At 34.5% G+C, this 70,542-nt stretch overlaps 8 protein-coding genes across 11 annotated transcripts; 2 read left to right on the plus strand and 6 right to left on the minus strand.

The window, feature by feature from the left end:
• Positions 1-7,885: 7,885 nt before the first annotated feature.
• On the minus strand, positions 7,886-14,148 carry LOC131627379 (oxysterol-binding protein-related protein 1C-like). Its single transcript, XM_058898228.1, has 10 exons — positions 13,050-14,148; positions 12,585-12,941; positions 11,337-11,436; positions 10,560-10,999; positions 10,221-10,376; positions 9,718-9,885; positions 9,497-9,637; positions 8,949-9,179; positions 8,511-8,624; positions 7,886-8,222 (listed from the first exon to the last, which is right to left on the minus strand). The coding sequence occupies exons 1-10, from the start codon at positions 13,521-13,523 to the stop codon at positions 8,037-8,039; spliced, it is 2,367 nt and encodes a 788-aa protein (XP_058754211.1). The 5' UTR covers positions 13,524-14,148; the 3' UTR covers positions 7,886-8,036.
• A 1,006-nt stretch (positions 14,149-15,154) lies between these two features.
• Positions 15,155-18,800, minus strand: LOC131627360 (zinc finger BED domain-containing protein RICESLEEPER 1-like). Its single transcript, XM_058898205.1, has 7 exons — positions 18,414-18,800; positions 18,268-18,312; positions 17,881-18,123; positions 16,167-17,034; positions 15,821-15,887; positions 15,508-15,603; positions 15,155-15,202 (listed from the first exon to the last, which is right to left on the minus strand). The coding sequence occupies exons 3-7, from the start codon at positions 17,963-17,965 to the stop codon at positions 15,155-15,157; spliced, it is 1,164 nt and encodes a 387-aa protein (XP_058754188.1). The 5' UTR covers positions 17,966-18,123; positions 18,268-18,312; positions 18,414-18,800.
• An 11,308-nt stretch (positions 18,801-30,108) lies between these two features.
• LOC131627382 (biotin--protein ligase 2-like) lies at positions 30,109-35,379 on the minus strand. Of its 2 annotated transcripts, XM_058898233.1 has the most exons (10): positions 35,246-35,379; positions 34,869-35,130; positions 34,704-34,765; positions 34,459-34,607; positions 33,802-33,922; positions 33,477-33,632; positions 31,072-31,117; positions 30,702-30,768; positions 30,495-30,571; positions 30,109-30,276 (listed from the first exon to the last, which is right to left on the minus strand). In XM_058898233.1, exons 1-10 carry the CDS (start codon positions 35,319-35,321, stop codon positions 30,234-30,236), a joined length of 1,059 nt encoding a protein of 352 aa, XP_058754216.1. In that variant the 5' UTR covers positions 35,322-35,379; the 3' UTR covers positions 30,109-30,233. The 2 variants fall into 2 exon arrangements, with proteins under 2 accessions (XP_058754216.1, XP_058754217.1); XM_058898234.1 differs by lacking the exons at positions 30,109-30,276; positions 30,495-30,571; positions 30,702-30,768; positions 31,072-31,117 and adding an exon at positions 31,126-32,836.
• Positions 35,380-35,493: 114 nt separating this feature from the next.
• On the plus strand, positions 35,494-39,665 carry LOC131627381 (histone-lysine N-methyltransferase ASHR1-like). Its single transcript, XM_058898232.1, has 14 exons — positions 35,494-35,628; positions 35,800-35,933; positions 36,035-36,169; positions 36,465-36,519; positions 36,629-36,747; positions 36,927-37,015; positions 37,104-37,185; positions 37,345-37,449; positions 37,568-37,658; positions 37,858-37,977; positions 38,158-38,264; positions 38,489-38,558; positions 38,657-38,720; positions 38,895-39,665. Exons 1-14 carry the CDS (start codon positions 35,529-35,531, stop codon positions 39,049-39,051), a joined length of 1,428 nt encoding a protein of 475 aa, XP_058754215.1. The 5' UTR covers positions 35,494-35,528; the 3' UTR covers positions 39,052-39,665.
• Positions 39,666-39,952: 287 nt separating this feature from the next.
• LOC131627380 (serine/threonine-protein kinase MPS1-like) lies at positions 39,953-44,685 on the minus strand. Of its 3 annotated transcripts, none has more exons than XM_058898231.1 (6): positions 44,536-44,685; positions 44,301-44,447; positions 42,579-43,501; positions 42,164-42,364; positions 41,562-41,723; positions 39,953-40,796 (listed from the first exon to the last, which is right to left on the minus strand). In XM_058898231.1, the coding sequence occupies exons 1-6, from the start codon at positions 44,630-44,632 to the stop codon at positions 40,224-40,226; spliced, it is 2,103 nt and encodes a 700-aa protein (XP_058754214.1). In that variant the 5' UTR covers positions 44,633-44,685; the 3' UTR covers positions 39,953-40,223. The 3 variants fall into 3 exon arrangements, with proteins under 3 accessions (XP_058754214.1, XP_058754212.1, XP_058754213.1); XM_058898229.1 differs by having other exon boundaries at positions 42,579-43,570; XM_058898230.1 differs by having other exon boundaries at positions 42,579-43,570; positions 44,301-44,441; positions 44,536-44,682.
• Positions 44,686-45,277: 592 nt separating this feature from the next.
• Positions 45,278-47,045, plus strand: LOC131627361 (protein MAIN-LIKE 1-like). Its single transcript, XM_058898206.1, has 3 exons — positions 45,278-45,459; positions 45,537-46,214; positions 46,326-47,045. The coding sequence occupies exons 1-3, from the start codon at positions 45,304-45,306 to the stop codon at positions 47,043-47,045; spliced, it is 1,554 nt and encodes a 517-aa protein (XP_058754189.1). The 5' UTR covers positions 45,278-45,303.
• Positions 47,046-47,212: 167 nt separating this feature from the next.
• Positions 47,213-50,078, minus strand: LOC131627362 (PKS-NRPS hybrid synthetase cheA-like). The gene is made up of 5 exons (XM_058898207.1): positions 50,015-50,078; positions 49,212-49,855; positions 48,610-49,124; positions 47,367-48,531; positions 47,213-47,296 (listed from the first exon to the last, which is right to left on the minus strand). The coding sequence occupies exons 1-5, from the start codon at positions 50,076-50,078 to the stop codon at positions 47,213-47,215; spliced, it is 2,472 nt and encodes an 823-aa protein (XP_058754190.1).
• Positions 50,079-60,568: 10,490 nt separating this feature from the next.
• LOC131627344 (3-ketoacyl-CoA synthase 5-like) lies at positions 60,569-62,155 on the minus strand. The gene has a single exon (XM_058898189.1). The coding sequence runs from the start codon at positions 62,070-62,072 to the stop codon at positions 60,735-60,737; it is 1,338 nt and encodes a 445-aa protein (XP_058754172.1). The 5' UTR covers positions 62,073-62,155; the 3' UTR covers positions 60,569-60,734.
• Between the last annotated feature and the right edge of the window lie 8,387 nt (positions 62,156-70,542).

The raw sequence follows: 70,542 nt of genomic DNA on the forward strand, positions 1-70,542 counted from the left end.
AGTAGGATTGAGGGAAGTATCCATCAGTGGGTTGGAAGGACTGTCAGGTAATAACTGTTGGGTGTTAGTATAAATGCCAGCCTGTGTGACAGGGACATGAGTTGAAATAGGACTCTCTTGAAGGGAAGGCACTGGTTGTGGTACAGATGTAGTTTGAGCACTTTGTGTACCAGTAGGAGACACATTTGTGAAATTGTCTTCTAGATAAAGCAATAATCTAGTAGTAGACACAGGATTGGCAGAGCTATTATGAATGCTTTTGGGTGAGCTATCTATGACAGGTGAAAAAGGGAATTGAGTCTCATTAAAGACAACATCTTTTGAAATATATATTTTTCCTTCGCTGCTAAGACACTTATGACCTTTGTGTTGAGGAGATATTCCTAAATATATGCATTCAGAACTTCTTAGTTGCAATTTATGTTTGTTGAAAGGTCTAAGATGAGGAAATCAGGAACAACCAAATGTCTTGAGTATGTTATAATTTGGTAGAGTCTTAAAAAGTGCATGAAATGGAGAAGTAAAGGTTGGAGCATTAGAAGTTGGCACTCTATTCAAAAGATAAACAACATGTGTAAAGCTATGATCCCAAAATTCCATGGGCATTTTAGCATGAGCTAAGAGTGTCAGGCCCATTTCTACTATACTTCTATGCTTTCTCTCAACTGTACCATTCTGATGTGATGTATGTGGGCATGTTAACCTATGGACAATTCCTAGTTCATTTAGATACTTTGTAAATTGTCTAAACTCACCCCCAAAATCAGACTGGACAACTTTGACTCTAACATGAAATTGTGTTTGCACATAAGCAATGAACTGTTTAAAGACACTCAATGTTTCAGACTTTTGTTTCACAAAGTAAATCCAAGTGTATTTTGTAAAAGTATCAACTATGGCTATATAATATGAATAGCCTTGACTAGATAAATTTGGTGAGGGATCCCGTAGATCAACATGAACAAGTTCAAAAGCATTTGTATATACAGTATTGGACAGTGGAGCATGTAATCTGTGAGACTTGCCAATACTACAAGAACTACAAAATGTAGTACATTCTTTATTAGGTAAGGAAATGTTACAAAGTTTCAGAATAGACTTAAGAGCTACAGAGTTTATATGCCCTAGTCTATTATGCCAAATAGAAAGTTGATCGAAACAATTACTTGAAAAAGCTGAAACTTGACCTTTTGCAGAAATGCCACCATTGTTGATAACAGAAGAATCCACTGGCAGAGAGGAGAAACGATATAAGCCACTAGTATCCAGGAAACCTTCTAAAAGAATCTCCTTAGATACCTGAGATTTCACAAAATAATGATCAGCATAAAATTCAAAGAATACATTGTTGTCTTTGGCAAAATTTGAAACTGACAATAGATTTCTAGTTATACTAGGGACATGAAGTAAGTGTTTCAGGGTTAAAGTAGTGTGAGGATTCATAGCAGATGAGATTTCAGCTACTCCTACAGACCTAATTTTGAGACCTTGACCATTACCTACTAAGACTTGGTTAGACCCTTTGTAATCATGTACACTAGACAATCAATGTATAAAAGGTGTTAAGTGGTGAGATGCACCTGAGTCAGCAAACCAAGCTTGAGACTCCAAGTTGGTTGGTACTTCAAGGTCCTCTTGATGAGCTAAAAATGCAGAAGCTTGAACTGTATTAGCTTTTTGATCCTTCTTCTCTCCTTTGGAGCTTTCATTTGCTGTAGTTGATGATTGATTCTTTTGTGGAGCTGGTTCATAATTCTCATCATATCTGTGCCAACATTCCATAACTGCATGACCATACTTACCACACAATTGGCAAGTTGGTCTGTTGCCAGTGGAGTAACTTGATCTGGCTCTGCCACAGTCTCTCCCCCTAAAATGACCTATTCCTCTCTGGTATGCTGGACCACCTCTGGTGAGTTTGTGGCTGAAGTTTTCTTCAGTATGAGCTATGTTAGCAGTTGCATTAGTCACCGCGAGCTCTTGACGATATTTGTCAAGTTGTGCTTCTTGGACATAGAGTAAAGCTTCAATCTCGTATAGTGTTGGTGGCTCAATTTTCCCATTCACCATCATGATGAAGGGATTGTATTCTTTAGGAAGCCCTTGAAGAATAACATCAATCTGACCACGCTCAGAAATAGGTTCTCCTACAGCAAGTAAAGCATCAGAAATGGCACGAATTCGAAGAACAAATTCAGAAATGGAACGACTTACCTTCTTTGTGACTTTCAGCTCAGCCCTGAGTTGATGCACTCTTTCCTTCATAACAGCAGTGAAATACTTGTGAATCTGATCCCAGATTTGATAGGAGTGTTTGCACGATAGCACACGAGGAAGAACGGACTCTGAAATTGTTGAAAGCAGCCATGTGAATAGAGCTTGATCTTGGACAATCCAAGATTCATATTCTTCAGATCGAACATTGGCGCGACAATCATCTTCATTCTTGAACATTGGGGGAGTTTGAGGATTGACAACGAAGCGATGAAGCTTGTGTGCAATTATGATTCCTTCAACTTGCTGATTCCAGAGAAGAAAGTTCTTTTCTTGAAGCTTAATCGAGAGCTTTGGTCCAAACACTGTGTGATTGGACGCGTTTGCAAACGGCGAGGACTTTGCTGTCGTACGCGGTGAGTGTGGATCGGAGTTTGTTGGTGATGCATCCATGGCTGACACTTCTGAGAAGTGGAGTAAACGCTTCTTGTAACAGTTAGGTTAAAAAGGAAGAATTGGGAACGATGAGCTTCAAGATGAAGCTCAAGCACGGGTGGAAAGAAGACTTATGTTGATAGCGGAAGGTTGGTTGGATCAACAGCGACTGATACCATGATAGAGTTTGTGAAACTTTGCATTCTCATTGATTTGATGAAGATGATGATTAACAGAATTCTGTTACAAACTGTTACAATTGGTTACACAATGCATAAACCGAAAACTATCTTAGCTTATCCACATATATGTTATCCTATACAACAAGTGGGCCAAGAGTAAAACAGAAATGATGCAAAGCCCAATTACAAGAGTGAACCAGCCTAGTATATTCTATATACACTAATAATTGTACATAATATCCAAATCTGAATCCTCATAAAATCTTTATTCGAAATCGTCTTAAATCTTCCATCCCAAGAAAGTTGCTCTAAAGTCACCATTATGTAACAATCTTTCTTTGATCCTACTAGTACATTGAGTCTTGGCTTGTCCAATTATTGAGAAGAACTCTCACTTTGTATGTAGGCTTCCATACATCACTATTAAAGCAATTATAGAGAGAAGAACCTCCTTGTTTTTTGTTGGACTTGTCAAAACCAGCCACAACCATACACACATTGAAAACCTCTGGAAACTCGAGAAATTTTCAAAGAAACATTAACCACAATAAAAAAATCTCCTAAAAAATCACACACACCTCAAAAGATGAGATTTAGATTCACACGAAAAATAGAAAAGGAATGAGATAAAAGAAGAAAGAACTCGTTCACAAAACACTCAAAACAGATTCAAAACTCTTTTAAAAATGAGAGAACAAGTGAATTGTGAAATTTCAAATCAATAGTGGAAGTGTGTTCTTTCCAACGTTATGAAAGGTTTTGAGAGAAAAGTTATTTTTATATCTGCTGGAGATCTAACACAAAAATGACTGAAAATGGTGTTTGATTAGATTCATAAGCAAAGAGTATGATTCGAGTCAAAGGATCAGGTGATTTCAATCAAGAGCCAGGAATATATGAGAAACCTATTGTGTGATACGAGTCATACTTTATGCGATTCCAATCACATGATTCAAGTCATGGAAACATATGATTCGAATCAAGATTACATAAGCAAATTCAAAAGAAATATAGTCTTGTCTAATTCGAATCAAGCAGACTATCATTCGAATCAAGAAGAAATTATTCAAATCATGGATGTTGTGATTAGAACAGTTTGATTTATGCCTTAAAAACATATTTAAATTTCAATCCTAAGATGCACAATTGTTGAAGAGACTCAATAAAAATATAAACAATATAAAAAACAAAAGACAAGCAATCAAAATATAAGCCCATAAAACCACGAGGCATAGCCAATACAACTTAAAAAACAATAGGATTTGCAATAGATTTTATATGCTAATGTAATATATTATTTTTTAAACTTTTTAAAATTATCACACACATTTAGATATATAGACGCAACCCTCCAAAATCTTCTAATTTAACCTTTCAAAAATTAAATCCAAAGAACTTTCTAAAGTCTTCCTCATTTGTTATTCAATGCACACTTCATATAATAGATTTGCACCAACCAAATTTTAGTGAGACTAAAATTAATAGATTTTTCTGATATAACTCAAGATTGTTGTTAGTCCCTTTATCAGACATCATCAAGTCACACCATATCATTTAAGTAACAAACTACAATTTGGAAGCATTCATTCTTAAAATAATATTAGAACGTAATTTTGCTTAGACACAGAACACATGTCATAATTATTGTGTTTACACAAATCACCTTAGAAACCTTCACAATTTTCACATGTTCCTCGACTTCATAATCCTATGTTTATTTATTCTTAGTCATTGTTTCAATCGTAATTAGAAGGTGGAGAGGGTTTTGTCATGCCAATGTAAATTGACTAGGATATAAACTCTGACAACTGCATAGAATAATGGCATTACAAATTTGTAATGAAGAATTTCAGCATAGGTCGCTATCTAATTTATCTGATGGAAAACTATCTGACAAATATCGTCCGTAAAAACTGAGAGAGTTTTTAAGGCTTCACCAGACCAGATACCAGGCCCCCATATGGGAATAGTTGGCACTTAGCAATTTAGTGTTTCCAATACAAAAAGAGCAATGCTATTTCAACATCAAAATTTGACAAGGTATAGCCGACACCAAACAAAACACAATACAAAAATAGTGTTTTTTATAAAATGTTGAGAGAGAAAAATGTTACTAATACATTGTGTCTGTTTCTTTGATTTTGATATGTCTTTTCTTTAGGTTTATTCAAAAATGACTGACAGATAACATAGATACAGGTATGGTCGAATGACCTAACATGTTTCCGTGTGCAGCAAAAAAGGTAGACTCTTGTGACCCAAAGTTGGAGAATGCCGCGTACTGTTGAGGGATTGTCTTACTGGAGTCGTGTATCTTCAGCTCATGACGAAGCACATGCTGCTCCTGTTCATACCGATGTAGAGGCGCATGATCCACATCCTGCAGCTGGACTTAATGTTGTCACACATACTAGTTTTTCAGAGGTCTGGAGACACTTCACTACTTCCTCTATATGCACATTATGTTGCGGCTTACATGTGTGTGTGTGTGTGAGAGAGAGAGAGAGAGAGGGGTAGCATAGATGTTTGATTACTCCTCTAAACATTTGTTTTAAACTAATTGAATTATCTAACATTGATGTTTTTATTTTTGCAGTAATGTGACACGTTCAAATGTATAACTCATAATAGGAAGATATCAAAGATGCCGTAGCCTGATGAACCATAGTTTTAGAAAATCTTGGAGCTATCTATATTGAAGGACTTCAGTAGGCGCAAATATGATTATATTAACTATGGTTCATTGTCTGAACTTGTTGAAAGGTGGCATGCAGAGACATCACCATTTCATCTTTCGATTGATGATATGACTATCATCCTTTATGATGTATCATGACTCATACATCTTCAATCACATGAAGATTAGTGGATCACTCTAGAATAAGTAGACCTAAGGCCCTCAACCTGGTGGTAACATAATTAGGGGTGGATTCGGATAAACCCTAAGGGGAGATAGAGGACACCAAGGGATATCATGCTAGATTTTCATTCCTATCATAAAATTATATTAATTGCCTCAATGCATTTAAGGGTATTTCGAGTGATGAAGCACATGTTGTCTATCATAGAGTATGTGCAATGAGGACATACTTCTTGATATTGGTTGACACATACATATTAATGGACGACCTATGTCGATGTTGTCTACATTAAATACTTCACGGACTTGGAGAGGATTCACGAGTACAATTGAGGGACATCTTATTTGATTTACCTCTCCTCCAAGCTAGTTTAGGGTAGTTATGGAAGACGAGACAAATGATAGGAAACAACTGTCTATTTCATGTAATTTACTTACACTCTTATTGATATTAATTTCACAATACTTGTAATACACATTATAGATATTTTATATGAACAATTTTCAAGCATGGATCTTCCTGTAATTTTCAAGAATCGTCAGTTCGAAGTGTATTGGAGACTACTACAAAAATTTTCCACATGCGTTCTCGATTATCCCCTCAAGGATAATCTGGCGGCTAAGCCGTACGGACTTACTCTTGATCACATATTGGTGGACAATATCAATTTTACATCGTACAGTGAGCATCGTCGGACACGACTGTTGTAGGTGATATGCTTATACTTTGGATGGATAGCTTATAGGTCTCAATTTATGTATATGAATATACCTGAGAGTATTGTGTCAAAAGATGTATGTTGTGTGTCAGCTCCTAGTCCATGTAGTACGGTATATGGTTACATTCAATGATTTGATAGATGTTCCATCCTTATATGACATTGGGGCCAAAAAGGGATCCCCTAAGGCAACTCATCACAAAATTAGAAAAGGAACTGACGTGGACAAACCAGTCGTTGATGTATTGTCGATATGTCATCGTATTGTTGCTATTGTGAGAGAGATTATAGCTCGGGAAGGGTTTTAGGAAGACATTTTGAGAAGGACACTCTACAGACAATGTTAGCAGAGGCACGACATGTATTTTGTAAACAATTCGAAAATTGTATGGTTAGTTGTATTTTATAAATGACGAATATATAGTTTACGAATGAGTTATGAAAATTTGATATTGATTATGACTTATTTTTATGTATGGTTTATTATGTGAGTAATGTATGCGATATCAAATAATATGAAAATTTCTATCTAGTTACTATCACAAGGTTCATAATACTATCACTCAATTGTTTTGAAATAAAGACCAAAGTAATTCATAAAATACTGTCAAGGGGTGTGCCCAAATTTTGAAATCCTAATCCACCCCTATAACACACAAAAGTAAGATAATATTGTTCTAAAAGTTAGTCCAAAGATTGAAATCTAGATGTATTTTATACTTTGATTGGGGTACATTTTTTATAAAGAAATTTTTATGTCTAATTAGTGTGTCCAAATTTCAATGGGGTTCAATATTCCGACGATGCACAAGGATATAATTGGATTTGCATAAAGTTAATGAACACTACATAAGGCTTATGTGGTGAACACCACCTAAAAATTAAAGGTGTATTGAACACCCCAAAAAAAAATAAAAGATCTGTTTTCTTTCCGTCAGGAACAATACTTCCAGACAGGATCAGTTTTCAAACAAAGGTGGGGTACATGCAACAAAAGATATTGCCTGTGTTCCATCAATTGTGTGGGTATTGTAGAAAAGCTAACAACACACTTTATAGCATTTTTTCTTTCATGAATTGATATTTATGAGTCCCACTAAATCCATTTTCAAAATAGTGAGACAGGATTAAGTTAAACTTCAACCAATAGAAAGTTGAGTTGAAAAATTGTGTTAAAAAGTATTTTGCTAACCCTTTCTATTGGACTCTGAGTTCCCCCTAAGCCCTATTATCTTGTAACAAAAACATTGACCTGAATTCTCTGCTGTAAATGAATCATGCTGTTAGGAAATTTAAATTCATAGATTAAAGATTACAGACAGCTCATATTGTTAGAAATTGAAATTCTCAACCATATATTTTTTAATTGGTTATCTGATTGTAGTTACTTTTGATCGCACCAACTCCGTTTCCGGTGATTATGCTGCCTTCCAAATATTGAAAATTGGATTCAGGCAGTAGACTTGAAACGGACATGAAAAATTAAGAGAAAGAATTACATTATTGCTAGCTCATTTTTCCGGTTGATTACCTTACATCAATTTCATGGGTGTACCACGACTGCGGTGCAGAAGTCATAGCCACCCATCTGTATAAAAAATGTGGGGGGAAGAATAAACAGAAAAATTAAGATGTAATTTGAATTTCATCAGAAATATGATCAGGAGAAGTTTGGCCAAAGATGTCAGGACAAGAGTCCCAGTTTCTTTTTTCTCGAGCCTCCCAATACCCTCCCATATAGCGGTATGTCCCGCTTGCTTTATCCTTAGCAAACCACCGTGGTTTCCAGCCGCTCTCTTGCATCTTCCGGGCCTGAATATCATTCAAGCAAATATATCATCAATCACTAATGAAAACTATAAAACTTGGAAAATAAGGATATGACATGGGATCTAGTTTCACTTTAGGGACTCCAATTTCCTCCCCACAAAGGCAACTAGAATTTGAAAATAGGGAATTGTCAACTTAACACAATTTACTTTGACAAATCCACAGACAAGGGGCATCATGAAGCACCAAGAAGTTTCAGATATCTCAAAGTACCAAGCTACAAATGGAACAATAAAAGCAAAGATATTAAATCACAAATGTTCTATGCACCTGCCGTTGTTGCTGCTCTAGCCGCAACTTTTCTGAATTTGCCATCTCATATTCCCCATTTTCTAAATACCGCTGGTCTGGTCTTAACCTGGAATCTGTAGGCGGCAACTTTTCCTGTGTACCACAAATAAATTACAATGAATGACCAGTAAAATGCCAAAACACAGGCAAACAAACACAGACACAACAATACACAGAATGAAGAGGATGGATCTATTTTTTTTCCTTCTTTTGAATATTCTTGTTATTTTCAAATTATACGTACTTCACCTTTGTTACAGAAAAGGATTTGTTATTGATGAATCAAGTCAATTCCAATAATAGCACATGTGTACAGCACAAATTGCAAAGAAAACTTTTCTTTTTCTGGAATATTTTTTTCTTAAAATGCATAAGATTTTGGCAACACAAAAAACATTATTAGTTAATAGAACAGACCTTCAATCCAGGGGTAAGTTCATTTAATGTGATTGCAAAGCGAGTGAAATTATATCTAGTGGGAAACATGGGAGGCTTGCTTCGCTTCCAGAGTAGACGAGCCTCTGACAAAGATTCATGACCTTTCCCCTTCCCAGTGTAGTCTCCATTAACATAGCGCATGCTTTCATCCCATTTTCCAAACAAGGTTGATATTGTTTTTCCGCTCCTATCTTGGACTATACCATGAACCTAAAATTACAGGCATACCACAATAGTAAGAGACAACCCTCTTCCAAAAATTTAATTGTTATATATTAAATTAAATAACAAAATTTGTCACTGTGATGAAACTATAGTAATATGGTCCTCTAGGGAAAACTATTAGATTGCCTATTTTCTTTCTTTTTTTTTTCTTCCTGAAATTGTAAACCGAGCATGTGCATTTGAAGTCTTTAAAATAAGACACTGTGCATTACACAAACCAGAGGGAAAGGCCAATTTAATATCATATATATCATATATAAAGAATATATTATAACGAAAAATAAAATTTATGCAACCGGCACCTGATGAGGATTTCGATCAATTATAGACTGTTCCTTGAACTTCAGCTTACAAGAGTACTCTTGATTTCCCTCTATACGCATTGTACCATAGTGATCACAGTAAAGCTTTCCCAATATGAGATTGTATATTGATGTTGTAACCTGAAAGGGAAGGTCCATTTCGGTTTACTTGTTTAAAACCAAACCAGGGTATGACCGCCACTACAGTAGTTAAAACATACCTTGCTCCACTGGAAAACCTCTCCATCATCAAATTCCAAAGTCAAAATACCAACAGGGTCAAGCTGAATTGATCGGCCCCAAAATTTGCTTTTTAAGTTGCTATCCCCCGAAAATTTCCAACCTGTACCCTCACAGTGACATGCAACTATCATAGGGTGGTGGCTGACCTGAGAGGAAGCAGAAATGTAAATAATTTCATATGGCGAACATGGACTGAATAAAGAAAAATTGCATCTCCAAATAAAAAACAAAAAATCATCATGTTAATAAGGTTGTATAAATTGATTGACTCGAATACACCATTTATTCATGAAACTCTCGTTTTGACCTCAAATGACAAAAGAAAAAGCACGCATTCACACAATAGCGGATCTATGGAAGAAACCAGGAACCCAGCCCCAGGAAATCATAAAGAAAATTCGAAGTCAAACTACCATGATTTTATTGACTTGTAAAAAAGTAATACATTTATAATATCATTGTGCAGGATTAGATTATACACCTTCTCTGAGAAAAAACGAAGGCCTTTATCTGGATAATTAGCTTCATATGTTTCCCCAAGTAATGGATTAAAAGGTTTGCAGATTCTTCCTTCTGTTGAAGCATAGGCAGATACAGCAAAAGCAGCGACATAAAGAATTCTCATGAGGCTATCACCCTGCATGAATACTCCAATTGGTTTAAAAAAGGGGAAGAACACGCCAATATTACATTGAAAGAGCTAGCAGGTAGAAAAATAAAATAAAGAATCATGAAACATTTTCTGAAACATATTGAATCGCTCATATTTTCCTTAAATATGGCAGAACAATATAAATCTGTCTGCCAAATCCAGACTTACCCTTTTTCCCCATTCATATGCTTGATCCAGCAGATACGAATACTCCATTTCTTCAAAACACTTTTGCAGGGAAGAGAGAGGCTCATTAAAGTAAACAGGCAGGCAAACTTTTGTTAGATCTTTCCCTATATTATCCTTGATCATTGACCAAAGACTGACACCTTTCTCTTTCTCTACAGGGTCTGGCAATTTCTTTCGCCTCTTAACATGAGGATGGTTGGTTCCAATATATTTATTTGAAGAATCTACATCTTCCTCTGATTCAAAGGTATCATTATCAGAAGAGAAAGATGATACTCTATAATCAGACCCATTACTTTTAAAAGAACTTGATGATAGAATATCACGGGTATCAAAAAAGACATTGTCATCTTCATCTGTTTCTTCCTCTGCAGCATCATTTCTTTCATTATCATCCTCAGATTCACTTGCACTACCATCTGAATCAAAAATAGAAAATGTAACAAGTGTAAAAAGCACATCTAGGTGATAACAATTGAATAAAGAAGTGGAGAGTTTTCAGAAAAATAGCAGGGGAAGTTAGGGAGTCAGTGCATCAGAGACAGCGGCACACAAATACTTCATGTTTCAAGAAAATGAATCACCAGACCAATGACATATCTACATTAACCTTGCTGGCAATTAAGAAATATGTGAGGTCTTAACCATTTGCCAACATAAGGGGCTGCCTTAAAAACTAAGTGAAGACTACACTTAAACAAATAAGTGTACCCGAAAACTAATTCCTGATAAACAAGCCATTAAACAAAAACATACCACTAAATTTTTCTAGCATTAATCCATTGGAATTTTCTTGATCATTCCACTGTCTTTGGCTCTCATCAACTACTGTATTCTCCAGATCAACCTTGTCTGTCTGCAATAATGTAATAAGGGATAAAAGTTTATTAACATACACTATGATGAAAAGCTTATCCTTAATACGTTGAATTGAACACATGAGGAAGCAACATGAGAAAAAATTGAAGAATAAGCAATCAATACACAAGTGAAACAATTTTGTTAAACAAGTTGAAAACCATGACAGCATTGAGTAATTTGGTGGATTGAAAGTAATGCCACAAGCCTATTGTCAACGCATGATTTAATAGGTATCTGATTTTAAAAAATAAAAAAAATATAATCATAATATGTAGAATATACCTAATTCTTGACACGTTAGTCAAGATGATTCCAGGTCTGAGCAATATTGTTTGACAGGATAATGAACAGTTTTTCACTTGAGAAGACAGACTTGCAAATTGCAAGTCACAAATGAAGGGAGAAATAAACCTGAATCTATTAATGTGTCTAATTGTTGAACTATTTATCGAAGAAACTAAAAAAATAGGTATAATATTTAGCATTAGTTGATCTGCGTTTTTAACTGAAAGAAAAGTTTAAGGTCGTGATAAATTATACAAGAGTATGAACTGGTTTGGAGTAACTTCTAAACTTTGAAAACTTCTCAACTTAAAATGAATTTATAGGTCCCCATACGAGTGTCTATAGAGAAGGTAAATGGGAGAGCTATTGATAAATCGAGATACAGAAGCTGATGTTAAAAGATAATCAGTTATTGCAAGACCCTTTTAAAATTTGATTTTCCATGTGTTTCCCGAGAGTGTACTTCAAACTGGTTCCTAGTTTGATGATAACAACTTATACAATATTGCAGAAAAGGGCAAGTTAAATGTGTAATTTGCGCCAGGGTTCTGATAATTCTAACATGGTCATTAGAAAAGAGTAAGGGAGCTTTGAAACTTCATAACAAAAACTCATTGACCATCATCGCATACCTTACAGTTTTAATATTTATATTTGGTGACACTATGATACCAAACTCCTACTTGGGCCACCTATATTAGTAACCATTGTCTCAATTCTGCACACAAACCATGAAACTGATTGTGTTCACAAAAAAGTTTTATGTAACAACTAGCGAAAACATAACAATTTACAAAAGGTTGCCCCTAAGGCTTAGACACCCAGTTGAATTTTTCAGCTTTGAATTAGATGATGTACCTCTAAGTGGCGTAAGGTATCAATGAGGATGGAGTGTTTCTGCTTAAGCAACATTAGTTGATTCTGTAACGCTGCAAATTCAGTTCTCATAATTTGTTCACTGTCTTGAATAGCTGCTTCACCCACTCCTTCTTCCAGAAGCCGATTTCTCAGTTTCTCAGTTGAAATCGTTACGTTGTCCACCGGAGCCATCAATTCACTGTTGGAAATTCGAGGAAACATATCTTTCACCGCTTGCAAAGCTTCCATCCACGCCACACGGTCTTCACGTGACTCTGCTCTCAAGTGGAGTCTCTTCATTCCCGTGAACACCGAAAATCGCTTATCATCTGATTTACTCTCCCGAATCGTTGAAACCTAACACATCAAAAATCACAGATTATTAAAATCAAAATTCAAATAATTGTGAATACTGATTCAAACAAAATTGAATTAATCAAATAGATGAAGAATTAATCAACTAACCTTGAGATGGATTTCACCAAAGGGCTTTCGACGATTTTGATAGGGATGAGAATTGCGATTGCGATTGATCCTCCGAATCGATTCGTCACCGATAACCTTCGAACCTTTCTCCGTTTCATGGTTAACAATAATTTTATCAGGACCGTGAATTTTATAGTAGGAGAGAACGCCATCTTGAAGAACAAACCATCGAGGTCTCCATCCTTTCCCGTAATTCACCCACTTATACAGTATCCCGGAGATTCCATTCCCGACGAGATCATTAATCTTCACATCGAGAACCACCGCCGGCGACTCCCGCTGACTCCCGATACTCTGGCTCAAACTATGTCTCGGAACCGAGTCGGATCTAACGGCAACCACCGCAGACGGTGGTGGAGGAGGAACCATGGAGAAATCAGGAAAAGGAGACGGCGAGGGTTTCACCGGAGAAGCCTGATCGGAGATAGCGGATACACAGCAGAAAGGATGCATGTGGCCGGAAAAGCCGGAATAATCAGTTAATGCAAGGGAGTTAGTGTAAAATGAAGAAGCTGACGTGGCGGCGAGAGATTGCGGCGGTGATTGAGAGAAGAGGATTCATGCTATGGGCCCTTAGGGCGATCAGAGTCAGAAAAAGAAAAACGGAACGGAGGCGGGAAGCGGAATTCGCGTGAGATGATAGTTTATAAGGAAAAAAAAAATAATAATAATAATAATAAAAACGGTTACGTCTAGGTAGGAGGAGATTTACAAGTAAAATGTAGAAATAGAAAAATAAATACAAGGAAAATGAAATGTGAAACTGAAATGGAAGAGACAAAGACAAAGTCTACGTCAGAATAATATTGTATTTATTAAACTTAATAAATGGAAGTATATGTTTTTTTAATATTTATTAGTTTCGGAGAAAAAATATAGATGGAGTGTTGGGAGAGAGAACTGATCCTGATCCTGATCGTGATCGGAGTTAGTTGAAATTCCGGTGGAAGAAAGAGAAAGAGAAAGGAAGAACGTTACGGCGGTGGGAGTTAGGATTGAAAGTTTTAAAATAACAAGAGGTTGGTTTGGTTGTTTGGTGGTTTATGATGATTGATTCGTCTTACTCTGTGTGGATTTGGGAGGGTTATGATTGCCTGTGACGAGGATACAGTGGATAAGAGTTGAAAGATGCCGCCGGCACAATGAGAGAGTGACGCGTGGAGGGGGTGAAGGCTGACACGTGGAGGCTGCTGTGTAGAATGTGTTGACACTTTGACTGTGATTTAGCGTTACGCGCTGGGTGGTGTGATATGGGTTCCACGTATTTTCAGGGGATTTAATTGAAATATTCGGATATTATATAGGAGCACAAAATTGAACGTACTCTGGCACATTGGAAGCTGCTGCTGCTGATGGTACTCATTTGCTGTTGTGTTGTTTGTTGTTGGTTGTTTTGTTAGGGGTGGACAGGCGGTCGGATAGGGTCGGATTCGGGCCCAAAACACCAATCCGGCCCAATCCACGGGTGACACATAGTGGCCCAATTTCGACCCTATCTGATATTGGGTTTTTTCGGGTTCGGGCCCAATCGGTTCGGGTAACTATGTCGGATTATTTCGGATGGTAAATAGTGTTGGGCCAATTGAAAATCTAGCCCAAATAACAAAATCCAATAGTTTTTTTTTCCAGTTTTTTTATATTTTTATATTCAAATTAACAATCTATTCATAATTGTTGGACTCAAATTTCAAATCCCATTACAACTGAATTGGGCCTTATTTTATTTACACATGTACTATTTTTAATTTTTAAGAAAATGGGCCTTATTTTTACAAAAATTAATTTAAAAAATTGTTATAAACATTTAAATTCATACTTAAACTCTGATTTATACTTGGACCAAATCCAAATTCAAATTCATCAGACTTTAAAACTGACATAACAGTCTTTAAAACTGAACCAAATTTAAACTTAATACAACCGGTTGAAACATAAATCAACCAAATTCAAACACATCTAAGCACCATATAAAATCTAGATTTTTTGAGCATATAAATGTTTGCTCAAAATTAATACAACCAGTTTCAATTTAATAGCACCAACACAAACACAACCAACCTAGCACAATTAATATAAAACATGAGCTATCTTTTATAAGCTTCATAATCCTTTTCTCCCATTTCCTTCAATTCCTACAAACAAATGGCGGGTATCAAACAAACTAGCATATGAAAGTTCAGGAATCCAAATCAAAACAGGACTAAAAAATTTAAAATAGTAGCAAAGTGGATTTTAAAGTAAATATTCAAGAACATATTACTAGTAGGAATGCCATAAAATATATTACTAGTAAAGTAATATATTACTAGTAATTGGCAGCATTCATATATTGAAGCATTCATATATTACTAGTAATTGGCAGCATAAAGCCATAGGAATACCATAAAATAAAAAACTTTAAGTAAATCACCGATAGAATTATGTTCACAAATCATACCCATTGAAAAGCACCTTTCTGTGTTCCATCCAGCACCGTAACCGCATCAGCATCAGATTTCAACGTGCTTCTGTGCTTAAGCAAATAATCCTTTACCTTAAATTAACAAAACGCAAAGCAACAAAAAGTTAAAATTCTAACACAAACTTACAGAATCTAATAAAATAAACTACACCTAAAAGTCTGAAAATTTGCTTTACACTGAAAATAAACTTGCAGAATCTAATAAAATAAAATAAACTACACCTAAAAGTAACCAAATGTGTATAAACACTGAAAATTTGATATCTTCCATGATAGTCAAGAATCTTGCCTGCAAAGGGAAAGCTATCCGCAATAGTGTCCTCAAAAAGAAGTACTGAAAGGATAAAAAGAAGCACCTGCAATATGTAAACATTACATGATTAGAATGCATGATAGACAAAATATTATAGAAAGAATCCATTTACTAGTCTATAAGAAGCTCTCCAATGCCAATTCATAGAATGAAATAATATCTACATGTTAAATGTATATAAAAAAAGTCCATGGAGGAAAAAATAGAGCAGCTACTGAACTGGTTGAGATGCAGCCAATGATACTTCCACTAATTCTCCGAGCTATTTCTTTGAGTTGAGTTGAGTTATATACTGAACTGGTTAAGATGCAGCCAATGATACTTTCCATATCTCAACAATAGAGGCACTGTCATTTCAACATTTTCAAAAAAAATATTAGAACAAAGATCAAAGCTTATATCATTTGATGCCGCGTTATCCACCGTGATAGTTGAAACGTTTCTCAGCCCCCACTCCTTCAACACATCCTCAACCTTCTTACCAACTGTTTTACCTCGGTGATTAGGGATAACCGTAAAACTAATGATCCTTTTTTGGTATTTCCAATCTCTATCTATAAAATGGGCAGTGAGGGTTAAGTAGTTAAGATTTTGAACCGAAGTCCAACAATCTGTTGTAATTGCCACCCTACTACAATCAGACTTAAATAACGCTCTCAACCTCACTTTCTCATCAAGATATATCTGAAAACAATCCCTAGCAATGGTTCTCCTAGATGGTATAGTAAATTGGGGCTGCATTTGGTTACAAAAGTACTTGAATCCCTCTCCTTCAACGGTAATAAATGGCTTCTCATCTAAAATGATAAAGTAAGCCAGCCCCTTTCTACAACCTAAAGGATCAAACCGGGAGGATGTTTGGACCAAAACACCTCCTTGAGTTGTTGAATATGTCAATACAGTTTGGGTAGAGTCGGTTGACAAGTTCAGCGGATACTTAGGACATGTTTTCATATGACTCTTTAAGTTTGACGTTCCATGTTTCTTAGAGTCACACATGTACTTCTGATGACAATACTTACATGCCGCAGTAGCGGGATCACTATTAGGAATAAGGTTAAAGTGGTCCCATACCTCAGACCTCTTTCTAATAGCATTTGCATTAGCTCTTCTTTTCTTCCGGCCAATAGGAGGAAGATCCGCGGCTGGCTCAATGGGTGTTGTTGCTGTTATAGTGTCTTGCTCCATAACTGAAACAAATGAGCAAACAATACATTCAATTAAATTCAACTCAACCAGATACTAGACAACTAAGAACATATGAGAGCAGACCCTGTTTTCTAACATCAGTAGCAACCTTGTTTCCCCAATGTACATTTAATCATTTAATCATGAAGCTTCATAACAGAAAACAAATAGAATACTCAATTGGCAGCACAGAAGTTTCATAACAGAAAACAAATAGAATCAATTGATAGCACATAAGCATTACATACGTAGGAACAAATAGAATCAATTGACAGCACAGAAGCTTCAAGGATCTCACATGTGCCTTCCATGATTATCATATTTTAAAACTTAGTAGGATCTTTTAGAAGGATTATATCCATTTCATTAAGGAGCAATTTTAAAACTTGATATTAATGTTTTGGTGCACGGTGAACTAAGGTGTAAATCACATTTTGCCACCATAACTTAAAATCTATTAAGCACAGAACTTGAGTACAATTAATATATTTTTGCTTGGAAACTAAGTCATGAATGTGGAAGCAGAAAAGCATTAAGTGTAAGATACGTAGGAACAAATATAATGAAACTAAGTCATTATTTTAACATTTAATCATTTAAGGTGAAAACTTCTTCACTAAAGTTGACTATTAGTTCTTCCACTTCAAACCATTAGTGATAGTAGAATACTCAGTGTACAATTAATCATTTAATCATGAAGCTTCATAATAGAAAACAAATAAAATATTAATCATTTAATCATGAAGCTTCATAATAGAAAACAAATAGAGTACTCAATTGACAGAATAATTTTGTGTTAATGGTCCCTTTGAAACTTTCAAAACATAATGTTTAGTATCTATACATACCGTTATTTTGCGTATTTTCAACTCCTTGCATATCTCGAACTCCTTGCGTATTTCCAGCTCCTTGCATATTTCCAGCTCCTTGCATATCTCAAACTCCTTGCATATATCAAGGAAGAAGTTACTGACTAATTACATAATACTTCATATCAATAAAAATCACAATAGATAACTACCTCTTTTAATTAGAACAGGATGTATAGGCAGCTTCTTCAAACTGAATTCTTGGTTAATCTAAGAATGCCTCTGTAACAAATCACAAAATGAATCATAAATTAATATAAGCAACAAAAGCACATATTAAACTTACAATAACACATTAATCACGCATAAATTAACATAAGCAGCAAAAGCACTCAAGAAATAACAAATTAAGCTAATATTAACCACCTGAGTTGCAGAAGTTCGTCGAAAATATGTCTTCTCTTAATTTTTCTGAAAATATGATAAGAAATAACACATTAAACTCTAAATCACAAATGGAGAGAACAAAAAGCGACCAAACCGAATCAATGTTGAAAAGTTACGAAACTTACTTTCTATTGCTACCGTAAATGCAACCAAACCGAGTCAACGATGAAAGCTGAGCTCGTATTTCAGTCGAATGTTGAGGGTTGAGGCTTGTGGTTGAACGAGTGTCTTGATTTTGAAAGGTTGAAGTTCGAGGTTGAACGAGAAAATACAGAGATCTTGAGATTATTGTGACAATGTTAGGTTGAGGATAAAAGGTGTGGATGGTGGTGGCGAGTGGCGACGACGGCTGTGGGTGAGTTTTTTACTATGGTTAGGGTTTGACGCCATGGAGATGGACGGCGGCCAAGAATGTCGTGTTGTGTTTTAGGGTTACTGGAAACTTTTGTGTAAAAATGAATACTGAGTTAATGGATTGGGGCATTGGGTTGGGCCTATCATTTTTACACTAACCTGGGCCATATAATAATTAACATTTAATAATAATAATAATACAGCTTCGGTCGGGTTCGGGGTCCGACGGATCCAATTTATCCATCCGAACCCGACCATGTTTATCCTACTATAACCGTTCCTTTCACCCGCTCAACCCGCAGACCCGAAACAACCCGACCCGGTGCCTAACTTTCCATTCGGATCGGTCGGGTATTGTCGGGTGGTATTCTTTTGTCCACCCCTAGTTTTGTTTTATCGACCAGTTGCAGTCAAAATTTTCGAAATGGATGTTGAATTGATATTTTTATTATATTATGCGTGTGGTTATTACTTGTGAGTTTCTTATTTTTTGTTTGAGATATAAAATTTGTTTGACAAAAGAAAGTTGAATTGATCTTCTTTATATTTTAATTAAGAATAATTGTATATTCAAAATCATAAAAATATTTTTGTATATTCACGGCACTAATTTAATCATCTACCCATCATTGTTAGAGTCGATCATGACTTGATCCACTAATTATCTTTGATCATTACAAACTACCATGAGCATTATCTAATCATTCTATATTTTTCTAACTTTGCATTTTAATATTTTCTTATTAATCATATTTTATGTATTCTATTTTGTTATTCTATATTTATTTTTATGAACATTGAAGAATCAAAATTAAAATAGAGGTGCTCATGTGTATGAGTCGACCCATAAATCCGTTAACGCAAATCGAACTAATTCATTAATTACTCGAATTTATTTATTTACGTGTATACCCAACCCAACATACAACAATTCATATAGTTTTGGTTCGAGTATTGTGTTTGAGTTTTGCAACCCGCGAACCCGTTGACAAAACTTATTGATGTGAGATTAGTAATTTCTTATTTATTATTATTATTTTAAATAGAAATTTAAAATTATTATCTTAATACTAACCATAATTTTTCCAAAAACACTTTACTCTCTACAAGATTAATGGGCTTACGTAATTCTAAGACTAAATGTTATTTCTTATTTTCTTTTGTATCATTTCCAACTTGCGTATTTTATAAAAATAATGTGTCTTGTGGAATTTTATATTATTATCCAGTGTTATGTCATGTTGATGAATATTATTAGAAATTATATGATGTGTTTCATCCATTTTGTGTGTTAGGAATGAGTATAAATGTATTGAATTGTGTTACAATATTTTTAAATTGAAAAAAATAGAATTTTTTTTAATTTGAAACACGACCCACGAATCCAACCAAATCCATTGAAGTTTGAACGGGTTGGGTAACATATTAGGTCAAACTTAGTCTAGCCCAACCCATGTACACCCCTAACTATATTGCACAAACAGCTTTAAAATTGGACCGAAACTGATACTAAACCAAATCAAAATTGAAATCAAATCGAGCCGAAACTGAAAAATGAAAAATACTAAAAAACAAATTTTAAAAAAATTTAACAGTTTGATTTTTTAATAAATAATTCAGTTTGAGAAAAATTAACTTCTAATGGTTTAGTACAGTTCAGAATTTTGAACAATATATATTTTTTAACTGATGGCATTAGAACAAAAGAAAAATGGAACGAACGGATAAGGGGGACATAAACCAAGACCCTATCATGAGGAAACAAACCTATAGAAAGGCATCCATAGCCTATTCTTAACAAAATCAGCCCTTAAACAAGTAGAGATAGAAGAAAAATAAGTAGGTTAACTAAGGTGTCAGCACAACTATTTCCTTCCCGGTAAATATGGAAAATTACAAAATTACAATTAGCAACTATACTTATACAATTCAACCATCTATTTCTAATGTACAAAGGCATTGTATAAGGAGATTTAAAAACTTTGACCACCGCCATAAAGTCAGTTTCCAATCAAATATTGCTCCAATTCTTCTCATGAGCGAACTCAATTGCCATCATGACACCCAAAAGTTCGGCCATGAGAGAGTTAGCAACACCCAAAAAAACAGCAAACGCACCCAAAAAATTACCATCATTGTTTTTCACAATGCTGCCACAAGCAGACAAACCAGAAGGAGAAATAGAGGTACCATCATAATTGATCTTGATCATAAAGAAATTATAAAGATTCACTAAGCGAGAGAAGAACAAAAGACTTTTGATGTTTTTCGAATTGTTCATGTTTTCAAATGATCATAAAGATTCACTAAAAAGGAAATAATAAAAAAGTTTAATGGTGATCCTTAATCAATTATGCTAAAGAGTTTTAGAAAAATTTAGCTTAGATTCGTATCATAATTGATTATGAAATATTCAAAATTGATTATTGAGCCAGAAACATCTCATAATTAATTATACTATCATAATCAATAGAGAGCAAGAAACACTTCATAATCAATTATTTATGCAAATTAAACATTTGATTAACAAAATAAACATTTCATAATTCAACATTGCACTAAACAAAATAAACACAATAAAATCATCTAAAATATTCAATTAATCAAAAAATGAAAACATAAACATATTATTTAATTCAAAAATCATGTTTGATTGTTTTCACAACTCTAAAAGTAACATTAAAATAAAATAAACAACTAAATAAATAATTTAAAATTTCCTAAAAGAGATTAGAATCCTCTATATACTTGTTTTGTTACCACTCTAAGTATTATGTAGGTCACATTACATATGTGTAAAAGAATCCTCTAACTATGGAGTGACTTTATGTCTTCTTCCAATATTTTCTGTCTAAAGTAGCCCCTCTAGTACATCATGTGACCAAATGGTCCAAAAATAGTGCAAAGGCAAAAGGCTCAACATTTGAATTCTTTAACAAATAATAAAAATGGACCCACATTTAGTAGCTTATAATTAGTGAGATTGATAATAATCATTGTTATACCAAAGTTAATTTTTGACCATCTTCTCTTTAAAGTTATCATATCTTCTTCCACTTTAGTTGCTTGCTTGGGAACATGTCTTATGCCCAAATGCAAATCCGTTATAGTAATAAAGAAAGATAAAGTATTCAAAGTAGTTGACAAAACTATAGTCTACAACAGTTCAAGCCTACAAAATGGACATTGTGTTTAGATTTATTTATCAAACTCGTCTATGGACAATTTCTTTTTGACTAGGACAACTTTTTGAATAACAACAACAATTTTCGTTAGGTAACTTATAACGAAATCATTTGTTGATTATATAGTTATACTTTTTTAGTTTATTTTAATATATTTTTTAACGAGTCATTTCAAACTTGAGAAACTCTTTTTATAAGAAGATGAGTTAGTTTTAGTTTAATGGTGAATTTTAATATATGTTTAATGGTGAATTTTAATATATTTTTTAATGAGTCATTTCAAACTTGAGAAACTCTTTTTATAAGAAGGTGAAATTAATTTTAGTTTAATGCTGAATTTTTTTAATGAGTTTTATTTAACTGTAAATTAATTGTAAAGTAGGTGTATAAAGACGGTTTTTAATATAAGTTAATTATGAACAAATGTGAGATTTTTTGGTGTAATATATTTTTTACATCTTTAGAATGTGTTTAAATGAGATGATTAAATATTTATAAAGAATTAAAATTTTTAACACCTTCTTTATTTCTTTTAATAGTTTGAATAGAGTGTTTTTTTTTAAAATTTTATTAGTATATGTTTGTTAATCAAATTTTATTGATAGTTGTTGAGATTTCATAAAACCGTAAATTTGAATTAGCGACATTCACTTATTTATTTTAAAATGATAAAATTTAGGTTATTAAATTATTAGACAAAAATATTAAAAATAAATTGGTTTATATTTATAAAATTTTAACAATTCAAAACAAATTCAATTTTCAAGTTTTAAAATTTTTAAAAAATATTTTCAAATTAAATTATGGGGATTAATTTACAATTTTTAAAAAATTATAGATGAATTAGCAAAAAAATAAAATAATAAGAAAGAGACAAATTGGAAGATTTGTAAAAACTTATAAATATCAACTTGATATTTACATTGTATTATAGTGAAAGAATTTCAAGTAATTAGTTTTTAGGTAGTATTTGAAATCCTTCTATTTAATTTAGATAAAATAATTCATAAAAAATTTTAATTCAAAAAATTCAAAATTTTCATTTAAACAATTAAATTTAAATATAAAATATGAATTCTCTAGAAACTATAGTATATTAAATTTTTTCAATCTAATACACTTTATGTCTAATTCTATTTATAGAAAATATTTATTTAATTTTTTTTATATATACATTGTATTGAATAAACAATTTATCTAATTTATATATTATTTAAATATAATACTTATTCAATGTATCTAAACATATTTTTTTTCATATTTTTTTTATAAATAAGGATTAATCAGTATTCTCTAGGTTAAAAGAATCTAAAAATTACACAAATATTTAAACCTTGTCTATCAACAAAGTGTTACAATAAAATAAAATTGAAATTTATTCACTCCGTCTTAAAATAAATGTCATATTTGACACCTTTCACATAGATTAAAAAATATAATAAATAAATAAAAAAATAACAACTTTATCAGATTATTTTTACAACAATTAGTATATCATTAATGCAAATTAAAAAATAATAAATTAAGAGTATAATTAGAGAGTATTTTGGATCAAATAATTTTTTTAAATGTGAATCTTATTTTTGAAAGTGTGAGAGTATTATTTATTGGATTTGAGGTCATCTTAATCCAAGTACACCTCTAATAGTAATACTTCCATTAGCTACTGTTCTTTTGACCTTGTTTTCCAAACACTAATCTCACTTTAATGATTCACTTACTCATATACAATCATCTTCGATAATGTCAACATTATATCATTGCCTTCCACCGTACATGATATAGAATATACAATAAACAACACTAAACAAACCATGCTTAAGATCTTTTTTTCAAAAGGACCATGCTTAAGATCTCACTAAAGCAAAAGCTTGATAATTACATCACATAGAATTAATTAATTATATATAATAGCTTATTTGTGTCATAAAAGTTAGGTTATTGATAAGTGGTGATGTCTTATTCTCACAAGTAACTGGTCCCACCAAAGCCTGTCTCCCCATGTGATCATCCAAAGGATCTTTGACTAATCTTTGAATTAATCATATGAATATGTGGTTATGGTGCACAAGTTTAGTTACTGCAGGCCATGTTTTTGTGAGATGAGATCTCAAACATTATGTGTATGCTTCTTCTTTTTTGTCTTTGAGTTAGATGTTCTTGAGGGTTAACTTTATTTTATCCATTTGTTCTTTAATTTGTCGTTGCTTTTGAATTATCATGCATGCATTGATGGGAGTAAAGTACTAGTACTAACGTGTGAGGTTCGTGCTTTATTAGGATGCATATTATTGTTTGGACATGCTTTGTAAGAGATAATTGTTTTGAATTTTGTAAAGATGAATTTAGTAGTTACAATTTCTTTATCACAAAAGAAAGGTACAAAACTACAAATAAGAGATAAATATGCACAAGTACTAATGAGGATTAAGTCTAACAGAAGAGACTAGGCTGTTCAACATGATGGAGATTGTAGAGTGTAAAATTTATTTATTTTAGTGGATTCTAATAGTCTATAGTCGATTGCAATATAAACTTGATGGTAGTTGAACCATTTTGCATTTGAAGATGTGTTTGGTGGAGAACTTAGAATTAAATTAATACTATCTCCATTTTTATTTATAAAGAATTTTTAATTTTTTTATGGACAAAACTTAGGTACAATTCTTTAGGTGGTTCTTACTATTTTTCAATGAAAATATGACAAATATACTTAAATATTATTTAGTGAGTGAAAATAGGAGAAATTTGCATACGTGCAAAACAAAATTACACACTTGTCACATTTTCATTAGAAAATAGTAAGAACCACACCTAAAAAATTGTACCTAAGTTTTGTCCTTTTTTTATGTATTGAAGAAATAATATATTTAGATTATGTAGAATAGATACATCAATTATTTAATGAACCTATAAAGTTAAAGTTTACTTATAATAAAAATAGAGGGAGTATAAAATAGCATTCAACAAAATAATAATTCTATACACAATAATTTGTTTATATCTACTTCAGAAGAGGGCTTTGAGAAAGAGTACAATTATATTTTTAAAATTTTTATTTTGGAAAAGAGTGCAGTTATACTTTTAAAATTTATTACAAAAGATTATAATTAAGTTAAAAAATAATTATTTTATTTTTTAATTTTTTTAATTCTTTGGATATGAATTACACAAGTCTAAGGTGTTTAGAATTATTTTTTAATTCCTTTTAAATATTTTTAAAGGTTTTTCAAAATTTAAAAACACACTAAAAATTTATCATTGTCTTTAGGCATGACAATTAGGCGGGACGGAGGTGGGTTTAAGCACATCCAGCCCCGCCACCAAACCCGATTAGCGCTTATAATTTGTCCCCTATCCCCACCAATAAGCAAGTTTCTTCGTCCCGTCCCCAAACGCATAAATTATAATTTTTTTAAAAATGCTTATTTTTTTCCTAATAGAAATAAAAGTTAATTATTAAAACTAAATAATTAATTTTTTTAAAAAATAATCATAAAATTTAATCATAATATTTTATTTTTATTTATATTTATATTTAATTTATATTTTTAAAATAATAAATAATAATTCTAATAAACATGATATTTTAACATTAAAAAAGTATAAATAAATAATAAAAATATTAAAAATAAGGCTAATAAATTAAATTTGGCTGGGTGGGTGCGGGCGGATACTAGCATTCCCTCGCACCCGTAATTATAAATTGGGGTTTTCCCGCACCCGACCCAAATTAAATCGGGTTTTAGTCTTTAAATTTAGGGCGAAGACGGACGGTTCTAGGCGGGGCCGGATTTATTTTCCATGTCTAATTGTATCTCTAAGATTATCATTCGAATTCCTAAACTCTTCTCTCTCTTTGTCTTCAGCTCTAAAATTCTTAAGGTTGCGAAGAAAAGAAATACTTATTTATAATTGTTAAAACCTAACATATCCACAACTCATGCATAAGCTGAAGTAAGACAGGGTATATGGAATGTAAGTTCATCAAAAGGAGAAGTGTCTCTAATATAAATGTGAAAGTTCGAGACCATATCATTCAACTAGACACGTGGTTTAAATATCTTAGATTCGTAATACAAAACGATGGAGAAATAAAAGGGGATGTAAACCATCAAATTCAAGTTTGGTGGCTGAAACAGAGAAAGACTTCAAGGATTTTATGTGTCACAAAAATATCGCTCAAGTTGAAGGAAAATTTTTATTGAACTGCGGTATGACTTGAGATGTTGTACGAGACAAAATTTTGGACGTTTAAGAATCATGATGAGAATGAAGTAAGTGTAGCAGGGATAAGGATGTTGTGTTAGATGTGTGGTAAGACTAGACGAGATAAAATTAAAAATAACAATATTAGAGAGAGTGTTGAAATAACACATATAGTAGAAAAGATGGTAGAAAATAGACTTAGGTGATTTGACATGTAAAGAAAAGACTTGTAGATTAAATAATAAAGAAAATAGTTCCAATGAAGATGAGTCAAACAGGTAGAGATGGGGGAAGTCCTTGAAAAATTATAAAAAAAAAAGTTATTAAGAAATATCTTGAAATTAAGGATTTAGATAGAAACATGGTTCTGAAAAAAATATTATGACAGAAATTGATCCATATAGTCGAAGCCACTTAATAGGATAAGGCTTGATTGTTGTTGTCATCTAATAGCTTTACGATCGGTTGTGTTGAGAAGCATGGTTGAGTTTGAGAAACAGATAAATAAACTAAGAGATGAGTGAATTGTGTAACATTAAATGATAAATTTATTATTACAATAGATACATGATATAATTTATATAGTGATCATGACCAACTAACCAATCTTAATTAAAAGAATAGAAAATGTTAATTATCATATCATAAAAAGAACCAAAATTGCTGAAACACCATAAAATAAAATAAAATAAAAGCACAAATAATAAAAGATGTTTAACTATACTATATAATAGAAGCATATAGAGAAGAAAATGTTTGTTGGAAAATCATTGTGGGGGAAACATTCACATCAGGTCAAATACTCATCTAAAGATCAAAGACTCGCCTAAACGAATGAGAGAGAGACCACATACTCACCTAAAACCTTTAAGTGATAGGTGTATGGGTCCTCTCATTTATAAAGTGCTCAACCTCCACTTTTTCCAAGCAACGTGGGACTTAGAACTCACACTTGTTTCTCCACACAACTCACTTTATTCTCAACAATCTCCCCCTCAAGCGGAAGCTCTTTCATCCACATGATTGTGCCGTCATTGAGAGACAACCTTATCTCGTCATGGGCAGTTCAACGGGACATGCCGCCTGACCACCATGTCAGGTAGACTTTCGACACAAGGAGTCAGTCCGTTTCTCGAACCGGGATCTAATACCACTATTGGGAAATCATTGAGGAGGAAGCATTCACATCAGGTCAAACACTCATCTAAAGATCAAAGACTCACCCAAACAAATAAGAGAGACACCGTATAATCACCCAAAAATTTAAGGTGATAGGTGTATGGGTCATCTCATTTATAAACTGCTCAACCTCCACTTTTTCAATAAACAATATGAGACTTAAAACTCACACTTATTTCTCCACACAATTCACTTTATTCTCAACAATGTTAACCACCATTTGATGGAAAACATTAAAGAAAACCTTAAATAACTGAACAAGAATTAAATAATCATATAATCAAAATAATTAAGGTGTGCGAGAAATTTTAACAAATATATGATATCATAAATTATTTGATAAAATTAAATCAGTTAATAATGTAGAAAATGATAAAGGATCGATGATGAAAAGGGAAGAATACGGTGGAATGAGAAAAAGAAATGGAAAGAAACAAGGGGGTGATTGGAAATATGTACAATTTCATGGTGGAAACTATAACCTTTGAAACCATGTTGTGAAACATAGATGAGACAAAGAAAGAGAAAAATAAAATAGGGATGAATAATAAAATAGGGATGAATGATTTTTTAGTATTGATTCAAATAATAAGAGTGTCATGATACACTTTATTTAGTGATCAGGATCAACTAACAAATTTTATAAGAATGAAGTTTTTACTATTGGTGACAACGCTTTTTTAAAAAATATATATAGTTGGTGAAATTAAGAGTCGAACTCCTGACTTTTTGTAAAAAAAAAAAAACTTTTTTTGTATTGATACATTTTTTTAATACTATTTGACAATATGAAATTGAACGGTGTCATGACTCCCTTCCGGCTGCTTTCCCCATCTCACTTCCGGCTGCCACAACCTCATAGCAACATAATTTGATTTGTGTTCTAAATCTCAACCAATTTCTCTTAATCTAATTTCTTAACTTCTTGTTGAAACTCTGATTTGAGAAAAATATAAGTCATGTTTAAACTGCAACTAAAGAAAAATATTAATCTAATTTCTTAACTTCTTGTTGAAACTCTGATTTGAGAAAAATATAAGTCATGTTTAAACTGCAACTAAAGAAAAATATTATTCAAATATTTTAAGGTCTTCAGTAAGGCAGCGCCGCACATCGGTAAAGGTGTGGCAGCAGCGCAGATCAATAGAGGTGTGGTGGCGACGCAAATAAGTTGAAGTGTGGCGATGGCGCAAAGAAAATCGACAATGGCTTGATGAAAACGAAGACATACATAATTCTATGTTTAGTTTTTATTTTAGTTTTCAATAAAAAAAAAATAGCCACGTGATATCATAATAATAACTCAATTCATCTAATGGATTAAAACAATTTTATTTTAGTTTTTCAATAAAAAAAAAAAGTAGCCACGTGATATCATAATAATAACTCAATTCATCTAATGGATTAAAACAATTTTATTTTAGTTTTTCAATAAAAAAAAAAAAAGTAGCCACGTGATATCATAATAATAACTCAATTCATCTAATGGATTAAAACAACTGAAAAGACAGAGACAGTTTGCGCCTTAACGTTAGAGAATCCATTTCCGAATCTCTTCCGCCTCAATATAAATTCTACACTTATGGGTAGTTGAACCATTTCACATTTGAAGATGTGTTCATTGAATAACTTAGAATTCAATTAATATTTCTAGACAACTAGACTAATTTCAACCTTAATATAATTATTACTATTATAAACTTGATGAAAATTTACCATTAGAGATGAATATTTGATGTTGACATATACCAAATAATCAACCACATTCCATAAAACCAGTTCTAAAAAAAACACTACTCTCCCATATGTGGCTCGAGACATGATGACAACAAGTAACATCTGCTTACAAATCACAAGAGCATTCACTGTCTCCTATAGAGACAGACCAACACCTCATTAATTCACCTAATGGTTAAATTTAACCATATTTTGCGGATAGATGTGTGTGCTTGCTGGTAGATCCAATTCTAAAAAGAATAACAAGGAAAAAGCCTACAAACTACTCTCTTTAGCCTGTCACCAATGATCATGAGATGAAAGGTTTTATCTCTTTCCCTTTGAGAATGACTCAGCTTCCATCATTATGATGGAGACATAGGATTCCATATAGAACCTATGCATGGTTTTAACTCTTTGTGTATCTATTCTATGACAGACGTTTTGTTGAGAATAAGGTTGTTCCGTGTATGGTGCGATTGATTAGATTTTTTGAACATGACAAAATAGAATATTATAACAAAACAAAACAAAGTCTATAATATAGTCTTTTCAAAAAAAGTGTCTATAATATTCAAGTAAATGCAACTATTATTATGGATCTAGAAACTTAAACAGAAACGTGACAACCATAAGCCAATACAAATGTGTAACTATTGACTCTCAAGCGGATATCGAGTTTTAAATAAAGACGAATCTTTCGTTCAAGAGACTGAGTTAGAATTACGCCTAGAACATTTTTTGACAGACGTTATTTACCTCTCGGCCGAACTCTGGATTACCAGAGGTCGGTTAAGAGAAAAACGTACCTTGAATTTAAAGAATGTACATGCCACCTTGGTCATGATGATGGTGAGGTAGATGGATGACAGACAATCAACAAACTGACATAATTAAGCACCTAATTAAAACTTTATTTGGAACCAAAGAAAACAAAAAATGAATCATAAAGAAAGAAACATTTTAATTTTCAAATCATTGTATAGCTGGCGAAAAAGGACCACCAAACTTCTTACAAATGATTAACTAAAGCAATCATGAGCTTGGTCTTAATAACAGAAAATAATTAATAATTTATTTTGGTTGCAACTGCATGATTATACTATATGTTGCTTGACCAGACAAGGAAAGAGCTTGATAAGTTTGAATATACAACAGCTCTAAAATTCTAATCACAAAATAAAAATGAAACATTAGATTTATTTTTAAAAAAATGCTATAAAGCTAATCCTATAGTAATAAATTATAGAAAAGTACATAAGATATGTTGCCTCTTGTCACATGAGCAATGGAATCTTTCACTCACTCAAGCTTCCTTCTGACTAGTCCTTTGAGAAAGTCAAAGCTGTGAACATAGTAAAAAATTATCTTGAATTTTGTTTGATATATCATAATCATGTCATGCAATAATGCAATAATATAGTTTGAAATATTCAGCTGATTTATAAATGTAGCTATATGAGATGAGACAATGTCATTGTTTGTAATAACTATATGTTTGCCTCAATTTCAAAAGGCCAATTAAGTGCAATGTATTTTGCTCTAGAAATATTCTGTCATTACCTATTACCATCAGGGTGGAGCTCACACATTTGATTGTCATCACCGACGGCCAACAAGTATCCTGAGGACGTTAAACCCTACGAAGAAAAGCAATTATTGATATGATAAGTTTAATTAATTTCCTGTGATGATGACAAGTTGACAATCGAATTTCAACTATCGATAGAAACATTGAATGTGGCTGGAGACAATTTCCGTCGACCATACCTGAATAGTTACCACATGTTCAACGACTTTGTCCTCGTTCTTTTCTTGTACAATAACTCTTTGCCCACTGCATGATGTTTTGAATGTATAAGCAGAAGTATAGATAAACCATTCTACATGTATTAGTATAGTATGCAATAACAGGCTTTCTTTTTGTTTTTATAAATAAAATTACAAGTCGATAACTAGGATGATGAATACAACGTTATGTTTAAAACTCCAGTTTAACTGCTAACTAAAACAAATGAATATTGTGAAACTATGTTCGGTATATCCGAATAGTCTCCTTCGAGATTGAGGTGAACGTACAAGAATATAAGCATATTAAAAAGAGGAGAAACAGAGACATAATACTTGAAATTTAAGTTACCTGTGCAACCATGTCTTGTAATATAGTTCTTCTAGGGTTTGAAATCCTGTATTCAGCATAATCGGTTAAGTTACAAATTTTCTTAATATTATACACAATAAGGTAGAGTATACTGTGTGTGCCTCACAGCTAAGCAGAACAAAATATAGTAAGTTTAAGAAAAGTTGAAATTTGGGAACAACTCAACATAAGATTTTAACAAAAAACAGACCATTTTGGTTGTTCATTTCTTATTTTTGAGTAAATGTCAATTTCTGTCTACCAAAGGTATACAGCATCATATTAGTCATCTCTAAACCAGAAACTTTACAAGATGATAAAATAAAACAATTAGTTTAGGGAATAAATATTCTCATGTACAACTTTTATGTTTATATATTTCTATATAGATTAATGTAGTATCATAGTCTATCCATCGAGCCACCCACTCACTATTTATGCTCATCCACGCACCAAGCCCCAATAATGTTAGGTGTGAGGGGTATACTGAAAAACCCAAGTTCCCACTCATAAGAGATAAGGCCTGAAATGAGTTTATAAAGAGTGACATCTTTTACCTTAAAAGCCTTTTTTGTAAGAATTCAGTTAGACCCAATATAAAACTTAGTAGGAACTTATTTAATTTCAATAACAGAAACAAAATTTTCAAATGAATGACAAGATTATATGAAACTCTAACATGAGAGGATCCATCTTATTAGCTTTGTAGTTCTCGGGACCGATTCAATGTCACTTCACGAACCAATTTAAACATTTGATGACAACAATTGACATTGAATTTGATGTATTTATACATGTATGGCAAAGCCAAGGGGAAAGGTAAAACATCACATGAATCTGATCTTAGAAGTCGAGTGTGCGGTTTTTCTTTTTCTCCATCTTGGATATGAACTAAGGTACATGAAACATTTCCACTAGGCTCCTACCATTATTGTTCAGAACCCAAAAATATTGAAAGGAAAAATTGATAGAAAGAGCAAAATTATATTGAGTAAAGATTGAGAATAGGAGGGGAGATCTCAAAGGGTTTTCTTATGTATTTATCTGTTCACAACAACTATCAAATTCACATCATGATTCTCTCCACCCTACATTTCTCTCTACTTATTTTACCAACTAACAAATTCTCATAATGATTCTTTCCCCCCTACATTTCTCCCTATTCATTTTACTAACTAAGCCCTAAGAAAGTCTTAGCAAACTAACTGTTCTGCAATTCCTTCCAATTTTTCCTCAGGCTCAATGTACATATAAGGTCCAACATTAATTGCTGTACTGAGTGATCATCAATGTTTTTATGCCATTCTGCTATATGTTGCGACACTCTTTGTATACTCCATAAATTTTAACTTGGTCCATAAATCCAAATATAAGCTTGGGTGGCAGAATTTCCCATTTAAAATTGTCTGTTTTCAGAAGTCCAATGACTGAGACCAGTTTGCGTCTGGCCCATCATGTTTCTAGTTAGACTCCAAATGTCAATTCTTTCCCACTTGGCTTTTGGGATAGCTCCGGTGGCTCTACTTCATCCCTAGCTCTTGTCGTCTCCCAAATTTTGTTGCTATTTCGGAGCAACACAATAGCACAGATCTTAGCCCTCATCACTGAAACATCAACCACCATACGAGAACTTCAGTCGTTATGCTCCCCTTTCAGCATCTTCTGAAGATCAACAAAGTTCTCCCTCGAAAGAGGTTGCAATCTATGATTGCTAGTCCCTTTTAAGAACATCCTGAAATTCTCCCTTTCTTCCCCAACAAGATATCTGACAGGTCGGACCAATAGTTAGGATACAAGAGAAATTGATAGAAAGAAAAGAAAACCACAATGCTATTGAATGAATGATAGAGGAAAGGAGAGAGAAATTTCTTCTATTGGTTTCCAATTTATAAAAGATTTCTCCTTTCAGAACTACCAAATTCACATTTTCCCTCCATTTATTTAACAAACCAATCCCCTATAAGATTGGCTTGGTGGTTGGAGTGGAAAAGTTAAAGAGTGGGGTGATACGGAGGGAGATGGTTCGATCCCTACCCTCATCACAGTACTAACTATACTAACATTTATCACTCAAAAACAAAATTAACTGCTCTAACTTTCCTAACTACTTTTGCATCCTCTCCAAATGTACAATACATACTTAACCTTAACATTACTCTAAGTCTCACCCTCCAAGTCAATAGTAAAGGCCATTACAAGAAATAGCACAGCCATAAAACAGAGGAAAAGAATTCACCCTGGCAAAACGGGAAATAAAGGATAATAAAAAAATTGCATGGTAAATAACCAAACAATTTTCAATTATATACTGCACTAGTGCATCCTGTTCCCTGGGATAAATCTTTTTTTTCCCTTTCCGCAAAATATACATTTTGATCAATTTCATGAGATAATTAGCATACTACCTTGATTCGTAAATAGATCAAAAAACTTCTCAAATTTGTTAAAAAAGGCTGCCAGAACATCTTCTCTTTGAAATTGGTAAGCTCCCACAGACAATTCTCTTAGAACTGAATTCAAGGAAGTTGTTGGTTTTTCATTATTTACATTCAATCCTATCCCTGTAAAATCACAGCATTTATTATGAACTCACAAAAATGACACTAAAATAAATTAAATTCTCCGTGGTGAACAGGATTTAATATTTAAAGTTTAGTTGGTATAGTGCATGGGATGGAAATGTCATTGGTCATCATTGAAAATATTTGCTACCCAAGAATACCTTATTACCTGCACTGATATTGAACTTCTTTGATTTATATGTTGAGGTGCAAAGAATGCCTCCAACTTTAAATCCATTTAAGTATAGATCATTTGGCCACTTGATTTTGACATCAATGCACGGTAATCCCTGGAAAGAAAAGTGCTAAAATAAATGTACAGGAGGAACTCAACTGGAAAATAAAATACTGTGACAAATCATGGAAGTTGCACAAAGTAGACATTTGTTATTTAACAAAATTAAAATAACAAAAACCAAATATCTTCATGCGCCTTCTTCTACCTTTGGTCCTTTCAGAAATTTTGCTGACATTTGTTCTTTATGCTTACCGGGTTTATACACACATTGTGAATATCTTGGCTGTTTAGAAGCTAGTCCGATCAACCAAGTTTTCATTCTAGTAGATCAAAGATGAATTACTCACAAATAACAATATTCTTAATACTACATAAAACTTCACAGTTTTTTTTCCGTAATCACATGAAGAACCATTACTTTTACCAGAATATTTAACTTCAGTTTGTTTATTTATTCAATAACTAACTCATGCACAACTATATTGCTTGAAAGCATACAGATTACAGACTTAAGTGTTAAACTTAATACTACTTTCCCTAATCAAACTCACCGTAGAGAAAGACAGTACTTTAAAACCAAGCACTTACATTTTTGTCACAGATATCCTTGATCGCCTCCGTGATAGCCAGGGAAACCACATACTGAACTAAAGGAACGACCCGTCCATCCTCCATTTGCAGAGTAAAAGAAAACATGAGGCAACCTAATGGAGACTCCCAAACATTCTTCGACCGACCTGAGAGTTTAAGCTCTCAGAGCAACTTTAAAATAAACTAAAACGCAAGTTAAACGGAACAGAATCACGGTAATAATACTAAACGTCCAATCAAACCTCGTCCTTTGTTCTGAATATCAGCAACACACACCGTCCCAATCGGAAGCTCACAAAAATTACTGCAAAAAATAACACAAAATTCAGAACAATAAGATCTTAAACATACCAAAGGATAATAGTCTTAAACACAAAGCACGGAAAAGGAACAAGCGTAAAACATACTGTGACACAACATCATGCGTTGAAGATAACATTGGAGACCATATGAGAAACCTGCCAAACTGATTGGTGGAAAGAGAATTCACATAGGAACTAAATTTGAAGGAGTGTTGTTGCACAACAGTTTTATTGAATTCTGAATGCAAAACAATGGATAATTCTCCCTTATCAGGAAGCTTGAGAGTGTTATTGGTCTTAATGGCTATAGCAGTTTCATTCTCTGCGAGTGATTTTCCACATAGAACCAGCAAACTGTAGTCTAGAGCTGATAAAAAACGGAACAACAAATATTTCAATTTCAAAATTCAAACTTTACTCAAAAAATTGTTCAATAACCATGAATGTAATTCGGTACTGAAAATAACGGTTTATGATCTAACCTGAGGATGCCATGAAAATCCTTCTTGTGGTGGCGAATAACAACGAAGCTGTTGATGCAGGGTTCTGTAACACCATCAACTGTTCAGTGTCATCACAGTAGAGAGAGAAAGCGAAGAAGAAAATCGGGGCGGATAACCCGAGGCGGTTTTATTTCGTTGACGGGTTCGGGTTTGACCCTATCTGTAACTATCGGGTCGGATCTAGAATTTTCAATCCTGTTCACTATCAATATCACTAGTAAAGTGAAGTGAACGCGAACAGAGCAAAAGGTGAAAACCGAAAATGGAGGAATTGCATAAAGCCCTAAAGGATTGTGATTTAACCGTTTCCACCGTTCATGGAAAGGGTCGTTCTCTCTTCACTACTAGGGATTTCTACCCAGGTATCTCTCTCTAACTAGTTTTCACTTGTGATTACATTCAATTTATTATGGGGTGGTGTTGACGTGTTTGTGTCCGTGCTTCATTGGTATTTTGTAAATGAAATGCCTGAGAAATGATGTAAACAGCGTTAAAATGTGTTTTCCCTATTTGATATTTATGCTGCATTGCAGGAGAAGTGATTATTAGTCAAGAGCCTTATGTTTGTGTATCAACTCACAAAAGGTGTGATGGTTGTTTCAGAACAACTAACCTTAGCAAGTGTTCACGTTGTCAAGTTGTTTGGTATTGTGGAACACCATGTCAGGTCATGCATATACTTTATATCATGAATCATGATGTTATGAATGTTGGAACAACAATAATATTGATATGGCATGTTGTTGTGGTTCTTTTGATGATATTCAGAAATCGGAGTGGAGGTTGCATCGTCTTGAATGTGAAGCTCTTTCAAGGCTAGATGACCGCAAGAGAAAATCTGTTACACCGTCGATACGGTTGATGCTCAAACTTTATCTTCGAAGGAAGTTGCAAGATGAGAAGGTAAAATGTGAAGAAAGTTTAGTTTTGTGTAATGCATTGGTGCTTTTTGAGTTGAACTGTTTTTTTACACTGTAAATTTTACTTACTTTTCTAGTAGTATGAATATACGATTTATGCCTGTAAATTCAATGCAAACGTCTATCAATGTGGGAAGGAACCATCAATGTAAACACTGAAAATCAATATTTGCATTCGTTTGGCTTCATAAAGTTGCGATTGAGGGCTTACAACCTTTGATGATTAATATGAATATAGAACAGTCATGAAAGAGTTTTAATGTTCATTTTATTTCCAGATCATTCCAAGCACTGCTATGGACAACTACAAGCTAGTGGAGGCCTTAGTGGCTCGTATCCTTTTTACTAGTTTTTTCTTAAGTGTTAGTGCAATGAACATAGATTCTTCTGTTTTCCAACATGTTGATCATGATTGTTCTTTTTAACACTTGCTTCCGCAAAGACATGTCTGACATTACAGAGGAGCAGCTGGTGTTGTATGCACAGATGGCTAATCTTGTACACTTAATACTACAATGGCCTGAAATCAATATTAAAGAGATCGCAGAAATTTTTTCCAAGGTTTTATGCTTCAAAACTGAAATTAGTTGATATGATTCCAATCAATTATTCTATCACACAGCGCTTTCTACATTTTCTTTTTGAGGATTTACACATATTGGTTTTAGATACGGTCATGTTTATGTGGATTTGACTCTCTAATGAAGCCTCTCTAAAGTAAGATCTTTCTGTTCCTGTAGTTTGCATGTAATGCACATACCATTTGTGACAGTGAATTGAGACCTTTGGGAACTGGATTGTACCCTGTTGTTTCAATTATCAATCACAGGTAACCATTTAATTTATTTTTTGTTCCGAAAATGATATCTTATTATACTATTTCGTTTTATTCTTCTAATCACGGTTTTACCATATAGCTGCTTGCCCAATTCAGTTTTGGTTTTTGAGGGAAGGATGGCATCGGTACGTGCTTTGCAGCACTTACCCAAGGGGACTGAGGTATGTGTTACTTTTCTTCTTGCCTAATCTCATACCCAATAAGTAATGATTGTTGTCTCTTGTCAATTTGAAATTATTTAGAAGATAAAGTGTTGCATTACATCTTTATTTTTGGTCCACATAAAGTTCAATACTTGTTATTTTCTGTATTTTTTTAAGGTTTTGATAAGTTATATAGAGACAGCGGGAAGCACTGTGACTCGACAGAAGGCTCTCAAAGAGCAGTACCTATTCACTTGTGTTTGTCCTCTCTGCTCTAAAGTGGTACTTGCTATATCACTTAATCTGGGATATTTTCTTTTTGGCTTCACATCATGGTACTTGCTGTTTCAGTAAAATTGTCATGCTTTCATTGGCTAATTCAGTTAAGTTAGTTTTGAAGGGTCAGTACGATGATGTTCGAAAAAATGCAATTCTAGAAGGATACAGATGCAAAAATGAAACATGTGATGGTTTCTTGCTTCGTACAACTGGTATGTCACCGCCTATGGCTCCATTAACTGTCAAGTAGCAGAAAAGTAACAGTATAATCGTTTAAATTGATTTTGTAGTCTAATGACATTCTCCGCCTATTGCTCCATACAACTGGTTATTGATTTTGTAGTCTAATGACATCCTCTGGTTCACCCCGTGTTACTGACCTTTGTTTTTTTTTATCTGTTTAAATTAAAGACGGAAAAGCATTCCAATGCCAAGAATGTGGATTAATTAGGGACAAGGAAGAAATAAAGAAAATTGCAACTGAAATAAAATCGCTATCAGAAGAAGCTTCTAAGCCTTCTTCTAATGCCGGTATCCTTAAACATTTCTGACTAGAACTAGTAACTGCAATTGCTGTCACCTGAACTATTTTTATTTTGCATTTGCATCCAATCTTTTTTCTTTCTTACCCTTTATCGAAACCTTGATCCATGTACGAAGGAAATTACCGTCAGTTTATGCCCTTGAAATTAAATCCTTGACTATATGTAGATTATCAAGAAGCTATATCTATATATAAAATGATTGAGAAACTGCAAACAAAATTATATCATCCTTTCTCAATCAATTTGATGCAAACACGAGAGACGATTTTGAAGGTAAGCTCGTCCTTGTAGTTCTCTATCTACAATTGTTACTATTCCGTTACTAATTATTAATATATATTGCTTGATGATACCAAGTACAACCTTTTACACACATGTTTTAACTTAGTAGTCAACTACTGTGAAGAGGTGTATATAACCCATTAATGCAGTAATTGATATTTTAACTGTGAATTAGTGAATCTTAAGACCTTAAGACCTGACGTTGTCATCTGCAGTCATTAATGAAGCTGGAACATTGGAGAGAAGCTTTAGCATATTGCAAACTGACCATACCAATCTATCAAAGTATGTCATTTGAAACTTCTATCCTCAATAATTGACACAATTATAAGCTTCCTTAACACTGATTTTATTAGTAGTTTAAGTCGTTACTTTCGTTGCAGGAGTATATCCAGCTGTTCACCCTCTGCTTGGCTTGCAATATTATACTTGTGGAAAACTTGAATGGTCAGTATCTGTCAACTGAAATTCGTACACATTCAGTGTGAATATTAAATTTAAATTTTTCTACCAATGAAGCATATATGAGGATGTTAAATATCATGTTTCTCTCTCCTGCATAGTACATTTGTGCATGTCTGTTTATATACATATTGTTTGAGTTTAATGGTCTTGATATAGGTATCTTGAAGACACAGAGGAAGCTGTTATTTCATTGACTAAGGCCCTGGATATACTAAGGATCACCCATGGTACAAATACTCCATTTGTTAAGGAACTTTTGATGATGTTGGAGGAAGCCCGTGCAGAATTAACTTACAAATCGTCTTCCAAGTAGGAGTAGAATGACAAGTTAATGAGACTAATATTGCAGCTGATGTACAAGCAAAGCAAGTCACTGGAGCTTGATCGCTGAAAATTATTATTAAAGACTGCACTTGTTAACTAATGAAATTTGCTCAGTCAGTCACATGAAATTCATTATGGTACATTATGAAATGGAGTGGTTGTCGTAGAGACCCAGTTTGCGTTATGCCTTTTTTGCTGGGTCCTTTTGTACTTTAATATACCCTTTCTCAGTCTGTCTGAAGGTTATATAATAACTGTTACTTTCTTTTTCTTAACAAGTTTAACTTTCCAGTAAATGTTAAAACGAAAGGAAAAGAGGCTATCCATTTGAGAGTAGTTCTTTTTTTACCTATCTTATTGAAAGGGCTAATCACAATTTCAAACTTTTTTAGGATGCAGTGAAACACACCAAACTCTTCTGATAGTTGAAAATTGAAATAGACTTCTAAAGTATATATATCACGTCTGTATTTATGACATTTGTTAATAGTCAATAATTAATAGGAACTGTTTTGTAAAATTGTCACACATTTAAACAAGTACTTTGAAAAGAGAGTATAATGTAATCTCGGGTTGAAAATAATACTATGATAAAATTTATGTATAAGTAGAAAAGTTATAAGATTGTTAAAAACAAAGTGTTATTTTTAATTGAGTTATATTGTGTAGGTAAAATTCAAAAAGGGAGTAATAATGTCTGAGCAATTAATAACATCATAAAATCTTGAGCAACTAATCGAGATAGAATTAAAAGATATATGGGACTTAATTCCTTTATGATCTTTTGTCTTCATTTTTGGTTAAGAAAACAAGAGGACATGAGTAAAGTTTATTATGAATCAATGACCCGTTCAGATTTGTGAAAACAAGAGGACTCAATCTCACAAACATAAAAAATAAAAAATAAATAAATATACCTCTCTTTAGCTCGACTGAATTAGTGATTTACACAATCCTTTTTTCAAAACTATATTTAAAGATATACACCATCAAGATGCGTAATTTGATTTTTCAAATAGTTATTAAAACTAGTGTTTTTTTTTCCTGCATTAACATAGACATGTACTATATTGATTCACTAGCTACACACTAACCTACTCTAAACAATGGGAACACATATTGAACTAAAAAGCCCAAAAAAATGGATTAGCCAGCCATCAGCTACGGAATATCAGTACCCATCAAACGCTCCCGCAGCTGAATACAGAGTTCAGACAGTTTGGACAACAGTGTTCTTTGTTGTTCTCTTGAGTTTAGTGAGTGATTCACTGACTCAAGTGGATCAACCAGTATACGTTGGAGTTGATGACAAAGTTGGGATGCTTCAGGGTCATATGCACAAGGTTCAGCAACAAGTTGTACAAATTTACAGCTATGGTCTTGGGACAAAGATGGATGAGGTAGTACATGAGGTGCAAGAAAAGGATGTTGGAGTAACTGAGGAATTCTCCACCTTTGGTTGCGATCCCATGCTAAACACCTCTTCATGAGATCCACTAACCATGGATTTGAAAGTGGTTCATAGGTGATTTCATGTTTGGGATCTGTAATAACTTTAAATTTGGCCCAAAATGTCTTGTATTCTGAAAAAGGGGTTCTCCCATATACCATTTGGTAGAGGATGCACCCCAAAGACCAGATATCTGATGGCCGACCACACTTGATGATGTTTCCGTTCGCATCAGTCTCATTACACATAAATGCTTCTGGAGACATGTAACTCAGAGTACCCACCTACACTTTGAAAAATAATTTGGTGAAAAATTAACACTTAAGTCAGTTTGACAGTTCATGAAAATTGGGATGAAAAGTTCAAAGATGAGTTTTTCATACAACTACAAAGAAATAAGAAATCATATTCTTAAAATAAGTCTGTAAGGAAAACTAAAGAAATTATCATAATAGAGTTGTGCTAAATGCATTGCTCGACCTATGTAATTGTTCAGGACTCAAAAATTTTCAAGCATTTAGCATATCAGTTTAAGAGTACTATTGACTCGGGCCAGTATTAATCCAGATGGAGTGAAAGTGGCACTAAAGTTCTTGCAGCAAATCACCCTATTCGGTTAAAAAAAAGGAGTGGTGTTTTATCTATTATGTCCTATTCAATACAGAAGAATGATGATTAAAGAATTGACACAAAAACTGCTTTTAAATAACTCTAGGGAAAATTAGTCATCTCCCTTGAGGTCGAGGAAATAGAAATTATCTGACTTGTAAATTTTTATAAAGCTGAACAAACCATATATTCAAAGGGAGGTTTGCTAAAATAAAACTTAACCATCCTCACCAGATCCACTTATTACAGTTCATACATCACTAATAAGCAATTAGGCACCACAGTTAACAATGTGAGAAAAACTTCAGTAAGACATTGCTTTAAATCCATATCCATATTATGAAAAAAAACAAGAAAGCACGGGTAAAACACAGCACACAACCACAATGTAAGGGAACACAAGAGTCAAAAGGATTGGAGAGGTGTAAAATAAACAACACCTGTGATTCCCGTTGGATATTAGTAGTATCGCTCATTATTGCTTTGGCGATACCGAAATCAATTAATTTTAGGGAACCTTTGACGAGGAGGAAGTTAGCAGGCTTCAAGTCAGAGTGCACAATACGTTCCTCGTGAATTGTATTGACAGCTTGAAGAATTTGCTGCAAAAGACGTCAATAAAACAGTCTAAGCTAATTTAAACTGGCAGAAAAAAACAAGGAAAATACAATCGTTCTTAACCAAGGAAAATACAGCAGTTCATAATATAAGGATAAAAATGGCAACATGCATGAAATAATATCATATCATATTGATTATTATGAACAAAATAGTATGTGAATGAGATTTAAATAAAACAAGCAAAAATAAATAATTAAAATTAAAATAAAACTACATTTCTAATGCTATGTGAAGCTTGAAGAACCGAATAAACATCAAGAACACATAAAAGTAGGCATGGAAGTGTTATTTGCATTATTTTGAATAAGTCAAATGTTAGAACTTTTAATGATCAAACGAGGCAAAACTAGTTATCCAACATGAAATGAAGGTTAGAGAGAACATAATATTTTCAAAGCTACATGTTTGTAGATTTTGAAACCTGCCAATAAAATCGGAGCCAATTTTCATCTATGATCTCGTTTGATTCACCCAGCTTCTTCCACTGCTGTGACAACATGTGAGCTAAATCAATTTCACCGTATTCAAGAACCATGTATATATATCCATCATCTTTGACCCGACCATCCTTAATACAAAGAGAGCCTTTCATAACTTCTTCGAGCAAAGCCTTGTCAGTCACCTAATTAATGCAATGAGTTAAAATAAGATTCGCTGGAACATATAAAAAAATAACAATACAAACACACAACACAAACAAGTGAAAATCAACCCAGGATATTTGCTTTTATGTTTTGTATTATCAAATGTTAAAAAAAGAGAGATGTGAAGCAAAAGTAACTAGAATAAACACTTCCAAGTATAACATGAAATAGACCAGTTGTTGAGGACTGTACCTCATAATCTATAAGCTGTATAATATTGTCCTTTCCTTTCAGCCTATTAAGATACTCAATCTCTTGACAAAATCCATATGCAGTAGCATAATCACGACCCCTGAGTTTGATCTTCTTAAGTGCAAATATATTACAATCTGATGAAATAACCTTGTGAACCTCACTACTTCCTCCACTTCCTATCTTGCCAAGACGCTGATAAAGCTTGCCATTGACCTTGAAAAATAAATCTGGGTCATAAGTCCTTTTCTTAGCGACTGAGGAACCTTTACTACTTGCAGCCTTCTCTCGTTTTTCTAACTTAGAATATTCAGACTTCACGTCCAAAGACGATGTTTTAGGCACCAGTGCCTGAGACTGTACGCTGATAACATCTGCAGGCTCTTTCCCTTTGATCAATTTGTCACCATCAGAAGAAGCATATTTTGAATTGTGAGTTTCTTTTAACATGCAATCTGGTTGTTCCTTAGATTGGTCACTCCCTCTAATTGCTAACTCAGAGTCGACACAAGAATCAAATGTTTGCACCACAGTTGCAGCCTTATCAACTGATAATTTATTCGCTTTAGTGTCTATATTTGCTGGTTCCATAACTCTTTCAGCTTTTCCCAAAGGATCGGCCGCTACGTTAGGGCCACTTTCCAAATGCAAACGGGTCGTTGAATTCATCATAGGAGCTGAAGTTGAATTGACAGAGGTAGTTGTGGCACATGAAGGTCCAACCACCGAAGACTGTGTTGCTGGCTGACTAAGAAAGTTTCTGAACTGATGCAAATTATCCCGTGTAACCGTACCTCTCCTCGGCAACATGGAGCAACTTACTCCTCCATCAGGTTCAGCCTTCTGAATTTTAGGTTGCTCAGAATCATCATTGGTGTATCCACTTGAACCTTCATGTTGGTTGCCTTCAACATATTCCATATCTGTGAATCCAAGTGAACTCATATAAGAAGACAAACTCTCCAACTCACTGGCCTTTTCATCATTGGCCCCTGCATTGTTAAAAACATATTTGGAATATGCACACGAGCACAAGCAAGACACAGCAAACAAGAAAGAAAAAAAAAATATAGATAAAAATACAACAACAACCAAGCCTAACCCCACTAAGTGGAATCGACTACATGGATCAACTTTCACTGTAATGTTCTACCTAGAACTATGTTTCTATCCAAATCGTTAATCTCGAGATCTTTCTCAATAACCTCCTTTTAAAGTCTTTCTAGGTCTTCCTCTTTCTCTAGTTGTTTGACTACTCTCCACCTAACTTACTCTACTTACCACAGAATCTACAGATCTTCTCTCTACATGTTCAAGCCATTTAAATCTAGTTTCCACCATCTTTTCTACTATAGGTGCTACCCCAACACTGTCTAATTTCATTTCTAATCCTATTCTATCTTGTCTTTCCACACATTCAACGCAACATCCTCATCTCTGCTACACTTATTTTATTCTCGTGTGGATTCTTAACCGATCAACATTATGTCTCACAACATCGCATGTCTCACGGCAGTCCAGTAAAGTTTTCCCTTCGGCTTGAGTGATACCTTTGCATCACATAAAGCACCTGAATTCCTTCACCATTTCAGTCACTCAGCTTTGAATCTTTCTATTTTATATTACATATCCAAGATATAACCATATGTTTCTAAAGCTCGTCTCCAACCTCTCATTTAAATCCTCATTTGACTCTCCAAGTAAATAAAAGTAAAAATTTACCTTGAGCAACTTTGCTGTGAACATTTGCATCTTGAGAAGGGTTACCAACAGTGCTAGCTTCAGAATCGTTGTTTCTTTGTGTGAGTGAATCCTGTGGTTTAACAAGAATAGTGCGTCTTGGCCTAATGATATTGGATTGCCCTGTAGCTAATAAATTGAAGTAGAAACGGTTAGTGAAAACCCTAGCTAACTCCAATTTGGGGGGAAAAGGGAAATGAGAGATGAAAGGGAATACCGATAGGACGGTGGCGCTTCAGGGCGGCCTGAAAGTTGCGGACGAAGCTCGGGGAAGAAGAATCTGGCTTGATCGGAAGGTTAGACTTCCCATCCATGGAACAAGCTCCACCGCATTTCCAATTTCAATTTCAATTTCAGTTTACCTCCATTTTTCTCTTGGGCTTGCTTTACCGATATTTTTGAACATGGGCTTTGTTTCTTTTGGGCTATTTACTGATTCTGGAATTTGAAAATTATACCTTGTACCCCTGCTTTTATCCCAATACCCCTACCAAAAAAAATTTCGGACAAAATTACCCCTGTATAAATAGTGAAAATTACCAAAATTTTCACTTTTTCACTCATTTTCACTCATTTTCACGCTGCAGTAAGAGGGAATTTTTTAGCCCAAAAACCGGATAACCCAGCCTCCAGATTTCCGGTTCATCAGACTTAGAGAAGTAAGTTTTTTTTTTAAAATATCTCAACCGGATAACCCAGCTATGGGATTTCCGGTTTTGTTTGTTTTCTATTTTACATAGCCGGATAACCCATTGATGGGGTTTCCGGTTCATTTGCACATAGCCGGATAACCCAACAAGGGGATTTCCGGTTCTTATGGGCCTTAGCCGGATAACCCAGTCTTTGGGTATCCGGTTCATAGTTTTTTTTTTGTTTTTCTTTTTTGTTTTTTTTTGTTTTTTTTTTAATATCATTTTATTTAATTGTTAACTATTTTATTTTTTGTTTTTTAGTGGTTCGAAGAAGAGGAGGTGCGATCGACGGAATGCGTCAAAGAGGACGACAACGTCGAGAGGCTGATGGCGAGGGAGCTGCTCCTGAGGTTGATCCGCAGCATCCGGCATTTCCCGGAGGACCTACGGATACATCATTATTGGTTAGATATCAGAGGCACGTTGCATATCATTTATGGTTGGGCGAGGTACGTAAATATTTTCTTAAATGTTTTTTTAAATTACATGTACTTATATATTAACATATATTACAAATTATTTTCAGGAGAGACGACCAAAGCCGACCTTAAAGGTTGCTGCGCATGGCAGCAAATTAATAGGATGGGTTCCGGCAATGCTCCCAAGGCAGATGGAAAATTGGTTAGTTGCATCTGGCCTTTCATCTTTGCAGCATACTAGTTTGTCGAGGGTAGATACGCATCTATTATCTGCTTTTGTTGAGAGATGGCATCCTGAAACATCGTCATTTCATATGCCGTTCGGCGAGATGACCATCACGCTAGACGATGTTTCTTGTCTTCTTCATGTACCGATTAGGGGCCAGCTGTTTGACCCCGATGTTGTTGTCACCGATTATGATGCCATCCATCTAGCTGTTGAGTTGTTTGGTGTTTCACTGAGTGATGCAACTGAGGAGGCTTCTGCTGTAAGGGGTCCTTACTATAAATTAGATTGGTTGAAGCAAGTTTTTGAGCAACAAAGAGCTGCGGATAACTTTACAGGCGCTATGAGAGCATACATGATGTTGCTATTAGGTTGTACCATTCTTGCCGACAAGACGTTTACTCTTGTCGAGGCAAAATATCTTCCACTTTTGAGAGATTTGGATAATTGTGGAAGCTATTGCTGGGGGGCAGCTGCACTGGTTACTCTGTATAGATACTTAGGGGATGCCTCATTTTATTCATGCAAGCAGCTTGGCGGTTATGCCTCTCTTCTTCAGGTTTAAAATTTTACTTATTATTTAATTATACTTAATATCTAATATTTTAGTTTAATTTAGTTTATTATAATTTAGTTTAATTTATAATAGTAACTTTTACTTTTGTTTCAGTGTTGGATTCATGAGTACTTTCCAACTGTTGGAAAGAGAGGTACTTCTGGGTTATTTGGCATTGATAGTCCGATGGCTAGGGCGATGAAATGGGAATATAGGCAGGGGACGCAAAAAGTGGCTGACATCCGAGCTATGTTAGATCAGTTGACTCCTCACGATATTGCCTGGCGCCCTTTTGAGGATCATCGGGTGCACCGTCCTTTTGATGATATCTGTTTGTATCGGGGTGGTTTGAAGTGGTTTGGTACTGTAGTTCTATATTTACCTGACAGATGCTTGCGTCAGTTTGGATACAGACAGTACATACCGACTGCTCCTCCTAATGTAGACACACTTGATGTGGATGTTGAGTGGGCTACATATAGGCAGAGTGTGTTGCAGGTGACCCGATCCCACGATGATCCCCCAGCTGCGTTTGCCACCATACCATATGAGACAGACGATGATTATTTGGCGTGGTATTATACGGTGTCACATCCTATATTGAGAGAACCAAGAGGTGATCAGCCGATGGAGGTACCAGTGCCTGTCTATGACGAAGGACCGTCAGACCCGAGATTATCATATATATCTCATGAGCTTCATCATTACTTACAGCGTCATCAGGCTGTTCCTGAAGACGAACAGTTTCTGGAGATATTTAGAGCACTCAGACTTGCACAGGGCGGACCATTACCTAGGGAAGGTCCAATTACTTATGACCATGAGTCTGATTGATGTCACATTTTATGTTTATATTTATGTTTTAGTTTGAGACTTATGTATTGTTATGAGACTTGTAGACGTATGTGTTATTATAAGACTTGTAGTTTGAGATTAATTATTTATAATCCATTTGGCAACATATTAAAATCCAATAGTACTAATGTTGTAATATCATAAAATCAATCTAAGCTGACATGTTTTGTGCGATATTTCGTCCAATCAGTTGTGACAGGTGGCAACGGGAATCCTTCATTCATGTTTACCTGCACATAAAATAAATATCAGAAAAACACGAATAGGGATTGAATGTACGAAAAATGTGTTTCTAACTACCTGAACCCAATGATTTCCATTGACAAAGCCGATACAGTAAATGGATGCATTAGGTGAATGTGCACTCGTCATAGGAAAGTAACTCAAACTGAGGTGACCTAAAGAGACGAGAACAACATTATACCGATTAGCTATTACATAGCCCAACTCAGGTAACGTCATCCATTTATTTGGTGGTTGTTGACCTAATTTTTCTATCACCAACGATGATCTCACTGTTGGAAGGCGTTGACCAAATAAATCCTCATACAACTTGCTTCTAGGACCTATAATCTCTTTCTCCAAATCCCGACGAACCATTGACCATCCATCTGTGCCATAACCATGCAAAGATGCAATGGCTCTAAAACCACAATTTCCATCATCTCTTACATCAACAATGTCATCAATAAATGGTCTGATGTAATCTGGAAATTGTACAATGTATTTATCAAATTCTCTATTTTTTGAGGTTTGGGATAGTTGTGAATATAACCTCTTTGAAGATTTTTGAGAACTCATTTGTGATTGATCAACATACTCATATCCTGAAGGATCACGATAAACATCATATCCCACAGGTCTCTTCCCTTTTTTCTTAACCCCTCCTTTGGTTTTAATTTTTTCAGGCGGTGGACACATCTTTGTTGTAGTTGGATAAGCAATCTCACACACTCTGCTTTTTAATGCTCTTTTTCCGACAACATCTAATGACCTCCACATTTTCCAAATTTCATCGATTGCATTTGTCATGTCTATTTCTGATCCATCATCTGCATCTATATCTTGATTTCCTTCCATACTTAGTTTCCTCCAATGAATATGAATAGCCTCAATTGGTATCGCATCACCACTCAATGTATATCTCCCTAACTCACAAGCACATGGTAACCCATATACTTTTCTATGAGTACATCCGCACTTTTGCGTATCGGTACCCACCATGTCAATCCTCAACCACTCTTCAGCAATCTGCCTCAATGCAGCTCTTGATACTGAACCACGCAAATTTGAATAAAAAGGACTAGTATGTGCATGCTCAACTTCATAAAAACTCTTCTGAAATGAAGCTCTAATGTTTCCCACTTGTATCTTGATGTTGTCATTCATAGCCTCCCAACATTTGCATAAATCACCTAAGCTATTCTCTAACATTTGCTTAAGTTTCCAATGCGCAGACTCCACCCTTTAAATTAAAAAAAACAACTAATTATCTATAATATTAATATAAAGAAACAATGTCGATAAAATCGCATAAACATACCTATTTGTTGTTGTGTTGCCCAAATGTAACACTTGATTGATCCATGCTTCGACAAATCGATGTCTGTGCGGTGTCAACCACGTGTCATTCACATAATCAATAAAACCTTTGGAGTCAACACATGCATCCTCAAGTTGTTTCAACCGTTGATGGTACTCCAACTCATCACTAGCCTTTATCAGTTCAAACCACATTTTCTCCACTGTTTCTCGCATATCATCCACAACATGTTCCTTACACCTTGATTTCACGTTTTTGTTGATGTGAAATCGGCAAAGCAAATTAGCTGTCTTTGGGAATATTGTTTCAATGGCTTTCATTAAAGCAAGATCTCTATCAGTCAAGATTACTTGAGGACAATTATCCTGCTTGATAAACAACTGTTTCAACTTATCCATTACCCAACAAAAAGTCTCTGTCTGCTCAGATTCCATATAGGCAAATGCAACAGCAAATGTTAATTTAGTTGATGTCATACCAACTATTTCAAACAACGGTTGCCTGTACTTGTTTGTCTTGTATGTGCAGTCCATAATCAATACAATAGGAAACATATTCAACAACTTCACTGAATCTGGATGTGCCCAAAAAATATCTCTCACAACTTCTGACTCATCCTTTTTCCTACTCCAGTAAACATAACCTGATTCTTCAACCAACTTGAGCAATTGTTGCATTTCTGTTCTAGGACCCCTTATGTCTTTTTGTATCTTACTCTTATGTTTGTATATTTGCGTGATCCGAGTGACATTCTCCGGGTCACGCTCTTGCAATGACAATAATATGTGTCTTGGTGGAACATGGCGTTTTGACAAATCAACAATATGTTGCTTATCATCTGTATTTAGTCGACTTACGAAAGCATGACCTTCAAATCTATCAGGTAAGCCGTGGTTGTGTACTCCGCATTTTACATCTATCTTCCATCCAGAACCATCTTTCGACGGTGTTGACCTAATTTTGAAAGGACAACCACATCTCTTACTAGCACTTTGGGTTTCGCTATCTGTTTTTTTGTATTTTCCACCTCTATCACAACCAAATATTAATTTATCACTTCTTCCTCGCTTGCCTGTTTTTATATCTGAACGAGCTATTATAACTGTTACTTTATTCCTGATTCCAACGTCCTTAATCCAACTGATCGCCTCTTCTCTTGTAGCAAATTTTTGACCAGTTACAAAAACATCAGTTGTATCCACACATGTTTGAGCTACATCGCATTTCTTCAAAGGAGGATCCACACCTAAATATATATAATTAATTTAACTTAATATATAATTAAAAAAAATAAAAAGTTAAAATTAAAGTAATTTAAAAAAAAAGGAAAAAATTAAAAAAAAAACAAGAACCAGAATACCCACAAAGGGGATATCCGGTTGGGAAAACTTAAAATGTAACAAACCGGAATACCCATACATGGGATATCCGGTTGGGAAAATTGAAATAAAACAAACCGGAATACCCATCCCTGGGATATCCGGTTGATGAAGGTTTTAAAAAAACAAACCGGAAGACTTCATGTCTGGTTATCCGGTTCTGACGAGGTACCAATCTCCCTTTCTCCTCTTACCGTCCGTACAAACAGTAACAATGAAAAAAAAATCAAAAATTAAAAATTAAAAGTAAAAAAAGGATAAAATTGGAATTTTTAAAAAATTGTCGGGGTATTGGGATAAACGTAGGGGTACAGGGTATAATTTTCCTGGAATTTCTTTTGGAAATTTCTTAGGCAATTTTTTAAGGAAATTTCTTTTTAGACTCCCCTATGGGGAGAACCCCTACTGAAAATCCAAAATTACCCTTGTTTTGGAGATACATCTTTGAAGTATTTTTTTTCTTCATATTTTCTCAGAATTCGGAGATGCATCTCCGAAAACACCTATTTTGTGGTGTTTTCGGAGATGCATCTCCGAAAGCACTGAAAATTCAAAATAAACGTTTGATTTTAACTATCAGGTATTTTTTCGGAGATGCATCTCCGAAAAAATCTGTTCATATACAATTTTCCCTCCTTCACTATTTCATCATTTTCATCACAAACCCTCTCCAAAACCTCAATCACATTCTCAATCAATTTTTCGTCTCAAAATCAAGTTTCAAACGTTTGATCATACTAAAGGGAGCATAGAAAGCTACAATTTGAGGTAAACATCATTCATTTTATCTCCTATTCCACTACATTGTTGTTGATTTTGGAGACTGAACACTGCGTCAGTTCGGAAGTATATTTCCGAAATAAATCACCTAACAAATTTCGGAAATGTACTTCCGAAATAAGGTCTGGCAGAAATAAAAAAAAAAGTTTTAACAGCTTTAGTATATTTTTGCATATGTTAGGCATGGTGCATCCGGGCAACATTGTCGCCGATGACTTAGAAGTTCCGAAAGAGGTCAACGTTGATAAAGAGCCGGTTAACGATGTTAAAACCACGATCGTTGCGGTGGATGTTCGACAACAATTTACAAATGATATGAGCTTTGTTTGTCGTGAACATTTGCTTGATTGGGTTCGAAGTGAAGCTACTAAACTTGGATTTGGCATTGTCATATTAAGGTCCGGCAATGGAAGTAGTAGACGGAAAGCTTTTGTCGTGCTGAATTGCGAGAGGGGTGGGAAGTATGTACCAACAAACCGGGTGTTAAAACACAAAGACACAAGATCGAGAAAGTGTGAGTGTCCGTTTAAGTTGCGCGTGACTCGTAGGATTGATGATTTGTGGCGTTTTAGCGTCATTTGTGGAGTTCATAATCATGCCTTGGAAACCAAGCTACGCGGGCATCCAATTGCGTGTCGGTTGTCCCGCGAAGAGAAGAATGTTATTTCGGACTTATCGGCAATCAAAATGGCGCCCAGAAACATACTTGCCGATTTGATGCGAAAAAAAACGGATAGTGTTTCAAATATCAAGCAAGTATACAATGAACGACACAATCTTAAAGTCTTGAAAATGGGCAAGAGGTCGGAAATGCAATAACTTTTGAAACTTTTGGGTGATAACCAATACATTTCAAGCTACCGAACATGTGAGGACAAAGTTACGGTGCGTGACATATTTTGGACTCATCCCGAAAGTATCAAGTTGTTCAACACATTTCCAACCGTTCTTGTAATGGATTCGACGTACAAGACCAACAAGTATAGGCTTCCGCTTCTAGAATTGTCGGTGTGACCTCGACGGACAAGATATTTTTGGTTGGATTTGCTTTTTTGGAATGTGAGAAAGAAAATAACTTTACATGGTCTTTGGGAATATGTAAGTCTTTGTTGGTTGATCAAAAGACTATGCCAAGTGTCATTGTTACCGACCGAGATAATGCTTTGATGAATGCGGTCGATGCCGCCTTCCCGATATCGACCGCATTAATTTGTCGGTATCACAAAACGTGCAACGTGAGAAGTAAGCTCAAACCCGCGGTTGGCACGAAAGAAAGAAAGGATGACAACGGTAATATCATCAAAGTCGCCACGCACACCTCAGATCAAAAAACCTCCAATGATCTACATTGATGAGATGCCGTTTTTTATGCACAAATATATTGATAACATAGTTTATGTTGGCACCGACGGTAATTATGGGTATCGAGCCGTTGCCGGTTTGCTTGGAAGAGGAGAAGAAAATCACACTCTTATTCGAAGAGCACTTATTTTGGAGTTGAATTCACATAGGGACATCTACGGCCGAGTTTATGAGAATCAAGAAAACTTTCAAAATATTCATGATTCCCTTGTTCCATTATTAAGCGATCACGCCCCGGTTTCAAAGTGGATGTCATTTCCCGAAATAGGCCATCTTATAGCAAGTGCGTACGATCGTGTGTGTGTCGATTTGACAAGATTTGGATTATGTGAGACATTTTTTCCGCTTCATAGTCGCCCGCCTTTGGACAGGTCTAGCCGTATCATCTGTATCGGGTATCTAAGATTGCGCCACTTTGTGCAAGTTTTTTTGAAACGGGGGTGTCCTATACCGCCTACTTCTTGTCAATGGATGGCACATCATACAAATGAGGCGGAGGATTGACCGGATCCTTTTGTTGAAAGAATGGCGGAGTTTGAAGAAATGATGAAGCAAGAGCGTAAGGAAAATAGAGAGCGGTCGAAGAAGTTACCGATTTTAGAACTAAGCGGTGAGGATTGGTTCGGCGCATTTTAGTTTTTACCGGATCCTTTTTCTTTGTAATGACCGGATGTGTGTCTTTTTTTGTATGTATTGTCGTTTAGAATGTAAAATCAAACCGATTCAATACATATATAATATACCTATATTTAATGTTGTCATTGTTTATATTATGCTTATGCTTGGTTGAATATGTGGTTAATTGTCAAAACAGACTGCACAACCCAAAACTCGAATTTCAGTTCTGTTTCTGCTAACTTCGGAAGTATATTTCCGAAATTTGAAAGATTTTGGGCTGTTTTTGGATGTACACTTCCGAAACATCCACTGAAAGCAAGATAAGGTTTGTTGGGTCATTATTACTCCAATAAGTATATAAATACTACACCAATTCTTTTCATCAAACATCAAGCCATAAAACAACAATGACACAAACCTACCCCCACCTTGCGTTTGTCTACTCGATTGCCATTCCAATTTCGCTTCTCGCGCGACACTCCGTTCGCGGAATTGATAACGTCGCTCAACACTCTCTTGCAATACCTGGAAAATCGGAAGGTTGTCAAGCTTGAGTACCGCTCGCCTTCGCTTAATGACGAGGGAGACATTCAGTTCACCCCATTTGAAGTCAAGAACGACAAAGATTTAGAGGTTTTGTGGACAACTTATGACCGATTTTCTTCTAAGGGTCCGATCGAGTTGGATGCGAAACTTCAAAGATCAGGAGCCGACATTATCAAAATGTTGACTCATCCTCACCTACCCATGATTAACAATATGTAACTTTAATTTTATGTTATGTGATTTTTGTAATTTCCATGCTTTATAATAAATCGAAGCGTTGTTGTTTGTTTCATGATTTCTGTATCAGACATTCGGATGTACATCTCCGAAATCACCTTTTTTTTAAAAAAGTGTTTTCGAAAGTGCATATTCGAAACCACATTTTTTTTCATAAAAAGGTGACTTCGGATATGCATTTCCGAAATATAGGGGAATTCTGGGAAATTCGCCGGCGGGTGACCAAAAAGGATAGTCTATAAAGAAATTCTCATTTTTTAATCCACCCTTGATACTTTTAGGCATCTAGCACAATTCCATTTATGCCTCCTGCTTCCGGAGATACATATTTGGACGCATCTTTTTTGGCTATATTTGGTTTTTTTTTGGAGCTGCATATGCGGAAGTATTTTAAACTCGTAAACATCGGAAAAAACTTGAAAATAATTACAGTTCCAGGGAATGTTCCAGAGAGATACTTCCGGAACCAGTAAATATGGGGTCTTTTCGTGGATATAGATACGAAAAAGAAATGCGACATAAAATGATTGGTCCATATTCACCTAGGTTTTCTACAAATTTTGGGTTTCTTATGTTGTCTTTCACACAAACACAAAAATGTCTCAATTGTATGATATCAACATTCGTTGGTATGTCGCAAGTATCTCCTACTCCGACGAAAAAAAATAGGGCGGACGTTTAAACTCACTGATTACATTGACAAAATCCACTATCGCCTACCTTACGAAGGTTGTGAAGCTCGGGTATCTTTCACCTTTAGTTGACAACGAAGGAAACTTCGTTTACAGAAACTTTAAGTTCAAGAACCAAGAGGATGTTTTGGTGATGTGGCGAATGTATTTCGGTTTCAAAGAGAAAATATCGCTCGAGTTGGTAGCGACGGTACGAAGAACGGTCGTGCAAATCTTAGAGAAGTACAAGCGTCCACCGGGATATTGAAATGTAATATTTAATTTTCTGTTGAAATCATGAAGGTAATGCCGAGTTTATTTCATCAATGCATTGTTCTTCTGTAAATATGCATATAGAAATATTCCGTAAATGTAGCTATGGAAAATTTTGATGTTGAGTAAAAAAAGGAGCGTCCAGAGATACATCTCCGGAAGCAGAGGGGTATTTTTGGAAGCGCACATGGTGCCTAAGAACCCTAAGGGGTGGGGTAAGAAACTCTCATTTCTTAATGCATCCTATGACTTTCTAGTGCATCGAGCGAAAACACTAAAATGTCCCTAGATTTCGGAGATGCACCAAACTTTTACTGAAACATCAATTATTTTGAAGATGCATATCTAGAATAATATTGGATGGATATTTCTGAAATTTTGTGTAGCAGAAGGCAAAAAAAACATAATTAAAAAACACTAACTAGACAAAATCAAAATATCATTGATATCATAAAATTAGCAATACACAAGGGATTTTAACATAAATAAAATATTACACATCAATATCCAGGTGGATGTTGTAACATCTTGATAATATCATCGACTGATCTTGAAACAGTCGCATCCAGCTCGATCAGAACTTTTAATTCTAAATGGAAGAAGGTTATCCACATAGCCCGTAAATTAGTGGTTGTCTTCAGCTCATGGTTACTGAACTTGAGCTTCCCTTCTTTGTAAAAGGATGGCAAAATAATTTTCGTCGGCCAATCTATAGGTGGTTACCCCCCTTTGACTTTTCTTTATTTTTTTCTTTTACAATCTTGCTCAATTTGGTGTACTCTTTGCATCCTTTCAATAAATTAATTTGGCCTAGTTTCAGATTTGATTGTATGATGAGCAGCCCACGATGTAAGTGGTACAAGGCATCCTGATTTCAAATACACTCGAACAAAATGTCACATATTTGAAACACACCTAACACATATGTTACCATCATTGAGATTTGGTGGTGGAGCAATGCGTAGTAGGAAAACAGTTTCCGAGAAACCATATCTTATAAGATAAATACATACTCTTTCTCATACGCACTTGCTATGAGATGATCCATCTCAAGGAAACGCATTCATTTATCCTCCGGTGCATGTCCACTAATGCAAGGTACAAGAGAGTGATAAATTTCTTCAACTTTCTCTTTATTCCTGAACACATGTGTGTATAATTCTTTATTGCTCCTCAAATCTTAGATAAGAGTATGTCAGACAAATTTGTGATCCTCTTCCCCCTTACCGAGTAAAGCAGAAACAACCTGAAAACCACAGTTAACACCCTTGATATTGATGATATGTTCAATGTGATTGTGCATAAAAATTGACGTCTCCTCAATGAATGGGATTTTTGGTGGAGGTGGTTTGCTAATGCGAGCTCCCTTGAAAATACTTTTATGAGATTTCGGAGTCGGTGAATTGGAAAATTTGTCAACGTGTTCAAAATATAAAGGACTCCTCATTGTTGAATTATCACTCGGTGTACGTTTGACCTTCTTAGGTGCTCATTTTGTTTTTACCGGTTGATAGGGTAGTTTCAAGTTTGTGGTCTCCAGAAATGCATTCTTCCTCAATTTCTCTTTGATGTGGAGTTTCGTGTTGTCATCGGCATTCAAAAATCTTTCTTATCTCACTTCCCATTTACTCAAGATGGAGATATTCGATTTACCGTCTTTAATAACACTATCATCATCAAAACCGAGTCTTTTCCAATGACTGCAGACTTCGTCCATTTGTATCGGCCTATAGAGTTTCACCTTCTTAGTTATAACACAAGCACATGGGAGACCATAAGTTCTCAGCAATGTACAACCACACTTTGAGCTATTCGAACCTAAATTACCAGCTCATTTGCCTTCGTGAAAAATATAATTCAGAGTTAATCGAGATATGTTGTCGACCAACTGAGAATATAAAGTGTTGTCTTTGAACATGTGTTCTAATACTGCGATACTATGACATAATGATGTTTGTATCTCATTATGTTAATTTTGTATCATTTGGTTCACAGATCCCCAATCCGCACACAAATCACTCTTCCTATTTCACAACCAATTCTTCAAACAAGTATGAGTAGACTCAACACGGTTTGTTGTTGTATTTCCAAGGTGCATAATCTGGTCGGTTCCAAGCAAAAACAATCTTCTCCTTTACCTGATCCAAACTTGTGCTTTCAACATATTTTAGTAAATCGGGATATTTCACGCACACGTTTCTGAAATGTATAACAACATCAACATATAGGTCTTTTCAAGATGCATTTATTATAACATTCCATGCATCCATAATTTTCTTCACAATAACGCCAACCTTGACCATTTTTCCATCTTCGACCTTTATCTTTTTTGTCCTTACCATAGGTTTAACCCGACTATTCACATTCTTTGTAATAAGATACCTACAAAGTAATGCATAAGAAGTAGGAAATACCTTTGCAACCAAAGTCATGAAAGAGGTATCTCGATACATCATGAACACATGTTTGATGATATTACCATAGGGAGTAGTCAAAGCAAGTTTGGTACCTTCGATACATCGGGAATGCTCCACACGCATAAGTTCTGGAGACTGCGTGATACCCATATGGGGTTCAAAAGTGGCGTTGAGCCAATGTTGTAACAGCCACAATGGACCTGAAAGCAGAAGTTTCTTCGACGTCTTAAGGAGAAGTCATATCTTCAAAGAAGCAATGCCTAGAGAATTATATAGAGAGGTCAGCAGTAGTTTTCTCAAAGAGATCTTTCGACCTTCTTGCAGTTGAATCGCCAAGTTGATGTATCCCTTGGTTATTTGAAAAGAACCTGGGAAAATAAATAATAATAAAGCCAGAAAGTTAGAAAAGCGACATGCTCGATTTTGGAGACTTCTGCATTTTGTTTGCTGTGATGGTCGAGGATGTATTGTATGATGGTTGGGTTGTCGAAATTAAATTCAATTTTTGTTGGCAGCATGGGGTCGAACACTTCACCCAAAGGTGAAAGGCGAGTGATAGCCGCCACATCAAATAGAGTGGGTGTTATCATCCCACATAAAAGCTGAAAAGTATTAGGCAAACCTTCCAAGAAGAATATTGACGCGAGTAACATGCAAGGGTTAACCATATACTCGTTCCTCGATAATTAGATTACGTCAAAGACGCCTAACTCTTCTCATTGAGCTTGGAGTTTACTTTAGACTTTGTCGAGCCACGCTAAATAATCTTTAAATCTAGGGGTAGGGACTAAGCTAAATACTCTTGCAGTGGGATCCAAAAACCGTAGATCGAGAGATCGTTTTTCGAACGTCGAAGGCGAAGCAGAAGCGTAGCAAGGAAATAAGTTTTGAGTTTTTTCTGGTGATAATTTGGAGCTGGATATAGCCCACGGAATGGTAAAAATTTATTAGCAATGAGGAAAGGAATCAACATATGGGTTTTCCAAATAGCAATGTTTGCTTCATTGTGCGCCGGTTGAGAGACGTTTTGCAAGCGTTTAGACTCATCCTCTTTGGAGAAATTAAAATCTAAGGGAATAGTGTTTACGTTCACATTGGTAGAGAGGGTTGCCATGATTTGCAAGAAAAAAAGGAGTGGGTTTTGTTCTCTGGTTTTTCTGATAAAACAATGAAGAAGAAGAAGAAGAACAAAGCTTTAAAGAGTGAAGAGTTTGCGAAAAGGTTGAAGAGAGTAGGTATTGTCTATTTATAATCTTCTAAGTTACTTAAATGACTGACAAATGGAAAACAAGGTAATGAAGCTCTAACGTTTCAGTTCCAATTTGGTGGGAAAAGTTAGTGGTTTCAGTTTAAAACCCATGACCTTAGGGATTAGATGTAGTCATGAGGAGTGATGGCAGTATCCTCGGGAAATGACTAAATGATAAAGTGGTAATCATCAGGATGACGTCAGCAAAAAAACATCTACAATGTCGAAAATCTGTCAAAATAAAAAATGTCATTTTTCTTTATCGGAAAGTTCTTAATCGAAAATGGCATTTTTAGGGGGCAATTTGTTACCTTGGATATTCGACCAGATTTTTAGAATTATGATCCTAAAAGATATGACTTACTAAAATTCTCTACAAGAAGAAAAAGGCTTTCGACAACATAGGTTGAAGTCTCCAATCGATACTTAGCCCTATCGAATGGTAGGAAAAGGGGTTGCTTATCAACTTAGTCGACTCCACCTACTAGGAGTATTACGAGCACACAATCTTCAAAAAGACTTAGAAAAATTGTGTTGTCTCTAATTGCTTAAGGCTTGGTCGATCGAAGCCTCCAAATGGATAAGGACAAACGGTTTTCTCCAAGGCATGTGGAAACCTATCAAACGAAGCATGCATGAATCAGAGACGTGACATTTGTAGCTTTATCGATCATTATTCTTAAGATCTCTATATAAGCATATTTCTTTTTGAGTTTTAGGAGTCCGCAATTCTTACATTCCTTAAAGAAATTCAAAGTATCCAAATGACAGAGAGAGAAAAATGTTACTTTGACAATGTGTGTGTTCCATACATTTCAAGCATTTTTTACTTTTATTGCAAAGTTTACAGTCTTTATACTTTTATTCTTTATCTTTGTCAAACTTTCTTTTTTTCCTTGTTTTCACTATTCTTAGAATTCAAGTTCTATTAACATAACACACAAAAATCCAACAAAACTTTGACACTATGTCCTAAGATTACTAGTCAATCCTGCAAGTAACCGTAAAGAAATAGACTAGAGGTTGTTTACCAAAAACAAGGGTAAACAGCATCCCACGACCAGTTTTGGATGTTCTAGCTTCATGCATTGACATGTGATTTCTGAGTAACATCATTAGCTTTGTCTGTGTCATTATAGATAGCACAATGAGGGTTCATCACGACTCGTAGTGTGAGGATGGTTACCTGAAGTGGTACCTCATTGTATCACACTCTCGCATCATCTACCCATTGAGCATACGAGTGATGTTATGACTTTCAATGCTAGGGGACCTACCGATGACGTGTCGCCGCCGCCGTCTCCACCTGATGTTGATGACCAATAACACCTGTTGATGATCGCCGGTATTATGGATAACCTCATGGGTTTGGTAAACTCAAATGGTGAGATTTTTACCAGATTATCGTGGACAGCACAAATAGCTCATGGGGGACCTATTTAGTTATTTGATTTTATAGTTGTATTATTTATATATTTTGTGACTCTACTTAGCACTGTACCTTTTATTACATAATATTTTGTCGATTACATGTTTTAAAGATGAAGATAACTTAAGACATTACTACTAACATAAATTAACAATAACGAAATATGAAAACCTAGACACTACCAAATGACTCTGGATGTTTCAGCATCTTAATTATGTCGTTGGTAGATCTTGAAATCTTCGCATCAAATTTGATCGGTCCCTTAGTTAGCCTACGACGAAATGATCTCCACATAACCGTCAAATCTTCAACTCAATAAGGTTGTTTTTCACCCTTCCATCAGTATCAATCTAATCTTCACGAAACTCGATCTTTCCCGCCTTTCTATTATCGGTATCAAGCAATAATTCATTCAACTTGGATGTTAAGGCGGCGAGAGATGTGGTGCCATCCGGAAGCTTGAACTCTACAGGAGGAGGTTTCACTCTGTTGAACTACACTTTTGCCTTAATCAAAAATTTAGGAAGAGACATTTTGAGATGTTTTTCTCAAATACAAATGATTCCTATTTATACAATTTTCCATTATGGACCACACAAAACGATCGGTGCAATCACATTCGTACAAAATTGTCGGCAAAATCCTAACCGTTGGAAATTCTTTAAAATTACACTACCAGAAATTTCACATTGGTTGAAACTTCCGGTATAACATGATATTTTTTAAAAATACCAGTAAATATTTGAAAATTCTGATATTAGTTCAAACCGGAAATTATCAATACACTACTGAGAATTTTAATTTTTACCAAAAATTTTGAATTACTTTTCGGTCATACGCACATTTGAATTCAATTTTAAATAGAAGATTTTTGAAATTATCAAATAAAGAGGTGTGTTTTTTTTTTCTTTTCTAAGGTTAAATTCTCTAATCTTTAAGATATTGTTCTAGATCCTCTTTAACACACACACTTATGGAAGAGAAACATTTTTCTGCATATATAAGACACATATATATATTGGCATCACTTTCTACAAAATACAATTCATACAGCAAGAACATGATTCATATCAACTTTCAACCGATTTAGCATTTTATTGTAACAATATGCATATACAAAAACCTTCAACTTATAATTAGTGTAGCATAGTTAATTCATACTAGCTAATACATAGGGTACTGATGGATGCAATCAGACCATGGTCCCTTATGAGCCTCTCCAAATATTGTCCTAATACACTTCAAAACCACACTGCAACACTTAGTCCCACTTCCAACTCCAACTACCAAAACCTGTTCCCCTTTATGCACTCTTTCCTTGCCTTCCAAGTAACAAAGTTGATACCACAATGATGAAGAATATTGGTTTCCAAACCTATGCAGTGTCATCAAAGCAGCTTCAATCTCTCTCTCACCAAGATTCAACCTTTTCCCTACTTCTCTTAAAGCTCCTCCATAAGGTAAACAGAAATGATGTATCACTCTCTTTATATCAGATTTTATAAACTTCTGTCTTTTCATAGAAACACTAAACCAAAATTTCTCATAAATTGACAACATTTGAGAACTCAAAATGGAAATATTTGAAACAAGTGCTTCACCAGCTACCTGAGGTATGTCTCTATTAAGTGTAAACCCGAGTTTTCCGTCTGAATCTTCTTCCTTTGTAGCGGAAAAATAAGCCTTATCATCAAAGGCTCTCTGTGATCTAAGTGTCCTAATTAGCTTGTATTTTGCAGTTTCACTTGCTTCTTTTTTGTTTGAGAGAAGAATTGCTGCACTTCCCATCCTAAAGAGACAGTTGAGAAGCAACTTGGATCTTTCTTTACCTTCATACCAATCATTCGACAAACTCTCCGCGCTTAGAACAATAGCGTTGGAGTTTTTGTTCACTCTAAGAAGATTGTGAGCCAAATCAATACAAAGGGCACTAGCACTACATCCCATACCAGAGACATTATAGGTTTTAATGTCATTTCTCATAGAATATTTGTTAATGATCATAGAAGTTAAAGAAGGCGAGGGACAAAATCCGCCGCAGTTGAAGATAAGTATGTTTATATCAAAAGGCGAAAGGTTGGTTTTTGCTAAAAGATCATCCATGATAGGGAAAAGAACCATGTGAACCTCTTTGATGGATTCAATATGATGAGTTTTTGGTGGAATGTAGTGTAAGGAAGGAGGGAGAGAAGTCTCTTCACTTTGGCCTGAGGAATGAAGGATTTTTTTCATGAAAGTTATGGATTCATTATCGAGACATGATTCAGACAAAGAAGCGTTTTCGAGAAATGTTGAGGAAGGTATCCTACAAGAGGTTGGTGGTTTAAGACATGAGAAATCAATAAGGTAAATTGGAGAGGGGTTTGAGAACATTTTTTTTAGAAGGAAACAAAGTAGGAGGAGAAAATATAGGAGAAGGAAATGGAAGTGAGTGCATCTTGAAAGGAGATAGTTTGTAATGAGAGTGAACTGATGAGTGTCTTTGTTGGAAGTAGCTTCCATTTGTGTGGCAATAATGGTGTTAAGTTTTTATCACTATAAATATAAGACGAGAGATATTAACCACTTAAATATGTTTGGATTAGTGGAATGTAATTGAGTGATATATAATTAGATTTTATTTTTGAATTTGTAAATAATGGACGGAGAGGAACCAAACATAAACATGATGAAAATTTAATTTTTATTTCACTTCATAAGCCTAATTCAGAAAAACTATTTCGGTATGGTCAAAAACCCATTAAGAGCTATCTCAATTCATAAGCCTAATTTAGAAAAAGGTGTTCGATCAACTCACACACAACTGAACCTTCACTTATAGAAACCACACAAGAGCACAACATCTCCCCTCATCTCAACAGTTGATCACATTCAACGGTTTTCCGCACTTCATATTAGTCAAGTCGAGAAGATTCTAATTGTCCCCTCTATATAAGTGTGACCCTGAGTCACGTACATGTATTCTTTTTACAAACACTTACATAGTTCCACTTTATTCAAGCACTTACTTGAGTGTGGAGTACTAGCCTTATATGTACATTCTTTTTCTAATCACCGGAGACCATAACCATCGTACATAAGCTTCACCACGGTGGTCACCTTCATTCTTTCAACTATTTATGTTCCATTATTAATATTTTTTTTGTTGATTCTTTTTTTCCTAGTAGTCTAGTAACTAGACTCACATACTTTAAGTGTGGACAAATAAAAAAAAAAGCCAGGTTTGGTTCCAAACTCCTTTCTATTTTAATGTATGATCTTGATAGAAAAATGTTAGATTGAGTGGAAAAATGATATCACACTTTGATAATGAATTGCATGGCATTTTCTAGCAAAAAGGATTTTGAAATTGCGAGGTTTTTCTCATTTCATGGTTGCAAAGTATGACAAATTCTCACATATTGTTGCACGTTATACCAATTTTGTGCCTTTTTTACACCTTAATATATATTGACATGCATGACTTAGCCTTATATAAATAAAAAGAAGAAATAGAGGAGGAAAGGCAAAGAACTTCTAATATTTCCTTTTTCATTTTGTTTTTGAAAAATATAGTAAACACAACATTACTAGTATTTATTTACAAACATATACATTACTTGTAGTTGTATAGACGGTGCAGTCCAATCCATTTACCAATTTAATAATGAAACATTTCTTTCCACTATATGATGAAGCCTTTTTAGATCCTGAGTGTATTCCACCGTAAATATTAAAATGAGACCCAACATAAGAAATGTGAATTTTGTTTATTTATAAAATGTAAGAAAGAGTAATATAAACAATCATATTTAAAAAAAAACTAATCAATTATTTTAAAGAAAATATTTTTTTTTATCATTATCTATGTGTACGATGATAAACTAAATTTTTTTAAAATTATAAAAATAAAATATTACAATAATATGAACGAGCAAAACTGCAACTATGATTTTTATTGTATAATATTTATTTTATTATTTACATTTAACTTGTTTGTTTCAATTTAATAATTTTATATTATCAAAACTAATTTAAATTTTAGTTTTGATATCCACGTTGAATGTTTTTAAATTTTAATTTCTAAAGAAAAAATATTGTTAACAAATGTATGTATAAAAAAGTCGTTCAACTAAAATGAATAATTATTTTTTGAGATCCCTTTATATATTACTAGCGTTAAAATCTCTCTCTTTGCATTACAGTAAATTTATTTTAATAATTTGCGTATTTAATGACTCAAAAATTGAAATATTAAATTTTCAATAAAATATTTTCCTTTTTTAGAATACTTAATCATTGTCCTGAGGACAAGTAGTTAACAAGATCCTTATAGTTTACTACCTTCTTAAAAATACAAATACAAAAGGTAACTATATGTCTTACTGTTGCTTTTTAGCCTAGATTAATACTTAAATTGGACCTTAAGGGTAACACACTAAGACTGTTACTACACCAATTGTATAAAAATGATGGGAATGGTATAATTGGCAAGTTAAAATTGCGAGAGTTGCTATCTATACACCAAAATCTAACACCAAAGTTTACACCGTATCAAATACAGCACCATTCCATTTGTTTGTTTGTATCATAACATTAAAAAGAATAATGATTAAGAATTTAAAAAAACAAAACAGTAATATTATACGGTGTAAGTGTAATAACTAGTGTAAAAATAACAATTCTCTAAAATTCCATACCAAAATATTGTATTATCTTTAGCATTAAAAGGCTAACATAAGTATGAATTTGACTGAGAAAAAAATGGAATTAAAGGTTAAAAAAGAAGAAAAAAATTTACCCATATTTTCCAGTCGCCAAATAAATTAATGGTTAAAAAGAGAATAAACAAATCGATTTCAAATCTTAAATTTCTCATATTTTCCAGTCGCCAAATGGTTGAGAGAGAGTCTTGATGGTGAAGATTGAATCTTATTTTATAAGATTAATGATTGAAAGCAATTTTGAATTTGAGTGATTGAACAACATGAAGAGCAGTTGAGAGAGATTATTAAATTTTAGATTTTTACACGGTTTATTCATCTTAATCGTAAAAAGCTCTCTAAAGCTCTCTGTAAAATAAAAGAATGCGGTGCAAACTGTTTTTTATTGTGTAGTAATTGATTGAGAAATTAGGAATTAGTTATTTTTTTATAATAAATAAATTATAAATTATTAAAATAAAAGGAGTTAGAGGGCAAATTAGTCTTAAAAATAGGTCGGTCTAATTCTTTTTATATATAGGTATAGATGATAGATTTAATGGAAATACACCAACAATAAAACAGTTTTACATCGTCGGTAAAATTATAACCGTTAATTTTTGTAGAAATTTAATTTTTTTTTTAAATCACATATAAAATATTTCTTTTTAAAGTTGTGATGCACTAATCGTGTAAAATATTTTACATTGACAATGCATTACCTTTAAACTCTATTATGATAAAAATAAAGATAAGTCTTAAAAAATAAACTAACATTCTAATTAATAGACAATTCTTGTTTGGTCCAACCAAAAGTTGATGAAAATAAATGCAAGAAATAACATTAAGAAGGCCCGAAAAGAAAAGAAGGTTAGTTATTTCAAAATATTATGTTATTTATTCTCTCGAATAATGATGAGATCTAGTCTCGTACCTACAAAGTATGGAAAGTGTTAATTCTAAAAAAATACACCAATGTTATGAAAGAAGAGTTGAAATCAATGAATACTAATGTATGAAATTTACTTAGATTTAGTTAGGGGTGGAAAAACGGGCCCGGCCTGCGGGGAAAGCCCGTTTTATCCGCACTTTTTTGCGGGGCGGGGGGAGGTTTTAGGCCCACTCCCTTTAGTGTGTCCGCCCCGCCCCGTTTTTTGCGGGCTTGTGCGGGCATGAGCTTTTTCATACAATTTTACTATTTTTAGGCCTAAAAGATTCAATGCCCGCAGGTTTTCCCCGCCCCCCCTCACTTTTTTGCGGGACGGGGCAAAGTTTTAGACCCGCACTCTCTCATATGCCCGCCCCGCCCCGCCCCGTTTTTTCGCGGGCTTTTGCAGGGCGGGCCTAAACGGGGCGGGCATGCCCGTTTGCCACCCCTAGATTTAGTTGAGTTGCCTAAAAGTTCAAAACAAGTTGGTTTTAAATGAGTCTTTAAGACCAGATGAGACTTGAAAGACAATATTGAAAGATATTAAACTAGACTCGTCACCAAAGATTTAACTCAGAAGGATAGCGTTAGACTACAAAGAAACTTTTTCTCCTACTTCAAAAAAGGATTCTTTGATAATTGTTTTGGCTTTGGTGACTCTTTATGACTTAGAGGAAGAAGTGAATGTGATGATGATAACACGAAAACGTATCGTATATTTAGCTTAATTTACATGTATTATTATTTTATTTTATTTCGATTTTATTACTTTATTTCGTATTATGCCGGTATTTCGTATTTGTTTCAGGTATTTTATAAATCAAGGCTTGCAAAGGAAATAATCAAATAAAGAAGCCAAAATGAAGATAAAAAGGCTAAAAGGATGCTTAATTGATGGGGGCGTAAAAAGAAGAACTAAGGCCCATGTTGATGTTGTAAGCCAAAAGCCCAAGACGAAGGAAGAGATGCACGTGACGAGTGGCACACTGAAGGCCACGCCGTCCGTCACACACTCCCTCCTGCCGGTCGGCACCCTTTGTTGTTTTAGTGTGTGACGTGAGTCACACACTCACACCCAGAAGGAAACGTTCGTTAGCCCTGTTTTCTCTCCGCCTATTTTTCCTCCGTAAAGCAAGCTACTGAGACGAAACAATTCAAATTCAAGAACCTAAAGCAACTCTATAAATACCCAGCAAGAAGAATTGAAATGGTTACGAAGTTTTGCCCTACTGCCGTCAATACTTTCTCTGCAATTCAATTTCCAGCTCGTTCAAGTCTTCTTCCCAAACCATTTTCTGCAATAGATTTCCACACCGAAAATACTATTGCATCTTAATTTCTTTTTAAGCTTCAGAATTCGTTTTTAGTTTTAGGTATAGATTTAGTTTCAGCATTTATTTCGAGTTCCGGATTCAAGATTTGGTACTACAAGATTACACTTTCAGTTCTGCAATTTAATTCAGGTTTTATTATCAGTATTAATTATTTTTTACTGTTTATGTTGTATTGTCGATTTATGTCCGGAGTAATATTTACCTGCTATATCTGTTCTGTTCCGTCAATTAAAATAATGCCTGGCTAAATATTTATTACCGGTATGTAAGGTCATATAACTGAGGGAATCTAGTAATGCTTTCGACGTAATTTATTAACGAAAACTTATTTATCTGGTTATAATTTCTAATGCTTAATTAAACCATTTTGTAATGAAATTTAAAAACGATAGAAGTTAGGATCAATAAAAATGAGAGTTTGAGGTTTTAACTGGACAGTAGGAATTATGCATTAACCTTAAATACAGCGAGAGCGCTTTAAGGTTAATTAGTCTTCATTTGTTTTCAAAAATTATTTTAAACATTAATTGATACAGCGAGAGCGCTCACTTAGGTTTAATAATGAGATCATAATCAATAAACACGAGAGTGTGAGAGGAAGGTTTTTAAACTAATGATTTCTACAGAAAAGTATTTTAAATTATGATTCGCGTCGATAGTTTAATAGATCCCCGACTCCGACCATTACATACCAGTATAATTCCCTCTTGATTTAATTTAATTATATTTCCTTATTTTTCCCGTCTGATCCTAATCAATCAAATATTAGCCTTAGATTTACGTAGTAACGATTAACTACATTAGGTCGATTCTTAGTCCTTTGGGTTCAATATCTTTTAAAACTACGCGATAGACTGTGCACTTGCAGTCATAATCACAGACATACCCACTTTGTCGCGATCAGAAGACCACTTTTTTGAATGATGACTTAGAGGAAGAAGTGAATATGGTTCATCTTGAAGATTTTGTTACTACATGAAACTAAAGCTTAGTGTAAATTAAAGAAGTCAATATATAGACTAAATCAGGCTTATAAACATTGGTATCTTAAATTTAACAATACCATTTTGTCATATGATTGAGTTTTGTAAGCCCCCCTTAAGTCTTATCCAAGTTATTTAAACTTATCTTGATTGCAAAAGGAAATAATCTCCAGATCTAAACACATAAAATAAGTTCCTGTTATGGGTTCAAGTGCATTTAAAAGTTTTCAAAATGCTCTTATCATCTTTAAATAATCTCATTATTTTCTCCCCCTTATATCATCAAAAAAATTAAGAAACAGGATAGAGAGAAACAAAATACTGAAGATAAAAAAATTTAACAGAATAAAATTAGTTCAGAGTTGCAAAAGACAAAAAAAGTAAAAAAAAAAAGGTTTCAAATCCTAATATTAGGATTTCTTCAGAAGCTCCATAATAGTCTTCAGATCAGAACCCATTTCTCCTTGCTTAGCAGCCATAGAACTGAGCCGAGCATTCACAATATCCTGATGGCTTGAAAGATTGAAAATCTGAGAGCTCATTTTCTAAATCTGAGTATTCGTCTAAACCTGAGAATCAGTAACTGAAGCTAATCTAGCCTCAAGTTGATTTCACCTCTAACTAGATCAAGCAACAACTTCTAATGAGAAGCTTCTTAGATTATGTATAACTGAGTCAACAGAGAATCTAAAAGCAACCCATCTTGCAGCATATGCTCCAACATCACAGGTAACAAGTCTGTCAAAGACAAGCTGTTTGACCTTGTTAAAAAATCCGTCTCTGAACTCTTCCATTTGGGAAATGCTATAGGGAAAAGTGAGTAGGTTGATGTTAGAATTAGGTGGTGTAGAGGGAGGGGTTGGGAGAATTCTGTATGAGGGGTTGATGTTAGAATTTGGTTTTTACGAGATGGTTCTACTTTAGAGACAAAGTACATATAAGAAGTTGAGTAACTTTAACTCAGGTCTTCAGAGTGTGAGCTATCACCAGAAGCTGAAATACCAAGTGGTGAGTCATCAGATTTTGATCCTTCAAAATCTGAGTCCTTTAGCTTCTCTTCATAAGCTTTTTATCAGGGTCAGAACCAAGTTGATTTTTAAGCTTATGATCCTGCACACTTAAACAACTGGCAGTATATCCAATTGTTCTTTAAGTACTTTGTTATCATCAAAACCCAAGGGATATTAACAATTTTGTTCCAACAAGCATAACATATTTTAGTAAGCACCATTTTTAGTAAAAGTGTTCAGGACATGGATGTAAAGTTTGACATGACCACAAGATAGAAAATAGTTTTTGATTGTTTGCAAGCCACACACGTTCAATGCTCTCTCCTTGATATTCTTATTGATGAACTAGACCAACATATGTCTTCTGTAACACCCCTCTAATAACCCGCGGCAATTAAACAATTAATAAATCAGAGTAGACATGCAAGGGGTATCACAATTCATAAATAATAAAACACACGTCGGTACCTGTCATGCATTCACTGAAAACAACTGAATTTATAACTCATTAAACAAGATTATGTTTTACACAGCGGAATTAAAAACACAAAGAGTCCACATTCATCATTAATGTGTCTGACTCAATCAACAACCAAACAGCGTTATAATCAAACTCATACACAAACGTGTTCCCAGTGTTACATCTACCAGAGCATGACACCGACACTAAAACCAAAAACAGACTTATGAGCTAATCCTCATCAAGTCACGCCGCTATCCTCAATCTGAAAAATGACAACAAGTAAGGGTGAGTCTCATCACAGTTAACCAATGTTATCACATCATAAATAATAACATATCATAGTTATATCATTCACCCAACCGTTTCATATCCAGACAATCACCAATCATATGTCCACAAACAAACAAATAATCAACACATAACATACATAATCATGTTATAGCAAATCATGCACATGTATGAAACTGACACTATGCATGTGGTACCAATCATCACCAGTGGAATCATCCACCGACCGATCTATCATCAATTCAGAAACGGCCCTGCCAGCACCAATTCCACACAATGGGAATTCTGCCCCTCGATGAATCCTCTCATCATATAGGATTCAACTCATGTTTATGAATGCATGTAACATATATATAACATACTTTCATCATTACCAATCTATGAGTAGCATCAACTATACTCATTTCATCATCATCATCATCAATAACAAGCATGTTCATATATATATCACATCATTCAACATAATCAATCATTCAGTAAACCACAGAATCACATCACAAGGTTTACACAGCACTCAACAGTACACAAACAGGCATACCAATCGAAAGTTACACATCATCGAACTTTCCAGAAAAATCACAAAACAGAAATTTCACACACACGCAGCCATACGCGTATCACATGACACATACGCGTCCATACGCGTATCACCTTACCTCATACGCGTATCATACGCAAATCACCAGAACACAAAATAGCCTGTAAACCAACTCATACGCGTATCAGCTCTCCATACGCGTATCACCAGAGCCATTTTCCTCTTTCCACAATTCCATACGCGTATCAGCCTTGCCATACGCGTATCACCAGAATAATTTTCCTCTTTAATTATTCCCATACGCGTATGAGCATCCTCATACGCTCTCATACGCAACACACCAGTACATGGTTCTTGGGACAGGGCAACTGCGTATCATACGCGTATAGCCCCTTGGGAGTGTCCCCCATACGCGTATCAGCCTCATGCCATACGCGTATGGCACTGTTTCATACGCGAAACACCAGAAATGCCCAGTAACCTGCAGAATTCGACACAGTCCAAAAACCCATTCGTTCCCACTCATACCAGTCCACGAAATTGAGTCCAAAAACCAGAAAAATGCATCTAACAGTGTACGAATTCATCCACAAACAATAGCATATGATTCTCTAACCAATTCTATTCATCATACCCTAAATCTATCAATTGTTAGGGATTAACAGTTCAAACCCAATGATGAACACAGATGAATATTTCAGAAATTAGAATCAATCAACCAAACAATATTCCTAATCAACATTACT

This window comes from Vicia villosa, unplaced genomic scaffold (genome assembly GCF_029867415.1).
Source record: "Vicia villosa cultivar HV-30 ecotype Madison, WI unplaced genomic scaffold, Vvil1.0 ctg.000359F_1_1, whole genome shotgun sequence".
NCBI lineage: Eukaryota > Viridiplantae > Streptophyta > Magnoliopsida > Fabales > Fabaceae > Vicia > Vicia villosa.

Excerpts from the sequence above, each read along its gene's own strand:
- LOC131627379 (XM_058898228.1), bottom strand. The coding sequence starts at position 13,523 with ATGCATCCTTTCTGCTGTGTATCCGCTATCTCCGATCAGGCTTCTCCG. Across the intron at positions 11,437-12,584 it reads ATACCTTACGCCACTTAGAG|ACAGACAAGGTTGATCTGGA; the intron begins GTACATCATCTA and ends ACATTATTGCAG. Across the intron at positions 11,000-11,336 it reads AATGCTAGAAAAATTTAGTG|ATGGTAGTGCAAGTGAATCT; the intron begins GTATGTTTTTGT and ends TTTTTGATTCAG.
- LOC131627360 (XM_058898205.1), bottom strand. The coding sequence starts at position 17,965 with ATGCAAGGAGCTGGAAATATGCAAGGAGCTGGAAATACGCAAGGAGTT. Across the intron at positions 17,035-17,880 it reads TGAAAATACGCAAAATAACG|TTATGGAGCAAGACACTATA; the intron begins GTATGTATAGAT and ends CATTTGTTTCAG. Across the intron at positions 15,604-15,820 it reads GGATAGCTTTCCCTTTGCAG|GTAAAGGATTATTTGCTTAA; the intron begins GCAAGATTCTTG and ends TGTTAATTTAAG.
- LOC131627382 (XM_058898233.1), bottom strand. The coding sequence starts at position 35,321 with ATGGTGTTACAGAACCCTGCATCAACAGCTTCGTTGTTATTCGCCACC. Across the intron at positions 33,633-33,801 it reads GAAGTTCAATATCAGTGCAG|GGATAGGATTGAATGTAAAT; the intron begins GTAATAAGGTAT and ends GTGATTTTACAG. Across the intron at positions 30,277-30,494 it reads CTCCACCCTGATGGTAATAG|CTTTGACTTTCTCAAAGGAC; the intron begins GTAATGACAGAA and ends CTATGTTCACAG.
- LOC131627381 (XM_058898232.1), top strand. The coding sequence starts at position 35,529 with ATGGAGGAATTGCATAAAGCCCTAAAGGATTGTGATTTAACCGTTTCC. Across the intron at positions 35,629-35,799 it reads TACTAGGGATTTCTACCCAG|GAGAAGTGATTATTAGTCAA; the intron begins GTATCTCTCTCT and ends GCTGCATTGCAG. Across the intron at positions 37,659-37,857 it reads TTTCTTGCTTCGTACAACTG|ACGGAAAAGCATTCCAATGC; the intron begins GTATGTCACCGC and ends TTTAAATTAAAG.
- LOC131627380 (XM_058898229.1), bottom strand. The coding sequence starts at position 44,632 with ATGGATGGGAAGTCTAACCTTCCGATCAAGCCAGATTCTTCTTCCCCG. Across the intron at positions 44,448-44,535 it reads GAAGCGCCACCGTCCTATCG|CTACAGGGCAATCCAATATC; the intron begins GTATTCCCTTTC and ends TCAATTTATTAG. Across the intron at positions 41,724-42,163 it reads GGCTCCGATTTTATTGGCAG|CAAATTCTTCAAGCTGTCAA; the intron begins GTTTCAAAATCT and ends CGTCTTTTGCAG.
- LOC131627361 (XM_058898206.1), top strand. The coding sequence starts at position 45,304 with ATGCGTCAAAGAGGACGACAACGTCGAGAGGCTGATGGCGAGGGAGCT. Across the intron at positions 45,460-45,536 it reads ATCATTTATGGTTGGGCGAG|GAGAGACGACCAAAGCCGAC; the intron begins GTACGTAAATAT and ends AATTATTTTCAG. Across the intron at positions 46,215-46,325 it reads GTTATGCCTCTCTTCTTCAG|TGTTGGATTCATGAGTACTT; the intron begins GTTTAAAATTTT and ends CTTTTGTTTCAG.
- LOC131627362 (XM_058898207.1), bottom strand. The coding sequence starts at position 50,078 with ATGGGTATTCCGGTTTGTTTTATTTCAATTTTCCCAACCGGATATCCC. Across the intron at positions 49,125-49,211 it reads AAAAGGATGAGTCAGAAGTT|ACAAACAAGTACAGGCAACC; the intron begins GTGAGAGATATT and ends TGCACATACAAG. Across the intron at positions 47,297-47,366 it reads ATGGAAATCATTGGGTTCAG|GTAAACATGAATGAAGGATT; the intron begins GTAGTTAGAAAC and ends TTTTATGTGCAG.
- LOC131627344 (XM_058898189.1), bottom strand. The coding sequence starts at position 62,072 with ATGGAAGCTACTTCCAACAAAGACACTCATCAGTTCACTCTCATTACA.